Source organism: Magallana gigas, chromosome 1 (assembly GCF_963853765.1).
Source record: "Magallana gigas chromosome 1, xbMagGiga1.1, whole genome shotgun sequence".
Classification (NCBI taxonomy): domain Eukaryota; kingdom Metazoa; phylum Mollusca; class Bivalvia; order Ostreida; family Ostreidae; genus Magallana; species Magallana gigas.
In genome coordinates, this window is record NC_088853.1 from 68347431 (window position 1) to 68419519 (window position 72089).

Here is a 72089-nt window from a genome sequence, read left to right on the forward strand (position 1 = left end):
ATTTGCCGAAGGAAACATAGACCTTAGTTCCCCTATGTGCCTGAACCATTTTCTAAAAGCCAACTGCTCGTCATCCCCTAACCCCCCCCCCCCCTCCTTGCAAGTAAAATTGCACAATGCATGTATATCTATACCACAATAGTATAAATACAATAAAGCAAACAAATGTAAATTTAGCCAGGTCCAGGGTAATGTGGTAAAGTAAAAAATGACAGAAATACTGAATAAAAATCAATGCACAATGACACCAAAAGAGATTTATTACATCGAAAAAAATCAGATTTCTTACCATGTGTACATGCTGTGGCATTCATCTATCACAATTGTATCTATTTTAAATCCTTTAAGTATTTGCCGGAAGACACTGTTACCAACCAACGCCTCTGACGATGCAATTAGATAATCGAACTTGCCCTCTGCGATAATCTGCTCACTGTCTGTACTCTCACCTGTAAAAGTTGTACATGTGTAGAATAACCTTGGTAATGTAGATGCATAACTGATAAAAGCTTGAAATATTAAGGGAGCTGCATTGGCATTTTCGTTCTATCTCCGCTTCCTTCAATGAACACAAAATAGCACCAACCTTTGTAAACTGCTTTCACGTTTGGAATAGAGTTCAATCTGTCTATTTGATCTTGCATTAACGCATTGCCAAAATTGGTAGGGTCTGCACCTGGAATCTGTAGCATTCTTCTCAGCGGTATCAACATTTGGTATGGTAATGACTTTCCATACCCGGTCGGTAAAGTTGCTATGCAGTCTTTTTTCTTTAAAGCTGCCACTGTAATTGCTCTTTGTTCCTCTTTTAACTTGTCTATCTTAAAAACTTTCTCGATTGCTCCCTTTATTTCTATGTCGGACGTCATTTTGTTTCCCGAACTTTTTCTCGAAATGCGTTCAAAAAGCGCTCTCTGATTGGCTGACGTGAATAATGAATATGGATGACTTAAAGGTCACTGGATATGACCCGTGAAAGGGGTTTCGTTGGATCTTTGTGTAGCGATCTAATAGAAGCGGATCAATACTGTATGAATCTAGTTCAGAAGATACTAAGGCAAAAATACTTGATGCGACTTCTAAGGCAAAGATTAAACTTTCTCCCGACGAGATTGTAAACTCGCATCGCGTTGGACACCCAAAGAGACAAAGAGCTGGACCCCGTCAAATTATCGCGAGACTCAACTCGGTCGATACCACATCTTACGCAGTTCCAAGTTATTCAAGAACAACGTTCAAACCAAGGGAACTTCGGTAAGCGAAGACCTCACAAAGTATAGAGACAAACTACTGTATCTGTGCAGGCAGTTGTGTCGCAACGTGAGCTGAAGAAGGCATGATCATCAAACGGGAAGATCTCCGTCAGGGACAACTCTGACAGAATACATTTGGCCACGTACCGCCCACCGCTGAGTCGTAGTCTGAGCCACACCCGTCCGAATTGGTACCAAATTCGACCATCAAGATACCTGAATCCAATGTTACTGAGTTGTGTATTATAACAATATGTGAACTCATTTCATTATTGCATCATTTACATATACAACACTATATATAACCCTAATGAATACAGCATACTGATATTAAATTATATGTTATATATATTTCCACATTCATATACACCCTTGTTCCATGCGCAAACCTCTCCGTGGTATTTTTGTATATATCTTTTGCTTTTCTGCAATCTCCTGTTAGTTAAGACGTAAATATTTCGTAAACGTGATTACAAAGACATTCCAACCTGGGCACTTCAGTGATTTATAATTTGAAAATTATTTTTAAGGAAATGGATTAATATAAGTGTTTACTTGTTTCCGAATCCTTGCCTAGTTATGTATCATTGTATATATATATATATATATATATATATATATATATATATATATATATATATATATATATATATATATATATATGTTGTACGTTGTATTCATAATAAACGATGGTTTACACTAAACCATACTTTTTATATATTTTTTTCGGTCGCACGAATATTTTATCGATTCTGCTCGTGCACCAATTATAAAAGGGGGCTTTAGGTAATGAATGAGAAACTACGACTTTGTAATAAGGAATGTCGATCGCAACATTCTAGCTGATGATACTTCCTTAAGATAAATCGACATACCTGAAAATCTGTTAACTATGTTAAAATTGCTTTACAATTCAAAATAAAATCTAATCGTTAAAAAATAAGTTAAATAATGAACATAATAATGAACATAGTAATGAACAAGTTCAACACTGAATAGTTTTAACAAAAAAAAAAAAGAATCTTAAACGTTGGAAATAATTAGTTTATAATACTATGTACATGTTGCTTTAGCATCAATTAGAACTCTATGAGTTGACAAGTGAAATATACTGTGGAAACATTAAACTTCGTGGTGTCCAATTTTCGTGAATTGCTTAAATTTTACTGGTTCGTGGGAACGTAATTTCGTGCATTCCCTTATTCCTACAAAATGAAATATGATTTAAGAACACCGACTTATTATTTCGTGAAGTATGTAAATTCGTGAATGAAAAATAGCCACGAATTCCATGAAAATTGAAACACCTCGAAACCTAAGGATTCCAAAGTATTTACCATTTACAATCAGGCGTTATTATGCCAAACCATAAGTGATTATGTTTTATACATTTTATACATGTATCACAAGCAAAGTCATGGATACTAACCCAATATATTTTAATTACATTCAATATTAATTAACACATACCATAAAACAATTTAGTATTGTGAGAACATATTCAAACAATATTCATTCACAACATAATGGTCTTACATTGTTTATTTCACAGACAAGGTGAGAACACTTACCCGCAATTCTTTTGCCAGCTGTCAAAAACGTACCATAAGTCTCCAAAACAAACGCGATATCATGCAGTTGATCGTAAAGATATACGCTTTGAAACTAATCGTGGTAATTCGGATTTGGTAGAAAAATGTTTTTTATTATTAAAAACAAAAGCTGCGCAAAACTTTATATAAACTAAATGGTTTTGTTCTTACGCTATTCATAACACGATTTATTAACGAATGTATGCTGATTAATATTGATATAACGAAACTTAACACTTACATCTTTTACACAAACTCCCTTCATAACCAGCATCACATCCAGTCACACATGTCCCATTTATGTTGGAACAATGGTTTACGTCACGACAATGTCCGCATGTTTTATTGCATTCAGAACCATACAACCCTTTGTTGCATGCTACGAATAAGATGATAATTATTATAATGTTTCGGAGGTATATGTATTATCATTTATCTATTTTTTGTACATTGTATTTTATATATTTAACTACTCACGGGTTTTACACAAGTTCCCTTGATAACCAGCATCACATCCAGTAAAACATGTTCCATTGATAATGGAACACTGGTTAAGGCCGCGGCATTTTCCACATGTTGCATTGCACTTGGATCCATACAACCCCCTGTCGCATGCTACGAATAAAATGATAACTATTATAATGTTTAGGTGGTATATGTCTTATCATTTATTAATTTTGTGTGCATTAAATTATATATTTTATGTTTAACCACTCACGGGTTTTACACAAGCCTCCTTGATAACCAGCATCACATCCAGTCAAACATGTTCCATTGATATTGGAACACTGGTTTGCGTCTCGACAGTGTCCGCATGTCAAATTGCAATCGTAGCCATAGGTTCCCCTGTCACAAGCTATGAATAAAGCAAAAACTGTATAAATGATACTGAAACAATATGATAGGTGACTGAATCACGAGACCTTGCCGTCAAATTTCTCTTTTAATAACATCCTAGTTGACACTTTGTTGATTAAATGACAGAGATCCATCCCTTGCATATTCATAATCACTGATTTTTACAACATAACCATATTTTTCTATTTATAAAGAAATTTTTAAAAAGTACTCGCACGATTTACAGAAATATCCTTGATAACGAATATTAGTTCATTAACAAATATATAATAAAACTAAACACTTGCATATTTTACACAAGTCCCCTTGATAACCAGCATCACATCCAGTCAAACACGTCCCATTGATATTGGAACACTGGTCTGTGTCACGACAGTGTCCACATATCTCTTTGCATTGTGATCCATATGATCCTTTGTCGCAAGCTATAGAATAAATCAGTATAAACAGTTACTCATTTCCGTTATATAACACTGGAGCTATGATTTAATACTTGTAAAACTTCAATGACATGTAATTGTATATTTTTTTCTGTCAATCTAATACACTGCATCACACCTAGAAACATCCGTTATTTATATCAAATAATATATCAGTTTATTCATCCATCCATTTTTTTTTATTAATTTATCCAATTGAATAAATTCTTAGTTGCAAAGGTGACAATTGTTCATACATGTGTAAATAAACAATGCTATTCAAAACCCTTATAATTTATTGGTTTTTTTAATATTGTATTTAAACATAGTCTTATCGGGCAGTCCACATCGGATTGGCATTGTAATGTTGTCATTAAAACAAACGTAATTTGTATATGCTAATAAACATGCAGCAACCACTATAGAAAATGTGTATACAACCTGCTTGTTAGCAGGTTACGGTACCTTTTTCTGAAAATTCACTCCCTTCCTGTTTAAGAAATATACCAAACATTTTTGCAGACCATTGTGAAAATATTTTTAGCATTTTTAACTTTAAAGTACTGAAAATTTAAGAACTTAGTTGAATATTTTAATACAATACCATTAATACTTCAAATTTTAACGAATGTAAACTAATTAAAAAATACTTAGATTTCATTGTGTTTTAGAATATGATTTTCAAAACAAATTAACGTTATATGAGGTTTCTAATTGTTTAATCTTTAAAGAGATTTATGTGAAAAATCACGAAACCGGATATTCATTCTTTCTAAGTAGTCGGTGTGTTAACTTTCCTATCAATCTATAGCCAGTGCATGTCCCCGACGCGAAGCACTGACCAGAAAAGCAAGTTGTGAAACCAGTGCGCGAATAGAAAAAAAAAACCAAACAAACAAACTATCTACTACTAGAGTGCTTAATGGTCAAAATATTAACCAACAGCTCTACCTTAAAGGTTCAGACATGATGTCTTCAGATGTAAACCTTTATTTTTAAAAGGAAAAAATCCATATATTTTACCATTTAAATGTGTGATTTTCCTGTATATTTTATGTATAGAATTTCCTCTGAGGGAGAATGAAACAGTCTGAAAATGGCCATGACCATTGACCCCTCTTAAATCTATTCACGATTTATCTAGTATTTAATACGCGTTATGAAGTGAATTCTGTCTATACCACATGGTAAGGTTTATCGTGTGTTTTTGAGCTTTGAATGTCGTATATGTCCTATGCAAACATAGCGAAAATGTAAACTGAATGTTAACATTTAATTAATTGCTACACAAAATTTTTTGCAGAATTAAACACAGAATATCAAATTTTACAATTTGACATTGGTATAAATATTACTGAAAGAAACATTGCATAAATTGCACTGTTAGTTGCAAGGTTTTAAATGTTAAGACAATAGCCGTTTAATGTTTATCATATTTTTTTTCCTTTAGAGTTGCACATAAGCAGTTTTACCTAGTTCACATCGGTAACTTCGATACCCAGTTTTACAGCCATGACAGGTGCCCGTCTCTATGTGACAGTACTGACAGTTAACATCTGGACAGGGAACGGAACAGTTAAACCCAAAATATCCGGAAGTAGGACATCCTTTGATTAGAATTACATTAGTCATCAGTTAATCTGAATAGTATATTTCTGATGATATATTTTTACAATGTTTACTTTTATGTTGAATTGAATAATTTAAATATTTTAAACAGTCTTTTTGCTACTTAAGATTATTAAAATTGTGCAATCATGCGATAAAGCAAGTTATTTTAAAATGGTTTATATCTATTTTTTATAGAGCAGTGTGAATTCACAATTATCAATAAAATAAAACAATCTTCAGTTACTTTAATGCGCAGTTTTCTGGGGTTTTTTTTTTTTGGGGGGGGGGGGTGTTTTTCTTTCTCTAAAACTGCGACTTGATCCTTATCGTGCGAAAAACAATACAACACTAACACTTTAACCAACAAATACAGGACCATATGCCATCAATTAATTAATTTTCATTGAGCTATTACGCCATGTACCTTAACTAATTCTGATCATAATTTGAAAGCGGTATAACATTACACCCACCGTACACCTCCACCTCACAGAGGTCACTGAAAACATATTTAGAGTAGTCGCCAGGGTAGATAGTTCCTGGTCGTCTCTCGTTGTAGAAGATGACGTACTGTCCATGTACAGGACAGGCGGTGGTGAAGACAGCAGGTATGGTGTCTAGTGTAAAGTTGTCGTCCTTGTAACAAAGTGTTCCCTGTAGTTTGTCTGTTGTATTGGAGACGTACACAGAGAATCCAAGGACATACTTAGTTAGGTAATTAGAAGGACCTGCATACAATGTTAATCAATTATTCATGAACGTACATAATCATGTAGCTGGACAAACAAAGTTTAACAAACAGTGTTAAAGACAACCTATGATGTCGTATCGGTAAAAGAGGGTACCCAGTATTGTGCTTGTTGTACTTTTTAAACATTGTGAAAAAAATTGAAGGATGTGCGGTAAAATAAGATTACTATAGTACCTTTATATAAATCCTGTTTGATTTGCTTGTTTAGCTTCAGAAACAACATAAGATCAACGGTATTTCGTACATTATTTTGTTGTAGTCTCTCTATTGTATTGGGTACGTACAAAGTAATCGCACACAGCACTGTTGACAAATAAATTTGCAGTACACATCGAAAATAATATTTATTATTTTCTTTTAGAATTTTTGATTAATAAAGCTAGACAATTATTGGAAGTTCCTAAATTGCATTTGTTGTATTAGAGACGTGCACAATATGTCTATATAATTAACCTTACATGTAGGAGGCAGAAATTAAATTAAAACAAGAAAATTACTAATATGGAATTAGTGACTGCTCACAAAGAGCAGACAAACGTTTAATCACACATTTTACTCTCAGTTGTTAACACCCATCAACTCTTACTGAGTATTCACGGGTTTGTGATAAAGAAGCCATTTTACTCAATGAAAACCTAAAGAAGCTTTTCATCCAAGAAAAAACGTTTTGCATTCATTATCACACCTGTTGATTCACACCAAGTCTCACAAGAGCAGTACTTGTCCTTTATTGTGCAAACACCTACTGCAACACTGGGCACATTAATCGTTACATGGTCACAGTATAGATTTATTTGTTTGGATTCTTATACATATATTACATATCTTCTTGGTCGACATATCAGAATATTTGCCCCGAGGTGACAGAAAAGCCCTGGAGTGTTATGTAGCCCGATGCCAAAGGCAGAGGGCGATATAACACTCCAGGGCATTCCTGTCACTGAGGAACAAATATTCTGATATTGTCGCCCGAGAAGACATGTAATATATGTTATATAACATTTTTAAAAATAAAAATCGGTTTAAGAACATATTTACCTCATCAACATGTGTATCTTTAATTATCAATGCATCTTCATATCTTACAAATCAATTTTTTTGTAAAATGTCGATCAATGCCTTCAAACAGAACATAACTATTCAAATTAAACAATTAAAGTATGTTTCTCTGAATAGGAGACACCGTCATGACATTTTTATTTTTGAAGAACTGTTTACGTTTGCTTAGCTAAATTTCGAACACGACGTAATAAATATGCAGAATGATTGCATGCTAGGATGATATAACAGTTTCGGGAGGGCAATATAACCATTTCCTGTGAAATATAACTTTTTCCGGGAGGGCAATAAATCTATTTCCGGTGTTATTGAGCAAATTTCAGGGCATAATAATAAAATTATTTCATTTGTGACATAACGAAAAAACTTATTCAATAATGTTATATAATTCACTATTATCTCTAGGTAAAACTGCGCTTTCAAAGATATTCGCTAAGAAATGTTCTATAGAAACATCTCATTTCATGAAACGTTGGGAACTAAAATGAAATACTCATTTACATGTAATAGTAGAATGTTCCTACCGTGACTCTGGGGATTTCTAACGTTACATGGTTACGGTATTGATCTATTTCTATTTAAGTATTTATAACAAGTGGGTTTCAGGTTTTAACATGTTGCATTACTAATCATTTTTATAGTGATATGATATAGTGTCGTAATAAAAAGATGTTTTTCGTTTCATAAAATACCCAATATGCTTGATATTTTTTCTTTTTTAATGTTAATACTACTTACAATAATCTTAATCACAAATTTATTATCTTGTTAGTCGGAGTGTTGAATTTTTGTTGAGGTTGAGAAGATGTAATTCTAGAGGTTAAATTTCACAAAAACAATTTAGTGAAGATTAGTTTCACACACTTTGGGGTTTTACATGATTTTGTTTTATACGTGTAACGTATTGATATATCGTCATATTTTATTTCAGAACACAATATTCTGATAGACTGTTATACTCTTAAAAGAATTTGGGTGATATGCGGGGCTTAACACTAAACATATTGATACAGTTATTGTTGAAGCATATGTCTTACTGGACTTAAGAATGACTTAGTTTTAGAAAATGTGACTATACCCAATGGTTTATTGTTCGTCCTGAAGTAGATGGTGATGTGATGGATGCTGTGGATAGTGGTCATGTTCACCCACCAGGTGGCGGTTTGTTTACCATATGATACAGCACATTGACCTCCATCCCTGCTCAGGTCTGATTTGCGTCCGTCCACAACGTTATTGGCGTCATATCTGTCGTCACCTGGCTGGTATTGGTACTGTTGGTATGCTGGTTTGTTGAGGGCGACATTAACTGTTTAGAAGTAAAAAAAACAAATACCTTGTTACGCAATGTTAAGCCACAGCTCGTTAAAAAAATGTAAATCAACATGGAAATGGAAATTTTTTTTTGATATGTCATTACATTTCTAAATCAAATGTCTACCTAATACAGTCATATGTATAACCACATCATTCAAAGGTACAATAAAAACCGGACAAATTTGATAAAAAGATATATGCATCGTGATTTTTCTCGTTTTGTCGCTTTATAGCGGACATTAATGTTCTTTTAATTAACAGTGTACACAATGATTGCATCGTTGAATGTTTTATATTACCAGTATATATTTTTTTTAGAAAAGTTTTTGATTTGATCAAGTGCTCTGAATGAAACATTTAGAAAATATACATTAATGTCGGAATTATCGGCATAATAACTAGGCGTCATTTTATTTTTATATGTTATAATATCACCCACTATGACAAGCTGTTGATCCTCTGTAGATTCATATTATGTTGTTTTACCGTGAACTAGAATGTTTAATGTAAAATACAACCCACTGTAACGTCATGCACATCATTACTTTAAACGCAACATTGAGAACAAATATAAATGAGCAATGTGTTTTAAAAAAATCCGACATTAATTTGGATTTTTAAATCCAGTGCAAGAACTAATTAATGCCGTTAACAAAATATAAGGACGTGAAGCGTCATAGTTTAAACTAATTGGCCGTGCAACAATGAAGTTTTCTTTTCTAATTGATATGCTCAGCTTTATGTAAAGAAATATTGACATAGTACAGTACTCTAACAAAACACCCGTTACATCATTCCAATATCATAATCCTTGTACGTGTATTTATATACAATATTCAGAGCAAATAACCTTTTTTATAAAATCTGTTGAGTCATACGAGCGAAAAATGTTCTTTTTGAATATCAAAATTTCACCAACTACATGACTTAAACTAGCGGAAAAAAGAAACAAGGCCCTATTTAATATATGAAAAAACATTTGAGAATTACAATAAACAAATTGTATTTATTGTAGCACTGTTAACACATGTATTCGTAACAACATCTCATACCACATTAATGTCAACGTCGAATAACGCCAGTTTCAGCACAATCGAAAGTCACTGTAATTTGAAAATGAATTCACAAAATTAATAACGCGTGTGACCACCATTTGCGTTCACACATGCTTGACAGCGACGCCTCATTGATGCCACTAAAGTGTTCAGATATATTTGAGGGATGTTGTTCCAGATGTTGGTTAAAGCCTGGCTTAAATCAGCTTATGTCACTGCCTCAATGGTAAACGGCGTAAACGTCTTTCCATTTCACCCCAGACGTGCTCGATCGGCGTCAAATCGGGATAAACAGCTGGCCAAGGCATGACATCGACATTTTGTTGAACAAACAAGTCCCTGACTACACGAGCAACGCGTAGCCTTGCGTTGTCTTGCTGCAGAATAATGTGATTTTTATGTTTCTGTATGAAGGGTATCACATGACGCTGAATAATTTTATCTCGATAGCGTACGCCGGTGAGATTTCCATTGACAATTTGTAGAGGGGTCCTTCCACGTGCTGATATTCCACCATACACCATAACGCTACCTCCACCAAATTGTCGACGTTGCACAACACAAGCGTCCTGGTAACGCTCCCCAACGCGACGATACACCCTACAACGGCCGTCACTGCTATTCAAATGAAATCTTGATTCATCAGTGAACAGAATATTGGCCCAGTCCTGTATTCTTAATAGCAGATGACGTGTGCACCACGCCAGTCTGGCAATACGATGAGGTTGAAGCAGTACTGGGCGCACCGCTGGACGTCTTGGTCTGATGTTTTGCTTGCGCAGAAGATTACGCACAGTTCTTGGACTAATTGGTCGAAGCCCTGGAATGCCAGGGGCAGTCCAACTTGCTGTCTGGAAACGATTTCTCAGATGCTCAAGTCTAATGTGGGTGTCCTGTTGACGTGATGTCACACGAGGTCGCCCAGAGCGCGATCGATCCTGAGTGTTGCCAGATTGTTGAAAACGCCCCATAATGACTGGATGGTGTTCCGATGAACTCCAAAGTGTCTTGCTACAGTATTTTGTGCAAGCATCCCAACAGCACGATTACGTTGGTTTTCGTTGAGTCGTGGCATGACATAGGGGTAAATTTTGTTGAAACTAAAGTGATTGCCTTAACAAAAAAAGTTTAAACAAATCCTTTACAGTTCTTATTCCAAACGGTATTGGCCCGTAAAACTCATGCGTACAAATTCTTTAATAAACAACAGGTGCTCTCTAACCATGAAAAAGTTCGTGCACCCGGACGGTTACCATCTGATATAGTCAAAAACATTACCATTAATGATTGTTTAAATTTCATAAATACAAACAATAGATATAGAAAAATTATACTAATTTTTATAATGCACAATTTCTTTTTTTCCGCTAGTATTTATAAGATTCGGACCGATTTCATTTTTAAACAAATTTTAATTTAAAAATAGATCTGGCTCACCATAACCATTGACAAAGGCAAAAACTCCGATACACACAAACACTGCATACATCTTTGTGACGAGCCCGGACATCAGAAAAAAACCCAGAAAACACACGATTCTTGAATTCTGTTGATGGTTTCACGTAGACATTAGTTAAGGAGAGTGAAGTAGGATTAGGCCGTTACCCACAAATTATCAATTATTTCAAGTTTGCTTTTTAAACAAAAATAGACTTCGTGATGGTATAATATTATACCTCATTTCCTCGCTTAAAAATATGTTTTTATTGTAAGTACTTAGTTATTTTCGCTTTATTAAATGAAATGGAAACAAAAGAAGCGAGTGCTCTTTGACATTTGCAATGATACTATGTAAATATCACCTCTAGCATATACCTGTTCATCGACATGCCGATGATAGCAGGAGATTTATCACAGACATTCTTCCTATAATATATAAATTTAAAGCTATATTTAACGCTTTTTTGTAAGATTAGTGTATAACAGGGAAACTATGGATATTTTTTATGTTTTTGTGTTAACTATAATAAGGAAAATTGGATTAGATATGACATTAGAACATTTTGTTATTTCAGGCCTCATATAATAATCTGTCAGAAAATTAAGTTGATCATAAAAAGGAACCTAGCTTAACCTGTAGACTTTTATTGAATGTTTGATACTTTTGAAGGTTAAATACGCAGTTTTAATCAGTGTCAATGATAAAAGTAATCGTTAATTATTATTGTTCACGCTCAATGTTTGAAAATAGACCTTTTTTATATTTTAAATAATGTTTATGTGCTGAAAACGTATGCGCGGGAGAAGAGAAATAATCGAAACGGAGAGCACTTAAGAAAAGACCTGACGGCAAATTTGTTTACAAAAAAGATTTAAAAAAAAAAAAAAAAAAAAAAAAAAACCAAAAAAAAAAACGATGGAGATGTCGGAATATAATCTTTATCAACTCATTAACAGGAGCATGAAACATTGCTTATATAGGAAAACTATAGAAGAATCCAGTCTTTAATAATTTTTGGCATGGGAAATGGATGACATATGTTCGTCAGTTTAGCGTAAGAGTGGAATACTAAACTATTTTTCTTAACTGATCGAACTGATCGTCCATGCATCATTTCAGAAACATATCCTCAGTGTACAAAACATATGGTGCCCTAGTATAATTAATTTATTCGATTTTTGTGGTTGAATTTTGTGAAGTCTGAAAGTCTTTTAATGAAAAAAAAGTTATATTGGTGATATAAGGCTGCACAATGGCTATTTCATTCAAATACTCTTTTCAAATTACATAAATAAAATGGTTTATCAATACATATGTACACCATGGTACACCTCAGCACAATAGCGCAAACAGTCCCAGTGGCCTCAAATGGGGATTAGTTCAGGGGCTGTGCAGTTATTAAACAAATTCTATTACTCGTTCATGTTACATCTACCTAATACATGTACGGAATTTGTTAATTATATTCGCACTCCATTGTGCCAATCTATTACTTACAACCTTTACATGTGTTGAGCATCATGACCTTTTAACGTCACCTGGAAACGTATTTGAACTTTTTTTTCATGAGAATATATACATACGTATAATTTTCATAAATATAATGTGTTGTCATTTTTATGAAACAAAACAGAAGGGACATAAAATGTGTTTCTGCAAGAAAGAAACAGGAAATAACATTAGGCTGCTTACAATTCTGCAAGCTGAGAAAGTCCCACAAAATCGTTGCTGTCGATTCTTGCTATCTGATTTCTTCTTAAACTTCTACATGAAAAATGGCAATAACAACTGTCAACCTTCTGAAAATTCATACGGCGAAATACAAAATCATAGCATAGCAACATGGACAAAAAAGAAAAGAAAAAAGTGAAATAAAGTGTCTAAGAGGAGTAAGCATCCCCTGCCGACCGATGGAAAAATACACCGCAGCACAATAACGCAAACAGTCACAGCGGCCTCAAAAGAATATTTGTTAAGGATTTGTTCTGTAATAAACTTATTAACTCTTTCGTGTTACATGCACCTAACACATATACAGGTATGGAATTGATAAATTTCATTCGCACTCCCTTGTGCCAATCTATTACTTACAACCTCTACATGTGTTGAGCATCATGACCTTTTGACGTCACCTGGAAACGTATTTGAACTTTTTTTCTATGGAATAGTCAACAATATGTGTGAACAGCAAAATGCTGGGGAACATATACTTATATAGTTGCTAATATTGAAACTCAGTGTCTGGTGTATTGGAGACACGTACTGGGAATCCCTGAGTGTACCGTGTAAGAACATTGTCTATCAGACTGTGCAATTCAAAATAAAAACCATAACACATCAACTATAATGTGGCTGAATATTTTCACTAAAACTGCTGTAAACAATCACTGAGACATGTTTATATAGATACCTTAGGCAATAAAAAAATAACCATGATCATGTTTAATATAAGATCAAATCTATCATAAAGCCCTTCGGGCTTTACTAGATTTGATCATGGCCCAACCGAAATTATCACCTCATATATACTCGAAGAATGATTCCTTATTCCTCAATTATTGTGATACGATTAACATGTGTGTCAGTGGATATGGAACCTGATTCTATAGAGATAGAAGAAGGCATATATACAGAGGAAAAAACTGAAATTAATGAAATATCTTTTTTTTTCACTGCCTCATTTTGACAGTACAAAGCTATTTAACTTCTTTGGAACTGCCTCATGTATTGTATAACAAAGTGGAAGAAGAATTGTTTACTGTAGGAATTATTTGTTTTACGCAAGTTTGCGTTGTTTATTATAATATCGTATTTTTCCCGATCATATGATTGGTCGATTACTGTCACCTGATCGTGCAATAAATTGTATTATAGGCCTTGCTATAATAAAGATAGATAATTTATAAACCCCACCATATCAGAAAATTATTTTTGGGACAAATTAGTGGTTTTTGACATGTGCGCCATTGTCACTTCATAATAGTGAAATCATCGCCTATGCATTTTAAAAAAAATAACTGCTATAATCATGAAGAAAATAAAGTGAAATAGTTTTGGATTATTAAATCAAGAAAATTATAGACTTGGTTATAGCCATGTATAAACCTCAATGAAGGCTATACTTGTACGAGGGTTGAGCCAAAAGTAATGTCACAGATGCAATACAATCGTGAAAATTCCGCGTAAAGTGACAAAAAAACGTGTGCTTTGAGATATCTACCTAATTCAGTTCAGATCTAAACATTTTAATGCATTATGATAAATATTTCTGAAGATAATGTCTTTTTAGAGCGTGAAGCAACGGTAGTCGTTGCACGCTAGCGACGTCATTCCTAGATCTTTGGCGTTCTTGTAGAATTCCATAATTTGGTACTCTATAAAATTGGCCACGATGCTCTATTTAATTTTTTTTATCCATTTTTATATATAAAGTAAATATTTACTCTTCTTGTAATCGATTGGGTAATATGATAGATATTATTTAATGTGCAATCAGTTTGTTGAGGTCTCTTTTTAAAAGAAGTCATGAACGTAGCTTTATGATACAGCTCATGCCGTCAGAACCTAGTTCTAACTTTCCTTCAGAGCGAATATCTTCTGTCTATTTAATTTATTTATTAACCAGACATGTGCTTTTATTAATTATTGGAACCACTTTAAGGGAACCCTTTTCATTCGCTCTCAATTTAAGATTGATATGTTAATTCCAGTGCATTTTCTAATGATTTCTATCCATCGAAGCAAACATGAGAAATTTTGATTCTCAATAATCTAAATTTTTGTAAAGGACAGCATGTCCGGTATTTTTATTCCTTGATCTGGAGACATAAGGCATTGCGTAGATGTCCGAAATGGACGATAATGGTCCTTAATTTTTTCAAAACATTTAGAAAAAGTATATGATATATCTGTTTCAAAATATTGTGTTGTTTTGGTCTTTTTTCAAATTTTGGAAGCATGCATAAATACAAACCTTTTAAAAGACGTATATTCATGACGCGGCGATTTCACGTATATATCATCCTACAGACATCAATATCTTGAAGTGTTTAACGAGATATAATCAAAATTTTACTTTAAATCAAAATTTTGATTAGGACAGTTTTGATGTATCATTTTATACAATACAGCGCCAGCGGGAAACGTGGTGCATAGTGTGGCTTTACTTTTTAATCAACCCTTGTATATCATTTGAACTTAGAATGGCTGATGTGTAAAAAAAAATCATGTTTTAGTGAATGTGAATAATAAGGCATAAGTCAATTGGTATGACATAATTTGACTGATAAAAGTGCACAAGCGTCTTGGTTTGAAGGAAATATAAAAAATTCAGGATATATTCTAGCGTAAATAGGAAACAGAACGATTTAATAGTTTCGTTTTCCATTAGTATCTTGTAAACAAGAAGATTGGAAATATCGCGCCTTATCGCTCTTCGGATAACATATTATTGCAATACCACAAGAACAGTAATTAATTTTCAAACCTGAATTTAAAAAAGAAAAAGAACAAACAATTTAAACATGTTGTAAATATTTACTGCAGATCATGTTAATTTGAAAACAAAAACTATTAAACAAGTGTGCGGTACTTTTTGTGACGTTGCTAAAGATTTCACAGAGAAATGTACCTGTTGGCTATTCTTTAGATTCGTATAAGAAAACATGTTTGCCATCTTAAGATTGGGACATGAACTTGGATGGTACGCCATAAAGTGCTATTAAAAAATCCTTCTGGCTTCTCATGATTTTTTCACTTGAACAACCAAGTTCATATCACAGCGATGATTTACCACGATGCAAATTTCTAATGATAAAGAAAAGTCTTCAATATAATTTAAATAAGTGTTTCAAACGTAAGAGAGAGAGAGCAAACGTTGTCGATGGTTGTTCGATACGGATTGATTAAACTTAAGGCAATGTGAGTGGTGATTTGATTAGCATCATGGTGCCTTAGCATGTCAGATCATTCTCTGTATTACCCGGCGGGTAAAATATATACATATAAGAAAGTTATAATGACTACACGGCGATCATATGAAATTAAGATGAATAACTCTAAAGCCCATATATATTTTAACATTGTCTATTTCGTTTGTTTTTAGCTTCCATGTTTATTCAATTTGTTGAAATAGCAAGTGTATTATTATATAATTTTTCTATATGAGAAGTATCGAGTGTTTTGAAGGAAATAGTTAAGCATTATATATTATAAAAACTATCAATTGTTTTGAAGGAACTAGTTATGTATTATATATTATCAAAATTATCAATTGTTGTGAAGGAAAAAGTTACGCACTATATAGTATTAAAATCATCAAAAATATCATCATGGTGTCATAGCAATGTTAATGCAAACAGTGACACGTTATTGATATTCAATAGTTACATAAAATATTGTCTGGTCTCAAGGTATAATAGTGAAATACAGCCCGGAGAAAATTCACACACATTTAAGATTTAAATTTGATAACTTATAGATATCCATTCTGTTCTGAAAATAGTTTTTACTGGAGTTTAGATGCTCGATTTTCCTATTTTGAATCCAATTCGAAAATATGCAAACATACTTAACTAAATAAAACGATGTGAAGTGTATCGTATATATTATTGATAAAACCAATTTTAATGAAACACCTTAACAATAATAACAATGTATAGCCTTAGTTATTATTTTTATTGATGTAATTAGCGATTTTTTTTCTTTATTCTGATCAAATGTAAGGAATTCTGAGCATAGAGCGATAGCAACTGAAGTAGCTTTACACCGTTATAGCACTTATACCTGAGTGTCGAAAGCAGAGGAACATCTTTTGCCGCTTTTTTTTTCTCGATCTGAGGAGTCAAAGGGGTATTTAAGATGAACTAGATGGACTTAATTGTATTTATCAATGTCAGATAATTACCAGATAGATCGACTGACTTTATTTGAAACAGTTTTTTGATGAACCTTCATTAATGAATTACTGATATAGCTTCTATAACCAGGGGAAAAAACTAAAAACTCCGACAAACACATACACCAGACACATCTTTGTGGCAAACTGAAAAACCAGGAAATAAAGATGATTTAGTAACTATTTCTTTCATATAACTTCAAGTAGGCACTTTACATAACGTGTATCGTATACAAGGCTCGTCACCCACCATATAAAATAGATGGTTTGATATATTCTTATGTGCTCATGTAACATTAAATACAATTTGATTAAACATGTGATGCTTTACTTATGATTATAAAAACATTTTTTAATGCTTAATGATTTTAAAATGTAAGTAATCATCTTTTCCTTGTTTCGCTTTTGCATAATTTTGTAAAGAAAGAAATCATGGAATTGATCACTGTAATTTGCAGAAAACACATGATAACATCGATTCTTTTTACTTCCTCTTCATGTTTTTGTTAATATGCAGGATTATCGTTTAATTCATTTCAATTAGGATATGTTAAAGCAACATTATATTTATTTCTAATGTATGCCTAATTAAACACGACAATGGTAACAGAGCCAAATTTTGACAATAAAGGAAGCTAAATAAAACAGAACCCTGGCACAATTGAGTTATTTGTTGGTATCTTTGGAACATTTAAGCTTTTTATGTAATACAAAAATCAAGATATTTTGATGCATATCTGCATATATAAAAGATGCACAGTTGTGACGATCTGCGCACGTGCGCAAAAACATACATTTATGAAGTTTATAGGTTTTTTTAAATATTCTTAGAAAGTTAATGTTGAAGAGTTTAAGCTGATTGCGTTGCATAAGAATTAAGTCCACAGTATAAAGTAAACATCCAGTGTTCTCAATGTTTAAGAATCAATGCGGTTATAGTCAAAATCATATCTTGCAAACAGATAACTAATCATTAAAAGTTACTGAAAAATACATAGAATCTTTCTTTTGCTCTTCCTTCTTATAACATAGAAAACATAAAAATAAAAACACTTCTTATATATGGTTTTTTTCGCAAATGTTCTCTTTCATCGCCGCTATTTCTACAGATGTACACACGAAACTCGTGTAACGTTACTTACGTTGCCTTATATTGTGTGTATTTAATTCTTGCTTTATATACATTTTGTTTGTAAATAATTAAATAACAGGTAAATGCATTATTTAAGTTCAGTTGATCCCGTTTTCATGAAAAAAATCATTGGAATCACGCCTTAATTCTACATATACATGATGTGTTGTTTCCTATGTTTTACTGATATATACTGATATATGATGATAATATTGGAAACCGTTCATTAATGACATAAAAATGTCATAAAAATATGAAAATAAAAAACTACCTTTTTAGCCAACGTTTGACTCTGGAAGTAAACAATAAGAAGATAATAATGCCATAGTAGTATCAGCAAAGCAGTCGTGTCTCGTCAGTCAAACAACACCAATATTTATTTTGTTTACAATTTTATCAATGCCGTATCAAAGTATACAAATGTTCAAAACAAAAAAAATTGAAACATTGCCACAGTGAGCACATTATTAGTAAATGAAGCATTGCGTCGGAAATGTTCTGTTTTACATCAGACTCTTGGTAACCGGACCCCAAAGGATATTTGTCCATAACCATGGCATAGTATGGAATTCATTTGGTTAGCGTGGGAACCCTTTTAAAAGAATAATACACAAAATACGTTTTAAGAAGCATGGATATACGCTAGGACTTAACAAACAGTTGACAGTTATGACATTGAAAATCTGCCATACAAAACACAAATTCACTTAACATTATTGGGCGCTAACTCCACAAAACATTTAAAGTATTACACCAACTTACACAAGATAAAGCTCTGCAATTCAATAAATTCAGCGGCTTCTTTTTGTCTGAAAAGTGACTAAATTATGGGGGGAAATGTAGACGCATCATACGAGTTTCAACTCGTATATTATTAACTCAATATAATCGAAAATACATTTTCACTACCGAAGTAACATTAATGCAATTTACTTCTAGTCAGAAAAAGGTTATTAAAATTCAATCCCAGCTGTGCCTACTCATAGAAACATTCATGATCCAGTGTAACAAGGTGTGCAATGCGGCCGTCTAGATATTAGGAGAAGACAATTAAATCATCTGACATACGACTTTTTATCGAAGGTTATACAAGTGTTTTCAAAAATGCTTTATTAGCAAAACGCATAGAAGTTCGATGTATTAATTCATGTCTACATTTTAATCTAAAACAAAGCTACTGTTTCAAGTAGATTTTACTTAATGTTAAACGTTTAGTCTGGGTCGTCTTGAAAATAAAGGTGCGGCTGCAAACATTTGATTGCGATACCACAACTGAATTTGTACTCCTAAAACAAAACAGATTCAACGTTTAGTCAATATTAACTGCTACAACGTAAACTAAACATTTACAAAAAATCTACTTACTAGTTTATTGAAAAGATGTCAAATGATACTCTTATTATCATAAGTAGATACAGTATGAAAAAAGAATCCAAATTATTTCATCCTTTTATCAACATAGTCCTAACACATTATATGTAATTTAGTATTACTTAGTTCACAAAAGTGTTCATGGTAGCCATGTTTACAAATGTACAACCCTGACAGTTATCCTTCTTCTTGTGACACCACTTGCAGTTGGCAGTTTATTAAGCAAGGACACAGGACAATTCTTATTGATAGGTATCGATAGATCGACACAGACATGTCACTACCTGGCTTGATCTCAACATCAACAAAAAACCCAGGGTAGCCATGTTTACAAATGTACAACCCTGACAGTTATCCTTCTCTTTGTCACACAACTTGCAGTGGGCAGCTTAACAGGCTAAGGAACAGAAGAATTCTTAATGATAGGTATCGATACATCGACTCAGACATACCACTACCTGGCTTGATTTCAACATAAAAACAAATCAAAAACAAACAAACAAAACTCACGGCATCGGTTTAATTTTGATGCGTTTGCGCACGTTCAATCGTTCGATTATCTGTTTACGAACCATATCAATTCAAATTGAAATCTAATCGTTAAAAAATAAGTTAAAAAACAAATATATTAATAAGAAAGATCAACACTGAATATTTCAAACAAATGAAATAAATAATCTTAACATTGGAAATAATCAGTTTGTAAAACTATGTACATGTTGCTTCAGCATCAACTATAACTGTATGAGTTGACAATAGAAATAGATTTACCATTTACAATCAATCATTCTTATGTCAAACCACAAGTGATGAATTATACATTTTATACATGTATAACAAGCAAATTCATGGATACTAACTCATTTTATTTTCAAATACATTCAATATTGAATAACACATACCATAAAATAATGTAGTATTGTGAGAACATATTCAAACAATATTCATTCACAATATAATGGTCTTACATTGTATATTTCACAGACAAGGTGAGAACACTTACCCGCAAATCTTGCCAGCTGTCAAAAACGTACCATAAGTCTCCAAAACAAACGCGATATCATGCAGTTGATTGTAAAGATATACGCTGTGAAACTGATCGTGGTAATTCGGATTTAGTAGAAAAATGTCTTTTTAATTAAAAACAAAAGCTACTCTAAACTTTTCATAAACTAAATGGTTTTCTTTTTCCGCTATTCATAACACGATTTATTAACGAATGTATCCTCATTAGCATTGATTTAACGAAACTTAACACTTACATGTTTTACACAAACTCCCTTGAAAACCAGCATCACATCCAGTAACACATGTCCCATTGATATTGGAACACTGGTTTACATCCCGACAGTGTCCACATCTTTCATTGCATTCAGAACCATACAACCCTCTGTCGCATGCTACAAATAAGATGATAATTATTATAATGTTTCGGAGGTATATGTATTATCATTTATCTATTTTTTGTGCATTGTATTTTATATATTTAACTACTCACGGCTTTTACACAAGTTCCCTTGATAACCAGCAGCACATCCAGTCAAACATGTTCCATTGATATTTGAACACTGGTTTAGGTCACGACAATGCCCACATGTTTCATTGCATTCAGAACCATACAACCCTCTGTCGCATGCTACGAATGATCTTTTAATTATTATAATGTAAAGGCGGAATATGTATTATCATTAATCTATTTGTTTTGCATTGTATATTATATATGAGGCTACTCACAGGTTTTACACAAGTCCCCTTGATAACCAGCATCACAGCCAGTAAAACATGTCCCATTTATGTTGGAACACTGGTTAAGGCCACGGCATTGTCCACATGTTTTATTGCATTTAAATCCATACAACCCCCTGTCGCATGCTACGAATAAAATGATAACTATTATAATGTTTAGGTGGTATATGTCTCATCATTTATTAATTTGTTGTGCATTAAATTATATATTTTATGTTTAACCACTCACGAGTTTTACAAAAGTTCCCCTGATAACCAGCATCACATCCAGTCAAACATGTTCCATTGATATTTGAACACTGGTTTACTTCACGACATTGTCCACATATCTGTTTGCATTCGGGTCCATACGAACCTTCGTCACAAACTATAAAAAAAGTTCAGTATAAATAGTTTAACCTAGGCAGAATAAAACAGTCTATCTATGATTTTATTCTTGAAAAATAATTTATAAACACATTATGTTTACATTGCTAAAGCATCTTTTTTTTTTTATCTAAACAGCCTGGGCAAATGAAGATGAAACGTTGGATTCCAAACTGTACAATTAAAACAATTAAATGTGTTGAAATTAAATCAGGCATATCATGTCATGTCAATGCAGTAAACTGTCTGGACAATGTTTAGCAGATATTAATTGTTAAACAAGCTCTCCGGGACTTCCATACGCCTCTCTTATAGTTCCCATTCTAATAAATGGTAATGTGTTTTACCTAGCAGGACTCAAGATAAGCCTAACACGCTAAATAACATATAAAACCATGAAAAAATCTATCATCTATCTATCTATCTATCTATCTATCTATCTATCTATCTATCTATCTATCTATCTATCTATCTATCTATCTATCTATCTATCTATCTATCTATAACGCAGCCCAGCAGTCACACATTATCATTGATATCGGATATAAGTTATCCATCCATCCGTTAGTTCATCCATTTATCCATCTATTTGTCCGAATGAATTTAATTCGTAGTTCTTAAAGTATTATCTGAACATACATGCGTGAAAGAATAGTGCTGATCAACATCCTTATCATTATCGTTTATAAAAAAATACATATTGTTTTTGCGGATTAGTAGGGAAATATAATTATACCCCCGCTCCGAAGGAGAGGGGGTATACTGTTTTACCCTTGTGTGTCTGTCTGTCCGTCCGTCCGTCCGTCTGTCTGTCTGTCTGTCTGTCCGTCTGTCTGTCCGTCCGTAACAAAAATTTCTGTCGCATTTATCTCAGTAACTATTTATCGCAGATGCTTGAAATTTTAACACAGTGTTTGTTTAGGCATGCCATATCGTGGGATATATTTTTGTACCAATCGGACGTCAACTTCCTGTTAAATGACGACTTTGCTTATTTTTTAACCAAAATTTTCAAACAAATTTTCGTCAAAGATTTCTCAGCAACTGTTTATTGCAGATGCTTGAAATTTTTACACAGTATTTGTATAGGCATGCCATATCGTAGGATATATTTTTGTACCAATCAGACGTCAACTTCCTGTTAAATGACGATTTTGTTTATTTTTAGCAAAACTTTTCAAACAAATTTCCGTCAAAGAATTCTCAGCAACTGTTTACCACAGATGCTTGAAATTTTTACACAGTATTTGTATAGGCATGCCATATCGTGGGATATATTTTTGTACCAATCAGACGTCAACTTCCTGTTAAATGACGACTTTGTTTATTTTTAGCAAAACTTTTCAAACAAATTTCTGTCAAAGAATTCTCAGCATCTGTTTATCGCAGATGCTTGAAATTTTTACACAGTATTTGTATAGGCATGCTATATCATGGGATGTATTTTTGTACCAATCGGACGTCAACTTCCTGTTAAATGACGACTTTGTTTATTTTTAGCCAAAATTTTCAAACAAATTTTCATCAAAGATTTCTCAGCAGCTATTTTTGGAGATGCTTGAAATTTTAACACAGTGTTTGTTTAGGCATGCCATATTGTGGGATATATTTTTGTATCAATCAGATGTCAACTTCCTGTTAAATGACGACTTTGTTTATTTTTAGCCAAAATATTCAAACAAATTTTCATCAAAGATTTCTCAGCAGCTATTTATCGGAGATGCTTGAAATTTTTACACAGTGTTTGTTAAGGCATGCCATATTGTGGGATATATTTTTTTACCAATCGGACGTCATCTTCCTGTTAAATGAGCACTTTGTTTATTTTAGCCAAAATTTTTAAACAAATTTTCCTCAAAGATTTCTCAGCAGCTATTTATCGCAGATGCTTGAAATTTTAACACACTATTTGTTTAGGCATGCCATATTGTGGGATATATTTCTGTACCAATCGGATGCCAGCTTTCTGTTAAATGTCGACTTTGCTTATTTTGCATATTCACATCAGAGCGGGGGTATCACTAGTGAGCATTGGCTCACAGATATCTTGTTTGCTTTTAAAATGAAACTTAAATTTACCTAGACTTAAGAACTTAATTGAATATTTTAAAACAATACCATTAATACTTCTGATTGTGATCTTAATGAATGTAAAATAATTAAAAGATACTTGGGTTACAGAGTGTTTTAAATATGAATCTCCAAACAAAATAACGTTTTAAGAGCTTTATTAAACGCTTATTCTTTAAAAAGAATTTGTGTGAAAATCACTTAACCGGATCTCCCTTCCTTCTAAGTGGTCAATATATGATCAATTGAAAAAAAAAATATGATTTAATAGAAATAAAATTATTTTGACAAAATTACACAGGATGTAGTTCTACCATTCAGTCAACTGAATGATAACTGAACGGTCTGGAAAAGTGACTGAATGGCACACATATGCCATTCAGTCAATTTTCAGTTACCTTTTAGTCAGCTGTCATTTGACTGAATGGCAGAGATTCATCCAGTCATTTAAGAATTGTCAGATAACGACAAAAATATATAATGATCTTGCCACCTTAAATTACCTTTAGAAAATAATAGCACAGTTAAAGATTGTTTGAGATCACGTTGAAATGTTAGGAAAATAATCATAGAAATAAAAGCAATGAAAGTATTGTTAATGGCCAGATACAATGTAATGAATTAATATAATGCATTCGGATTGCACACAAAAGCACTCTGAAGTTGACATTAAAAAGATGCCTCAGTTTCTAGTAGACAAAATCTTTGTAGTTTTTAGCTCACCTGAGCTTTTATGATCCGTCTGTCCGTCCGCCCGTCTGTAAACTTTACACATTTTAAACATCTTCTCTTAAACCACTTGGCTAATTTCAACCAAATTTGGCACAAAGCATCCCTTTACAAAGGTGATTATAAATTGCAGAAATGAAAAACCAATCTTAATTTAAAACGGAGAAAACATCGAAACTTTAGAAAAAGGGGGTGCGTTTTAAAAAACTTCTCAAGAACTAAAGAGTCAAATTCAACGTAATTCTGCATAAATACTCCTTATGGAAGGGAAAATATTAATTGCAATAACTATCGGCGAATTCTGTTTCAAATTTGAGTAATTTACGAAAATAAAAGTAAAGAGATAATCGCTGTCAATCAGTTTATAACTTCGGGTTCTGTATCCATATCGAAAACAAAAGTTCATTGTGTTTGGCAGCCATGTAAAATTAAAATACAGTTTATTTTATGGTATTCTTTTTTGTTTTTCTACCGAGGGGTCATATGGCACAATATCTTTTGAACACCCATATAAAGCCATTGTTGCCCAGGTGAGCGATGTGGCCCCATGGGCCTCTTGTTGGAAATCAAGTCTTCCAACAATCTGTTGGAATTTTTATAGGTACATGTACCAGTTGTGCCCATTGTTAGCAGATCTATTTGTGTATCCTTATAAAAAAGAATTTATTTAAAAACTTGTACGTGTAAAAAATAAATCACTCGATGTGGTCTTCAACTCAACATTCAAGTATATAGACGACGTAATATCAATTAACAATTGTTATTTTCATACTAACTTTGACTCGATATATCCCAGTGGACTTGAAATAAAAGATACCACAGAGTCTGTGTCATCTGTTTCATATCTGAATATTTTACTGGACATGGACAGTGATGGTAACGTAACAACAAATCTTTATGATAAACGCGATGACTTCAATTTTTCTGTAGTCAACTTTCATTACTCATGTAGCAATATACCTTCATAAGCTGCATATGGTGCTTTTGTCTCAGTTGATTCAATACGCAAGGGCATGTTCTTCGTATGAAGAGTTTCTAATACGAAGCAAGCTACTGACAAATAAGTTGATAAAACAGGACTATCATTAAACAGATTCGTTGGAAGTCATCTTTTCGTAAGTTCTAAGGTCGACACAACGATCTTGTCAGCAAATACAATCTTCCACTCGGTCGCAGGCTGACTGACGTTTTTTATTCTAATTGTTAGACTATAATTAATCACATAATTGTCTACTGACTTTACCGGGTTTTTTTTTCGATTACGACAAAGAACACACAGTGGGTGTGACCGGTCGGCAGAGGATGCTCACTCCTCCTAGGAACCTGATCCTTCCTCTTGGACTTTCCAGAGGTCCGTGATTGCTCTGCTCTAGGTTATGATTGCATACTGAATTGTCCACGGATTTTTTTCTGGTTTTCCCCGATTATGAAATTTTCTCCAATTTACAGCATTTTTCCCGATAATGAATTTTTTTACCGATATTACATTGGGCACACGGCGGGTGTGACCGGTCATCAGAGGATGTTCACTCCTCCTAAGCACCTGATCCTATCTCTATCTATTTGGAGGTCCGTGTTGTTCTGCTTTGAATTTGTATTTCGTTTTATGGATGTTTTAAGATGGATCACGGTTTGTTTTTGTCATTTTTTCATTCTGTATTTTACATGTACTGAGGCACACCGGGTAAGGTTTATCGTGTGTTTTTAACATTGACTAGATTTCCAATGGTAACATAGCGAACAATATAAACTGAATGTAAACATTTGATGAATTGAAACATTACTGTTTTGTCAAATTTAACACATAATGTTTTTAATCCTTTTTCACTGAGAAATTAGGGGGGGGGGGGGGGGGGTTATGAATGTTTTTGAAAGATATTAAATTACATATGTCGCGCTGTTAATTGCAATGTTTTAAATGTTAAAACTATAACCATAGTCGTTTATCATATATTGTTTTCTTTAGAGTTGCACATAAGCAGCTTTACCTAGTTCACATCGGTGACCTTGATATCCAGGTTTACAGCCCTGACAAGTGCCCGTCTCTATGTGACAGTACTGACAGTTAACGTCTGGACAGGGAACGGAACAGTTGGACCCAAAATATCCGGTAGCAGGACATCCTTTGAATAGGATAATTCAAGTGATCAGTAATCCTGAATAGTATATTTCTGATATGTTTCTACTATATATACTCTTATGTTGAATTAAACAGTTTAATGATGTTAAACAGTCTATTTGATACTTAAGTTTTTTTTTTCAATATGCATCATGCGATAAAGCAAGTTATTTTAAAATGGTTTATATCGAATTTCCACATTGAGCCGTGTAAATTCATAATAATCAATAAAATAAAACGATCTTTAACCAACAAATACAGGACCATATGCCATCAAACAATTTCTTTGAGATATCACGCCATGTACCTTAACTAATTCTGATCAAATTTTGAAGGCGGTATAACAATACACCCACCGTACACCTCCACCTCACAGAGTCCAGTGAAAACATATTTAGAGTAGTCGTCAGGGTTGGTAACTCCTTGTCGTCTCTCGTTGTAGTAGATTACGTACTGCCCGTGTACAGGACAGGTTGTGGTGAAGACAGCAGGCATGGTGAATAGTGTAAAGTTGTCATCCTTGTAACACAGTGTTCCCTGTAGTCTGTCTGTTGTATTGGATACGTACACAGAAAACCCAAGGATGTACTTTGTGAGCAAATTAGAAGGACCTGCATGTTATTAAAGACAATTTATGATGTCGTATCTGTAAAAGAGGGTACCATGGTTGCATACTGCTTGATATGATATAGTGTCGTATTAACGAGATCTTCATCATGCATATATATACAGTAAATTAGTTGTACATCGCTATACATTTATATACTACATAGTATGCTTATTTTTATTTACAATGTTGATAATTTAATACTTATAATAATCATAATCACAAACCCATCATCGTGTTAGCCCGACAGTGACATCTCTTTAAGTAAATGCATTTCTAGATGGTTAATCGTCCTTAAAACAATTAGGTCACGTTTCATATGATACTGCTCCATACGTGTAACGTTCTATTATATATCGTCGTAATTTATCCCAGAATACACATATTCGTATAGGCTGTTATACCTTTCAAAGAATTCGGCTGATATGCGAGGCTAACCACTGAACGTAATGAAAACAACTATAGTCGAAGCATATGTTATGTATTTTTGGACTTGAAAATGGCATAACTTTAGTTAATCTGACTTACCCAATGGTTGATTGTTTGTCATGAAGTAGATGGCGATGTGGTGGATGCTGTGGATACTGTAAAGGTTCACCCACCAGGTGGCGGTTTTTTTTCCCCAGTAAGATACAGCACATTGACCTCCATCAACACTCAGGTTTGATTTACGTCCGTCCACAGCGTTACTGGCGTTAAATGTGTCACCTGCCTCAGAGTTATGTTGGTATGCTTGTTTGTATAGGGCGATATTAACTGTTTAGCAGATAGGAATAAAATTTGCTCAAAAATGTCATTAAAAAAGAAATTCGTAAAGGAATATACTTTTTTCTAAATAATTTCATTACCATTTATCATATACGTTCGAATAACCTCACCATTTAAAGGTACAAACAAACACAAGGGAAACATTGATTAAAAGATATTTGTATTGTAATTGTCCCTATTTCATTGATATTCGCTAAAAACAGCATTTTTTTCCCTTTTATTTTTTAAGTATACATGTACAATGGCAACATCGTCGGCCGTTTGATATATCCGTATATAATTTAAAAAAAAAAAGGTTTTGGAGTTGATCACGTGCTCTTAATTAAATATTAAAAAAATATTCAATGTCAGAATTATCAGAAGATAGTTTGGTGTCATTGATTTTCATATGTTAAAGTATCACCCAATTTGACACGTTGTTAATCTCTGCAGATTCAAATCATGTTGTTTTATCTTGAACTAGAATGTTTAAGGTGAAAAACAATCAGATGGAAATGCAAGCATTACATCAATTTCCATGTAACGTTGAGAAAAAATAAAAATGAGCAAGGTGGAATAAACATCCGTCTTTCATTTTGATTTTCAAAAAATATAAGGACGTGAAGCGTCATAGTTCATTATTCATTGACGTTGCAACAATGGGACCATAATTGTTATTCTTAACTTCTTTTTTATTAAGATATATTGGCACAGTATTTCACCAACTATCTAAGATTAGGACCGATTTTATTTATAAACACATTTAAAGTTAACTTTAAAAGATATGGCTTACCATAACCATTAGCAAAGGCAAAAACGCCGACACACACAAACACTGCATACATCCTTGTAAGGAGCCAGGGCATTAGAAAATAAAACAGGAAACACACCCGACTCTTGAATTCTGTTGATAGTTTCACGTAGATATTAGTTAAATAGAGTGTCGTAGGGGAGAGCCTTAACCTCCAAACTATCAAAAGTTACTTATTTCAAGTTTGCTTAACAAATTTGATTTCGTAATGTTATAATATAATCATTTATTTCCTCGTTGAAAAATAAATTTTCATCGTAAGTACTTAACTGTTGTTGCTTTATCAATTGCAAAGGAAACAAAGAAAGCGAGTGCTCTTTAAAATTTGCAATAATATTATGTAAATATCACCTCTAGCATATACTTGTTTATCGACATGCCAGTAATAGCAAGAAAGTCACATACATTATTTTTAGGATGTAATTCTTTGATAAAGGCTTTTCTATGTGTATGACCAGTATTTAACAGAGAAAATAACTCATTTTGGACGATTTTAATGTCTGTTGTTAACTATCAAAAGGAAAATTAGATGAAGTATGATATCAAAACATTTTGTTATTTCAGGCCTCATACAGACACTTTTAAGCATATCTTTTACAATTTGATGTTATGCTATGGCATGCGATTAAAATGATGTGATATCAGTTTTTAATGCAATGCTATGCATTTTGTATGCTATGCTATGGGAAAATTAGATTGAAGGATTTAATGATATGGTATTGTTTGCTGTGCTGTGCTATAGTATGTTATGATGTTTGAACAAAATGGCCTTTAAACACAGAAGAGTTCCAAACATTTCAACGTAGAATGACTAGAAGACAAATTTTAACACTAATTTTAACATTCATTTTTTTTATTTTGATAAAACATGTTTTACAGTTAAAATCATGTTGCATGCTATAGTATGCTACGGTATATTATGCCAAATGAAAACTATAATATTGTATGCTATATTATGATATTTCAATACTATGCTATCATATTCCAATGTTATGCTATCAGATTATAATGCTATGCTATCAGATTCTAATGCTATTATATCATATTTCAATGCTATGCTATGGATTATTTTGTAAAAAAATTCTTTAACTGACTGTACGATTACAAGAATAATATCCAATTTGTTTGCAAACTTTAAATTCTTATTATATCAAGGTATTTATAAATAATATCATTGAAAAACAATGCTTCTGAGTACATTATATCAAATGGTGTTTGATATAAAAGATATGCTTGAACTAACTTTACAATAATCTGTCGGAAAAAAGGTTATCATAAAAAAAGGAACCTAGCATTACTTGTAGACAACGTGTTTTAAATTATTGTTTAATGACTATTATTTATTGGAATTGATGAATTGCATGTACTTCTGATAATAAATGCAAAGGAATGTTCTCGTTCATATTAAAATAGAGCACATAATCGAGCAGTGGTTATAAACGCATGCGAAAAAAAATAGCCGTAACGGAGAGAACTGAGAAAGGCCTGACGGCAAATTTCTTTAAATGAATGTTTAAGAAAAGAGGATGATGTCGGTGTCTTATCTTTATCGTCTCATTAACAAGAGCATAAACCATTGCATAAATAAGAAAACTATTATACAATCTAGTCTTTAATACTTTTGAGCCTAACAAATGGATAAAAAAAAATTGACTTCGGTTTAGCGTAAGATGGAACGCTTAACTATTTTTAGCTATTGATCATCCATGCATCATTTCGGGAACATGATTTAGTGATCCAAACGAATAATGCACGTATTTAATTACTTTATTCGATTTATATGGTCAATTGTTTTGAAGTTTGGTGGCACTGTTAGTGAAGAAATTAATTATGTGGGTGACTTACGGCTGCGCATTATCTACTTCATTCAAATTATCTTTTTACAATACTGTAAAATCATTTAAATTCTTGGGGGCCAATTTTTGTGGATTATTTTTTTTTTTTAATTATTCGTGATCTGATTTTCTCGGATTCGTTAGTTTTCATGTTTATTAAAAAAGAATACTCTTACCATTTTTTGTTGTTGAGGATGTAAATTTGAGAGAAAAGCTACCCACGAATACCACGAAAATTGAGCCATCACGAATTCTAATGATTCCACAGTACATAAAAATGATTTATCCATACAGATGTTAAGTAGTGAGTTTCGCCTGCGCACGGAAAAGATGGAAATGCACACCCTAGTACACTGAAGCAGAATAACGCAAACAGTCTGAATGACCTCATAAGGATATTTGTTAAGGCTCTGTGCAGTTCATAAATTAAAAAAAAAATTAATAAGATTTACTCTATATATTCCTATGTAAAACTTCGACCCCCATTGTGGCCCACCCTACCCCCGGGGGTCATGATCATCACAACTTTGAATCTTCACTATCTGATACTGCTTCCACACAAATTTCAGCTTTCCTGGTCTTATGGTTCATGAGTAGATGATTTTTGAAAAATTCTCGAAAATGTTCATAAATTCCTAATTATTCCCCTTTGCAAATGGGCGTGGTCCTTAATTTTCACAACTTTAAATTCCCATAGGCAAAGGATGCTTTCAGCCAAGTTTGGTTGAAATTGGCCCAGTGGTTCTTGAGAAGATGTTTAAAATGTGAAACATTTACAGACAGACTGATGGACAGACGGACGACAGGCAAAATGTGATCAAAATAGCTTACTTGAGCTTTCAGCTCAGGTCAGCTAAAAAGGAAATCATATTTGCAAAGCACTGCGTTTTGTAAATAAATTGTCTCTGAAAATCGAACGTTTTTGGTCAAGTCTAATGACATTAAGAAAAAAAGAAAACCTGACCAATAGAATTGAACAACCAAATGCTAAGCAACACATCTTATGAAGACATACGTTAGGCAACAAGTAATGCAGGACATATTTCATCAGTAGATCGTTTGTTCTTACGTAGGGATATGAAAACAAAGCTTAAAAAAATTTTATCCCAAAAAATATTAAGCATACAATTTAACTTTTAGTTACTGTATTTTTACAGCTTATGAATCACTAAAACCTGTATTGTTTTCAGATAAATATATTGGTATGAAAGGTATGTGACCAATTTTTCCCTAGAATTGTCTGGTGTTAAAAAGTGGTCGTATTTCAATCGTAGCAAATCAAAAACAACATAACTTAATATTTAGAAGCATGTCTTTTTTTGTTATTGAACGCATTTTAAAGTATGTTGATCATTTTATGTATAGATAAATGTTCTAACCACATAATTTGATCATTTTGTTGGCTAAAGAAGGCAAAGTTAAGCATTTAAAAAAATTGACATGGTTGATGTTTTCAAAACTTCTTCCATCCAATACGATTAGAATTGACTAATGATAAAATGTTATAAAATTCACTTATTGAACTTAAAACTTCTTCCTTCTTACAAACCACTTATTATAGGGGTGTTCGCCATTTTACTTTAAATAAAAGGAGAACACGGACGGAAGGTCGTCCAGAGTAGACTAGAAATGTTTTAAAAAAGATTACTTACAATGTATGTAGCTGTGATAATCCATTGAATGCGTCGATGGCGATCCGTGTTATCCGGTTGTAATCTAGCCATCTTTAATGATAGATATACACATTTAAAAAAGCTTCATAAACATACCAATGAATACTTCTATTCAAACTCTGGTAACAAATATTCGAAATGAACTTTTTGAAATCCATTCTTATCTATGCATTAAAAAAACCTTATTTTCATGAATATATTATCGTCAATGATATCTTTATCGAATGTTATAAGGAACACACACTAATGTCTTGCATTCATGTAATAAAGAACACTTTCGTATGAAGTACAGATGAGGCTCTCCTTCATAGTTTTCCTCTATAGAAACACAAAGATGAGGAAGGATACCGATTTGTTTTAGATTATTTCAGTTATGGTTAAAACATATTTCAAATATGCATGACCGATAGAACTGACCAATCGCCGCCTGTCTGTGTATGATTTGTGTCTTTCTTTATATTAAATCGTGATTATAACGATATGCTATGGTGTAAGAACTTAATTAAGTATAACTTAATTAAAAGTCTTTTGATCGACTTATCAATGAAAAAAATTACCAGAAAGTTCCATCAATTTGCGAAGTGTTCCAGTAGATATTACCTACTATCTTTTAAGCTGTGATACCGCCGAAAATTATTGATGTCGATTTCTTATGAAGCTTCTTACTTTAGGTTTGAAAAACATGAACAGAAGATGCTTTTTTTACAATTTATGAAAAAAATGATTCGGCTTAAAATCAATCCTTATTATTACAGGACATCTTTTTTTTTATATAACGTAATCAATAAAAGCAAATTTAATAAATTTACAAAGAATATTCAATGAATGGATTTGATTTTCATGGACATCATATTCTCTCATCATCATGAACGTTAATTAAGACAGATTTAGACATATGATTATGACCCAGATAACACGTATCACTGGGTATGGGCCAGATACAAAGAATCGATTTGATATTTCTACATTCTGTAGCTTCTGTATACGCACTACATCCCCTCATCACTGTGTTGCAGCCCCTGCAATGATGTATGCAAGCCCCGCACATTAGCCCGTCAATTTTGTGCGTTAACTTCTGAAAATGATTCCCTAACCAGTTTAAATGATGTATATTTCTGCTCATAGGAGGAAGTTTTTGTTTATGCACCGGAATTAGAAGCTAACGACAATAACACGCAGAGCTATGCTTAGCACTTTTTAAATATAAATAAAATAATAAATAAATTAAAGCTATGCTATATTGAAGTGGTATACTATTTGTAATTTGCATAAGTTAACTACTAATGTATTTCCTTACATAAAATTAATTGATTACTTTCACTTTATAATGAAACGAACGTTATAAACATTACTATACTTGAAAATTTGTTCAATATTAGTTTTGAAAAGATACAAAAATCAATCTCAAACTTAGCTAAATTTCCTCATGTCAAAATCCTCAGACAAGAGGTACTTACTGAGCTCAAAACTATGCACACATCATTTAAGATATTAATTTAGGAAATAAAAATTGTTGATGACGACAGATCAAGGTTTTAAACATGAAACACAAGAACAGTGCAGTGTAACCACGTGTAAAATATTAAAGTGGTGTCATCTTGAAGAAAACCAAATATCGTCTAGCAAATTCGTTAGAACGATATATCTTTTGTAAATTTAGTCTGATAGTTTTGTCTAATACATGTTGAAAGGAAACACTATAATGTAGTTAGACTTTGCCATTGGTCGATTTGCTTAACTTTGAAAATATGTATTTGACAAAGTCGTAACAGGCATCCGTCTTGGCTTTTTTTCGTTTTTTGTTCTTTTTTTATTCTTTTAACAATTTTTCCGTTGGACTCTCTCCTCAGTGCACTTCGTTTTGATTTTTTGTCGCGCGCATGCGTGAAAACCACAACTCGTTTGTGTGGTGCTTTTAAATATGAAATAGAATAGTTATATGCATTTAATATCCGAAATTAATATGATTAAATTTAAATAAATAATAATTATCTTTAATGTAATATTTCAAACGTAAAACAATGTGCCTTGTTTTCAACATTATTCAAGCACAGCGAGGATTTACGATTATTTTCACGTTGAAACCGATGGATGTTCCACATATGAATTTCGGAGGTACATTTATTTAATATTTAATCAAAAAACGTTGTATACAAATTATGCGTGTTTTCTTTTTCATTATAAAATTAATTTTTTGAAAGGATTTTTACCAGGCCGGTCAATTTCATATGCCATCAATTTTCATATAAAAGAGTTAATACAAGAACTAGTATTTGTTTACATTGTCCCTTTTTTCTCTTGTACATTTTTCGTACTAACAGGACACCATTTAATAGGGCATAACTAGCTCAAATATTATATCTTTGAAGAATCTCCTGCTATTACCGGCGTGTCGGTAAACAGGAAAATGCTTCAGGCGATATCTTTGTGATATCATTGCAAGTCTCGAAATGCACTTCCTTTCTTTGCTTCTCTTAAAATAATTGAAGCGACAAAGTTAAGTACTTACAATATGACTGAACTTTTAAACGAGGAAAGAGTTTTATAAAACTACACGAGATCGTAAGAAAGTTTCCTATTTTTTAGCAGCAGCCAATAAATTATTAAAGGATGATAATTTAAGGTTTAATGTATCATCCTATGGTGTTCTTTTGTCTGCGTGAAATTATAAACAGAATTCGTGAATCGTGAGTGATTTCTTCCATTCCCTGATGTCCGGCTTCGTCACAAAGATGTATCAAGTGTTTCTGTGTGTCGGGTTTTTCGTCTTTGCCGATGGCTACGGTGAGCTAGAACCTTTTCTTAAGTTTGAACTTGACATTATTATAATTAATAATTAAAATCTAATATAATAACAAAAAGCAATTTTTGTATTTTGGGTGATTTTTGTTGTTGTATTTATCAATGGCAATTTATCTCCGTTGATAAAAAATGGTAGAAATTTCTATAAATAACGGATATTTGCTCTGATTACTGTATCTAAGTACATGTACAAGGATAACTGTTTTACAATGATGGAACTTTTTTTTTGGGGGGGGGGGTAATAATATTGTACAAAGTCCATACTTATTATCGGATTTGAAAAGAAAGCAAAATAATAAGAATAATAAGAAATAAAAACCCTATTGTTGCAAAGCCAATAAGTAGTTAAATCTGATGCTTCAAGTCATTAGATTTGGTAAAGGCGTGTTAGTCAGTTTTTGAAGCGGATTTAAACATTAATATGAATGATGGACATATTTGATCCTATTTTTCTCCGAACAGCTTCCTCAATTATTTCTGTTCTCGAGGTCACAAGTAAATTAATGATGTTTGTTGAGTTTCCCCATTGTTTTTTGTTTTTCGATGTTCGCCATTTATAATCTGAAAAAGAAACCCAACATGATATGAATCTGCAGAGCATCTACAAAGTGCATTGTTGTTGATATTTCAACAAATAACAATAATTATAATAGTGATCATTTCTTAACTTTATTCATAAAAGCACCAAATATTCACTTAAAAACATTCTCCCCGTATCGTGCGCAGGCGTTTGTAACCACAACTCGATTAAGTGGTGCTTTTAAATTTCTGTTTGAGGTCTGTGTTTGCAATGCACCTGTTTTCCATTTTCCATTTTGACTTTTGATTTTAAACACTGTTGTTATTACCAGATGTCATACAACATTATGTTAACTGGAGTAAAATTTGAATTTGACGACAACCGGAATAACTTTTCTAAGTATATCGTATTGCGAAGTAGAAAAGTTGTTATATGCAATAAAGATGTATTTATTTAGCCAGTTAAATAAGGCACTGGGACCGGAAATGGATTATACTGATACGGAATAACGGAGATAGAATAAAGCTAGCCTTTCCAGATGATTCATTAACGTCATTAACGTCATTAACATTTTTTTTACTATTTCTGAGTCGAGACATGCAAGTGTATTCTATTTAGGAGGTACTTGATCGCGCCATTATGTACTATGTCAATATTTCCTAATCGAAAACAAAACGCTTAGATTGTCAATAAAATAAGAAAATCTTATTGTTGCACGGCCAGTTAGTTTGAACTATGACGCTTCAAGTCCTTATATTTTGTTAACGACGTTAATGGGGTCTTGTGCTGGATTTCAAAATCAAAAGTAATGTGACTTGTAATTTTTTTAACCGCATTATTCATTTATAATAGTTCTCAATGTTACGTGAAAATTAAGAATGTGCATGGCGTTGCAATGGGTTGCATTTCACCTTAAACATTCCAGTTCAAGGTAAAACAACATGATATGAATCTACAGAGGATCAACAACTTGTCACAGTGGATGATATTTTAACATACAAAAATAAAATGACACCTAATTATTGTGCCGATAACTCATTGTATATTTTTTTAAATATTTCATTCACAGCACGTGATCTACTGGAAAACTTTAATTAATGAATTTAAATACTGATGATATAAAACAATACACGATTTAGTCATTGTGTACAATGTAAATTAAAGAAAAAGTAATGCCCGAAAAAGAGACGAAACGAAAAAAAAAATCAGGATGCATATATTTTTATTATAAAAGTCGTCCGGTTTTTATTGTACCTTTAAATGATGTTGTTATACATATGGTTGTAATAAGTAGAAATTTGATTTAGAAATGTAATGACATATAGACAATAAATGTTCTTTTTTAATATACATTTCTTTTTTTAACGAACTGTAGCTTAAGTTTGTTTCTTTCGAGACAGTTAATGTCGCCCTCAACAAACCAGCATACCAACAGTACCCCTTAACAGGTGTCGACACATTTGACGCCAGTAACGCTGTGGATGGACGTAAATCAGACCTGAGTATATCGGGAGGTCAATGTGCTGCATCAAATTGGAAACAAACCGCCACCTGGTGGGTGAACCTGACCACAATCCACAGCATCCACAACATCACCATCTACTTCAGGACGGACAATAAACCATGGGGTATAGTCACATTCACTAAAATTTAGTCATTCTTAAGTCCAGTACGACATATGCCTCAACAATAGCTGACCTGTATCAATACTTTTAGTGTTAAGCCCCGCATTTCACCCAACTTCTTATAATAGTATAATAGTCTATAAGAATGGTGTGTTCTGAAATAAAATACGACAATACATTAATTTGATACGTTACACGTATGAAACAAAATCATGTAAAACCCAAAAGTGTGTGAAACTAATCTTCATTAAATTGTTTTCGTAAAATTTAACCTTTAGAATTACATCTTCCCAACCTCAACAAAATTCCAACTCCCCGACTAACAAGATGATGAATTTGTTATTTTGATTATTATAAGTAATATTAACATTAAAATAAAATAAAAATTCAAGCGCATTGGGTATTTTATGAAACGTTGAACCATGTAAATTTAAATATCAATATTTATTACTATATATATATACGTCTGATAAACATCTGATTATTACGACAATATATCACATCAGTATTAAAATGATCAGTAATGCGACATGCTTAAACCTGAAATCCACTTGTTATAACTACTGGAATAGAAATAGATCAATACCGTAACAATTTAACGTTAGGTTTGCCCAGTGACACGGTAGGTGTTAGCACAATTAAGGACACTCGTTTCTCTTGTGAGCCTTGGTGTAAATCAGTAAAGTTATGATAATGAATATAAAACGTTTTTTCTTGAATTAAAAACTTCTTTAGGATGAAAGACTTCTTTATGACCAACCCGTGATTACTCAGTATGAGCTGATGGATGTTAACAACTAAGAATAAAATGTGTGATAATACGTTTATCTCCTTTTTGTAATCAGCCACTCATTTCCTATAGGTAATTTTCTTATTTTGATTTTATTTCTGCCTCCTACATGTAAGGTAAATATATAGACATATTGTGCACGTCTCTAATACAACGAATGCGATTTAGGAACTTCAATAATTATCTAGCTTTATTAATAAAAAAAATAAAAAAAGAGGAAATAAATATTGTTTTTTATGTTTACTGCAAATTCATTTAATGTCAATAGTGCTGTGTGCGATTACTTTGTACGTACTCAATACAATAGACAGACTACAGTAAAACAGAATGAATGAAATACCGTTCATCTTAAGTTGTTTTTTTAAGCTAAACAAGCAAATCAAACACAATTTAAATATACTTAAGTAATCGAATTTTACTGCAAACCCTTCAATTTATTTCACAATGTTTAAAAGATACAACAAACACAATACTGGGTACCCTCTTTTACAGATACGACATCATAAATTGTCTTTAATACCGTATGTGTGTTAAACTTTGTTTGTCCAGCTACATGATTATGTAAGTCCATCAATAATTGATTACCATTTTATGCAGGTCCTTCTAATTGGCGCACTAAGTTATTCATTGGATTCACTGTGTACGTCTCCAATACAACAGCCAGACTACAGGGAACACTGTGTTACAAGGACGACAACTTTACACTAGACACCATACCTGCTGTCTTTAAAACAACCTGTCCTGTACATGGACAGTACGTCATCTACTACAACGAGAGACTACCAGGAGTTACCTATCCTAACTATTACTCTAATGATGTTTTCAGTGAACTCTGTGAAGTGGAGGTGTACGGTGGGTGTAGTGTTATACCGCCTTCAAATTATGATCAGAAAATAAATACGGTACATGACGTGATAAATGAATGAAAATTAACAGACTGATGACATATGGTCCTTTATTTGTTGGTGAAAGTCTCAGTGTCAGTCTCAGTGTTTGTATTTTTCAACGCACGATAATGATTAAGTTGCAATAAACATTAAAGAAAATAGAAATTAAAATAGACATTAAAGTAACTGAAGCCATTTTTAAATTAATGTCAATTGTGAGTTCACATGGTTCTACATTGACATTTGATATAAACCATTTGAAAATAAGTTTTATCGCAGGGTGCACATTTTTAAACCCTTAAGTACCCTTTAGTTTAACATATAATTTATTAAAAGACTTTATTTAACATATTAAGATATACATTTTGTCAGAGTTATACTATTTAGTTCTACTAATCACTAATGATATTCATTATACAGGTTGTCCTGCTACCGGATGTTACGGGTCAAACAATACCCTCCCCTGTCCAGACGTTAACTGTCAATACTGTCACAAAGAGACGGGCACCTGTCAGAGCTGTACAGCTGGATATCAAGGTTACCGATGTGAACTAGGTACAGCTGCTTATGTGCAACTCTAAAAAGATAAACGAGTACCGCTATAATCTCAACATTTAAAAACTTGCCATTAACAGTGCAACGTATGCAAATAAAATCTTTCAGTAATCTTTATACGCAATTTCACACTAAAATTATTTAGGATATTTTGTGTTTAATCCTGCAAAAAGTTGTGTGTAGCAATTAATTGAACGTTAACATTCAGTTTATATGCTGGCTATGTTTGCATTGAAAATATACGACATTTTTCAAAAACGCACGATAAACATTACCATGTGGTATAAGCAAAATTGACGTCGTAACGCGTTTTCAATACTAGATAAATTGTGAATAGATTTAAGAGGGGTCGATTGCAATGGTCATTCTTATACTACTTTAATCTCCTTCAGAAGAAATTCTATATCGAAAAAAAATAAAGGATAACCACCCATTTAAATGATAACATATATGGAGTTTTTCCTTTAAAAAAAATAAAGTTTACAGCTGAACAAATCATATATTAAAATTTTAGGTAAAGCTGATGGTTAATGTTTTGACTATTAGGCACTTTGGTAGTGGATGGTTTGGTTTTGTTTTCCATTCTCGCACTAGGTTTTAGAGCTCGCTATTCTTGCCAGCGCTTCGCGCCGGGGACATGCACTCGCTATAGATTGATATGAATATTTATACACTGACTACTTAGAAAGAATGAATATCCAGTTACGTGATTTTTCAGACAGATCTCTTTAATGAATGAACGCTTAAAAAGCTCATATAACGTTTATTTATAAATATTAAAATTAATATTTTAAAAATATTTTCACAGTCGTCCGCTTAAATCTTTTCCGGAATATGTAGGACGCGACTGTGCACAAAAAAGTAACCTGCTAACAAGCGGGCTTTGTACACATGTTTTGTCATAATTGCTGCATGTACATTAGATGCCCTCGGGCTGATATTGGAGTCTCGGGTCGATATGGGATGTGATACAGATGTCACCATGGATTATGCTCTAAATATCAGAGTATTAAAGTAAATCCACCCTCCTGTGACGTCATACATTTTACATAAACCATGAATTCATTAAAATTCTTGCAAGTAGAATTGTAATTTCTAAGTTATTATAGGTGCACATCAAAAACTCAAATCAGTGTTTACTTGAAGATATTTTATAAGCGTTTTTCATCATTATATTCGACATAATTCAATAATAACAAAGGGAAATAACTCTTTTCTATTTTTCTCTAAGTGACATATCTAAATGCTATAATTTTTCTTATGTAAACAATTTTTTCTTTTTTTTTAATTAATTTTAGTTTTCTGGCATAGTAAGCAATAAAATTTAAATATATAAACAAGTATCCATCCACTTTTATTAAATTCTTAAACAAGAAAAAGTGTGATTTTCAGATGATAATTTCAGCCTTTGGTTTTTATTACCTTACATCTTAAATAGTATGGATACATATATATTTTATTTATTTTTTGATGAAATTCAAGTCCAATAAGTTAAAAAAGTTAAGTTTTTCACCTTTGAACCCATAATTTTATATGTACTTTTACCTTAACTCATAGTTTGACTGTTGATTTCCTAATACGTGTAAATATTTATACTAAATTGTTTTACAGCCTGCAACGAAGGATTTTTTGGAACCGAATGCAAAGAGACATGTGGACACTGCCGCGATGTTAGCCATTGTTCCAATATCAATGGGACGTGTTTGACTGGATGTGATGTTGGTTTCCTAGGGGACTTCTGTAAAACTCGTGAGTAGTTACACATGTAAAAACTTTTGATTGAAAATAGATTTATAATACATAGAACATCTAAACTTTAAGAGAATTAACATTATTTGTAGCATGTGACAGAGGGTTGTATGGTTCTGAATGCAGTGAAACATGTGGACACTGTCTTGACCTAAACCAGTGTTTCAATATCAATGGAACATGTTTGACTGGATGTGATGCTGGTTACCAAGGGAACTTGTGTAAAACTCGTAAGTGTTTTGTTTCATTTGCTCATTGTTAATAAACAAAAGTTTGTTATTGAAAATCTTTCTAAATCGTAAAAGTATTTATTTCTTCTTGATATCCATATAAATAAACAAGATAAGTTAACGCTGTAATTTAGAATATGCAATAGATGTATTTTGACATTCAGGCAACGAAATGTTAACTTAAATGTTTTGGAGAGAAGTTTTGCTTTTCATTCACCTTTTGGACATTGTCAAAGTATCAATAATAGGAATATTATTAAATTTTTAGCTTGTGATAAAGGAAAGTATGGGTCCGAATGCAATGAAACATGTGGACACTGTCGTGATGTAAACCAGTGTTCCAAAATCAACGGAACATGTTTGACTGGATGTAATCCTGATTATCAAGGAGACTTGTGTAAAACTCGTAAGTGAAAGAATTATCCTACTATACATTTATATAGTCATACACGTTGATAAATTAGATAAATCAAGTGATAGATAGTTCGATTAAAATGCTGGTATGTGAAGGAAGCATATTGGTAATTTAGAGTCCTAATCTTAAGATTGAAGAACTGTTTTGAACCAGTCCAAACACTTGGTATAATCCTCTTAAATGGATGGCAATGCAATAAATTAGGGAAGTACATTAGTCACTTGGTATTATCCTCTTTAAAAGATATCAATGCAAAAAATATAGGAAAGTACATTAGTACCACATTGGTGCATTATCACGTGATAATTTTAAACAGCTTACGTATATCCCTTAATATAAAGTAAGATAGAACACTACCCCGTGGTTTCCACAAAACAATAAACATATTAAGGAGAGGCAAAAGATCTCAGTTTTATCAAAATAGCTACTAGAATCCTCTATTCTCCTCGATAAAATAGATATTCATCTCTTTCACAATAAATCTTCGTAACTTTTGCACGGAAAACGGTATGTTGCATCAAAACAAGACAAAACAAGGGCTTCTAGCAGCATTTTTTAATTTAAGCATTAATCACACTATTAATGCATGTTCCATTTGGATTTCAATGTATACGGGGTAGTGTTGTTCTCGTTGGATATTTATATCGTAAACAACGGCAAAGGAAAGTCTGACCGATAAATAAAGCTAATTACATATCTTTAATTAAATGACTGACAAAATTAAAATCTCCACCAATATTCTTTTGTTCAATTTTCAATAAATCACACTAAAATACTTTATTAGAGTTCTTAGATTACTTATATTTTGAAAATGTTCACAGAATTTTCTGACATATACACGACATTCAACTTTTCAGTCATGACGTCAATTTATGTAATAACATTTAATTTGTGAAATAATTTGTCTCATTTATTTTTCATTTTATTTTTTGAGGGGGGGTCTATATTTCATTGTTTAGATATTTGAATAGGTACATGCTAAGTTATAGCTGTGATATCATGATATGATTGCATGCAACTCAGATTCCATATGCTTCTTTTAAACCCAGCATAGATAATGATAGATAGATAGATAGATAGATAGATAGATAGATAGATAGATAGATAGATAGATAGATAGATACATCGATCGATATTTATTATATTATACATTTTGCAAGCTTAATAAAAAAAAGTAATGAAATTGTTGAAAATATTGGTAAGTTCCAATTCAGTGCAAAATATTATTAAATGAAACAGTAACAAAACAAAAAAAAAACACCAAAATAAACAACAAGAAATTATGAAATCATATATGTTTTCAAATAATTAACACATTTATCAATAACATAAAGAATATCCAAACTTTCTTTTACTTTAATTTGTTAGTATGGAAAGGTACTAAGGCTTGTTTGTGTTTATTACATCATATGCCGTGGTTTGTTTACACGTACGTGTTGACATCGTTCCTCTGTGTGTGTTGATCTAGGTTTTCTTCTGCAGCCTTACACGTTAATATTCAGTATATGCCGAACGTTTTATGTTTTCAAAGGTCTCAATGACCTCAAGTAGTATTTCAGTTTTATGCATTTGCGCAAAACTGGATGTTATCGATTTTACTGAGTTTGCGTACGGAGTAACCAAGTATGCATAAACCAGTCGGGGACAATACGCCCAGTGTATCATGGGTAAGTAATTATGTAAATAATGCATATTATCATAAAATATAATGCGTTAATATTCAGTGTATACCAGAATGTTCACAATTTCTTGTCTACAAAAATCTGAATGACCTCGATTAGATTGCAATTTGATACATTTGCGCAAACCTGCACATTATTGAGTTATGTATAGTGTTTCCAAGTTTACATCAACCAACCGGCGATAATACACCCAGTGCATTGTGGGTAAGTGTTCATGAATTATTATGATTATTTTTTTGTGGGATTTATTTTTGGTTTTTTTGTTGTTGTTTTTTTTTTTTTGTGTGTAATTTAGTTTTTTGATTTTCTGAATAATGCATATAATTATGACTTACATGGAATGCATAACATAAAACCTTATTCCTATATATTACTAAAATAACTGTTTTATTGTTATTCATATCCTAAATTTATAATTTATTTCTGTTTTTGTAGGCAAGTTAGTAATGGTCTCTCATAAAATAGATACATGCACCAATACAACCTATACTGTTTAACTTTGAACTTGGATGTTCACAGTTTAAAGTTGTTATTCCTCCTAAATATATATTTTTTGTTCATTTCGTTATGATATAACATTTTGGTTTATTTAGTCCTTTAAGTCATTATATTGATTTATGATTACCTTAAATTTGGAGAAAAAAATGCAGCTATCTGCAGATTGAACAAATAAAAAGTACATGAAGATTGTCGTTAAACGCAAAAATTCTATCCCGACCTCGTCTTCGAAAGAAATAATAATAAATATATATATTAATTACATGTATTTAAAATTGAAAAAAAAAATTCAATTTGTATAAGTTTTTTTTTATACAAATCGTCACAAAAACTCTTTACTGGAAAATGTTTGGATTTTGTTATTTTATAAATCAATAAACATATAAAAAGTAATCACCCAAAATATCATTGTAGTAGATTCTGGTACCATTTCCACGCCCCTCGACAGATGATTTACCATATGTAAGAACAATAAAACTTAGTACAAATTAACTTTATCTGCATTATTTTTTTCCTTTATTTATAATAAATATTAAGCACTTAAAAACGACTAACCAACATTTTATAATGACCTAGTTCTGCTCTCTGTTCAGACGTTAACGATCAGTACTGTTGTATGGAGACGGCCACCCGCTTAACCACTGACCATGCTTAAGTTTAATCAGGTATGAAGACTTTTTCTCTTTTAAAGCTAATGATATTTAAATATGTAACTATGTTTCCTTTTTTTCTTCCTTTTTAAGTTTCCTTTTTTTCTTCCTTTTTAACCGGGTTTTCCAACGAAAAAATCCGGTTATTAAAATGATGAAAATGGCGGCAGGCGGGCGGCTGCCAAAAGGGTACCCTCATTGTACGGATAACTCCTCCTACAGTTTTTTCCTTACAGTTGTTCTTTTGCAGATCAATTGTACATATATCAGAGGTGTGCATATTGCTAGGATTTTGAATTCTAATGATTTATTAAAAAAAAACAGCTTTTGAACTAGGTCATTTTTGGCTAAATATTGCATATAGGGTACACCATTTCATTGGATACGGGTTGACATGGATTATGGATACAGTTCACATAAAAGAAAACCCGGTTAGCTCTCACGTTGACAGCTTTTCACTTTTTGTTTTATTTTGAAGTGGCAATGAGATATCCTGCAGACAGTCGGAAATATGAGTTATGTTACTGTATTTTTTCGGTAAAGTATTGTTTGAATGAAGCCAGTATGTAAACAAAGTGTTATATTTCTCTTTTCAGCCAGCATTAAAGCAACAAAATAACACATTTTTGTGAGACATCCTTCATCACATGTACCCTCAGCAGTATGTCTAGGCGAGCCCCACCAATGACGGGAGTGATTGTAGTGACTATCAAATGAACTTTGAGACCACTGAATTCAATGTATGACATTGTAATACAAATCAGCAGTCGGAAGGGGACAAAAACATATTCTGCTATTATTTTTAGAAGCATTACGGTAATAGATGTGCTGATACTAAACGAGAAGTGTCCCTATAAATACAACGATGGAGCAATTTAGAAATGAGACATATGTAGCATTCAGCATCGGTTTTGTTTTGATTTTTATATTTGTTATTAGTTTATATTGGCACATCGATAAATTATAATTATAAACATGCAATAAATTGTGATTACCCTTTGATTGCTACAGGCAGTGGAAGAATGGATTAAGTCACTGTCACAATAAATCTTAACTTGTAGTTGGCAACGCGTTGTCAACAGCATCGTTTCACATTGTATTTAATTGCATATAAAATTGCGTTTTCCCCATGTGATCATGATATGAGAAATGTTATAAACACTTCTTTTCTTTAAATAAAAATGCATGAATCGTTCTTTTGTAAATATATGCACTAAACATCAAGGATTATGTAACAGGGACAAACTTTGCCTCTGCTGGGGTTGGAATCCGGGTTCTTTGGAATGCGAGCACTCTATCAACCGCGCTAAAGGTTTAACACACTAGCCAGAACTAAAGAAATACCATATACATGACTATGTCTGAAAAAGACTCCGCACGTCTGTACACACATATATTCAGAGAATTTTACGTTTACAACGCGTAAATAAATCAATTAAACGTTTTGTATAACATTACTGTGATTGCGCTCTTGTTTGCATGTAGAATTCAGAGATTAATTTACCATTTGTGCTGTGCAGTTCTTGTAATAAGGACAATATCTCGCTATCTCAATACTGTGATCCTTGGGCTGATTAGTTGAAGAGTGTTTCCTTTATTGCTCAGACAAATGAATATTATTAATACATATTGAATCATCATATCGATTCAAGCTTATCTAGCCCATAATAAGTACGTGAATGGCGTACATTTATAATGGAGAGGAACTGGATAAAACTATGTAAATGCTCTTAGAATTACAGCCACGCCATTCGGTAATAAATTAAAACGTAAACCATAATAATGGTTAAACATCTTCCGAAGTTGTATTCAGTCAAACGTGGTCAACAAGTTATCCATTAGATCTACCTAAAATCTAACGTTATAAATAGTATAGCTATACACTATTATTCTGGGAAAAATGCATGCATTTTACCATTATAATTTGGGTATTTCCTTTTTTTTTAATATAAAGGTCTCATTTAAAAATACGTCAGTGTATTCAAACAATTGTCACGACCATCAAGTCACTTTATTTATAATATAATACATATTAAAAGCACCAGGTAGGTCACAGGCCTGAACGGTTTATACATGATACAAACATGACAATGGTGCAGTACGTGTTAGTGAATTGAATAAACACTTCATTAAAAAAAAAATTAATTTATAGAGTGTGTTAAACAGCGGGATATATCTACAATGCTTCAAACGAATTGAGTCAAGTTACCGAAGAACAAAGAATAGTATGTTCCAAAGAAAAAAGAAACATGGTACTGAATAGAAAAAAAATAAAAGTTATGCATCAAATAAATCATTACATTCGATTCACTTGATGTTTCAGAACCAACCTACCATAGACTTGTAACCTTTGAGCAAGTGTAACCTTTGAAAAACGGATTATTCCACATATAAAACTTTACATTAAATATAATTGATGTTTCAACAGTAAGCTACTACATTTTTCTTATCACGTGTAGTTTTCAAAAAACCGGGTTACTCCATTTTGTCATCAGGCGGATGCCGTATTCTAAAATGTCGTTTATTCGTCTCTTTAGTTCTAAAAGATTGAGCATGCGAGGTTGTTTTCTCGTTAGAAATAAACGTTAAAGTCTACGTCGTCTCTATGTGTTTCCATTATTCCACTTAGTATTTTTGCATTATTATAGGCTTAATAATAAGTACAACCGAATACACAGAATTGTTAAAACAACCTTGAGATGTTTGTTAAGATCTACTTCCTTCCTCAGTCGAGCGCTCTTATAATAAACGATCGTCAATTGCCTCCATCTGATTTGCAGGTAGCAAACACATAGATTGGTTGATTGGACGATGCATACTACTGTAACAAAGCACAACAAATACATTATGGTTTGTAAATATCAAGTAATGGCTATTTACAGCGCCCCATCATTTAAATCTCATCTATGAAATGTTTTTGACCAAATGTTCATGGAATTTTTTTAAAAAGCATATTGCCGTACAACTTTCAATCTCAATTAAGCTCTACCTACTTAAAAGATTAGTTTATTTTTGTTATCTATATTGAGTATTTTGCAAAATAGATTACCACACACAATATATATACACATTACGTATAAGTTCAAGAAGTATATAATGAAAAATAATCTATCCTTCTGCTGATGTAATATGGGACACAATTGAAATCTACACAAACATGTAAATACTCTTAGTATGAAGTTTCGGGCTTAACTTAATTTTTTTAATATCTAAAACCTTTTCTGAGTGCCTCTTTATTTTGCTACTTCCAAGATCGAGAAAATTATAAATAAAATGACGAAAACAGAAACACCAAGGACGATAGCTAACACAGTTTAACCCTGTTTTAACCGTTTTATCAAAAGAAACTATTCACTGTAACACGCATCAGTACATATCAAAAGCCAATGCTTCATATGCAGAAACATGTGTAAACAAAATATCTGTGAGCCAATGCTTCAAATGGAGAAACATGCGTAAACGATATATCTGTGAGCCAATGCTCACTAGTAATACCCTCGCTCTGGTGTGATTAATCAAGGTAAGCAAAGTCGTCATCAAACAGGAAGTTGGCAACCAATTAATGCGAAAATATATCCCACACAATGGTATGCCTAAACAAATAGTTTGTTAGAATTTCAAGCATCTGCAAACATTTGTTTGAAAATTTCGTCTAAAAATAAGTTGACGTCCAATTTATACAAAAATATTTCCTACAATATGGCATGCATAAACAAATAGTGTGTTAAAATTTCGAGCATCTGCAATGAATAATTGCTGAAATAATGTGACAGACAGTTTTGTTAACGGAGAGACAGAGATAAGGACGGACGGACATACAAGGATAAAACAGTATACCCCTTTCTCCTTTATAGCGGGTGTAAAATAATCAAAATCATTACTTTAAAATGTGTGGCAGTGTAAAACGTAGCATGTCGAGATTTTTGCAAAATATTTGTTGAATTTACTAAACACCTGATATTGATTTATTTGATTCAAACATCTTAAACAAAACACCTACTTGCAGACTTAACGACATTTTGAAATCTAAGTGCCGACCTCAGGGTCTTTAAGGGTTGTTTTCAGTGCCACTTGTATAATCTTAGTTCTTGAAAATAATTGATGTTCTTTAAAATAATCGATAAATTAGATGCTATATATTCTGAAGCATTGTTTTTCGAGAAAACTAATTCATTATTACCATGAAAATGGCAAGATTTAAAATTGTACATACAGTTTAGATATTTTTTTAAAGTCGTATGTATACCTACGCTAGAGTTTAATGTACTCTCGTTCAACCAGACGCTTGGCTGTCTCCGTTAATATTCGACAAAACAGATAAACGGAGATAAACGGAGACAGCCGAGCGTTTGGTTGAACTAGACAAGAGTTCAATCTTGCCTGGATCCATACAATTTTTCAGATACTGATACTACTTGCCATGCAAAATCACATATCGTTAATTTTGAATAAATAATAATCGATAAAATCAACTGCCGTCAGTACTTCAGTACTTTGATTAAATTTGAAATTGGATAATCGCAATTCATTTTGATGCTGTTTTACCTCCTAAATATTCAATTTTTTGTTCATTTAATTATGATACAACAACTTGATTTATTTAGTACTTAATTGAAAAAAAGCATTTTGAGAGTATTGCATAAGCAGTACACGTCTGCTACCGATTTGTAGAAGTTTTTGAAAACAATGCACTGTTATTCAGACCAACCCGATAACGAACCCGTTTGTAATAATAAAAAAAACCCAATGTCGATTAAATTAACACAATGCTTGACACTATTTTACAGAACTTATTTGTTTGTTAGAAACAATTAGGGAATAGTACAGGTAATGCACGATATTATTACTGAATACACACGGAACCCGATAACGAACCCGAACATTAAAAAATGGAATAAAAAACATTAATGTTCTCGAAAATATGTTAACCAGACGCTACAAAAGTGTAAACTTGATCTGTAGTTTGACATTTTGAAGCTGTTCAGCAAATTTCGTATGATTCCTCAAACGCATAAAGAAAACAAGAGATGTTTGTGAAACATTTTAGCCCCCCCCCCCCTTCCTCGGAAACATCCACAAAGAAAATGAACGTAAACTGCAAATAACTGGTATTTTTCTAAGTTCAAGGGCCATAACTCTGTCGAAAATTGCTCTATCATATCCAAACTCAAACTCGACCTTATTCCAGATATTATTTAGATAAATCTGTATTACAAATTTCATATCCATATGTGCACCCTCTGCGAAGAAAATGAGCAGAAACTGCAAATAACTGGAATTTTCTATGTCCAAGAGGCATAACTCTGTTGAAAATTGCTCGATCATACCCAATATCGAACTTGACCTAAATATTATCATGATAAATCTGCATACTAAATTTAATTTTAATGTGTTTATCCTCTGCTAAGAAAATGAGGTGAAACTGCAAATAACTGGAATTTTTCTACGTACAAAGGCCATAACTCTGTCGAAAATTGCTCGATCGTACCCAAATATCAAACTTGACCTAAATATTATCATGATAAACCTGCATACCAAATTTAATTTCAATATGTTCATCCTCTGCGAAGAAAATGAGCGGAACCTGAAAAAAAATATAATTTTTCTAAGTCCAAGGGCCATAACTCTGTCGAAAATTGCTTGATCGTACCAAATATCGAACTTGACCTATATATTATCATGATTACCCTATATACCAAATTTCATTTCAATATATTCATCCTCTGCGAAGAAAATGAACGGAAACTGTTGGCGGACCGACAGACCGACCGACTGACCGACAGACAGCAGCAAAGCAATATGCCCTCCCTTCTTCGAAGGGGGGCATAAAAAGTGTGGAAAACTTAAGTGGGACAGACAGACAGACAGACAGACAGACAGACAGACAGACGGGCGCAGAGAAAAGCTATTGTCCCCTCCGGTGAAAACCAGTAGGGGACTAATACGCTCTTCCTAATAAAAACAGGTTTCTAACAGAGGCCGAAAGATAAACGGACGGACAAGCAGACAAGGGTAACACACTGTACCCCCTTCTCCTTTGGAGCTGGTGAATAAAAATTTAAATCATTACATTAACATGTGCTGCAGTGTTAAACAATGTATGTGAAGATTATTGCAAAATATTGAAATTAATAAACACCTGATAATGATTTAATTGGTTAAAACACCTAAAACAAAATTTTACTTGCAGACTTCACGACATTTTAACACTTAGTGCCGACGTCAGGGTCTCTCAGTGTTTTATCAGATTTTTTGATAGTCTCAGGTTTTTTTCCATTGCAATAGTGATAGTACAGGATAACGAGCACACAGCGGTTGAGACGGGTCAGCAGAGGATGCTTATTCCTCCCTTATGTCACCTGATCCTACCTCTGTTTTATTTTTAGAGGTCCGTGTTTGCTCTCCTCCTGTTTTATGTTTTTTTTTTCATTTGGATGTTTGATTTTAAACACTGTTTGTTATCATCACATGTCATCTTAAAATTTTAAATCATTAAACAGGTAAATATAATAATAAGTAAAATATCACGCAGTTTTCACGAATTGTTCTCGATACTAGCACACTGATAGATATAAGCCAATGGTTATTTTTGGTGATGTGTCTTGTCAACGATTTCTGTTAGTTGAAGACTCACTTGAAGTTTTGTAGACAATACATAATATATTTATGAATACTAGCATATCAGAAGATATCAACCTATCACATTCGGAGAGTGACGATTCTTGTTCATAATTTCTGCCTAGGAGAGTGTCCAATTGAAATTATATACATATTAAGGAAATGCTTATGAATACTAGCAGACCAGAAAATATTAAAAGTCGGTTGGTGACGAGTTTTGTTCACGATTTCTGCTAAGATGAGTGCCCAATTGAAATTATGTACATAATAAGGAAATGTTTATGAATACTACCAAACAAGAAAATTTCAACCTTTCACATTCGAAGGGTTACTAGTCTTGTTTAAGATTTCTGCTAATGAGAGTGCCCACTTGAAATGATGTACATAATAAGGAAATGTTTATGAATACTAGCAAACCAGAAGATATCAACCTATCACATTCGGTGGGTAAAGAGTCTTGTCATTATGTAAAGGTACCACTTGAAGTCATCTACAAAATACAAAAAAAAAATGATCATAAATTTTTCATTATTTCTTCGTCTTGGTTGAGGTGAACCAGATGAGAATATTTTTTAAATTGGTCGACAGGGGATGAATATTTCTCCTAGCCACCTGATCTCTTTTCTATCCTTTTAGAGGCTGGCGTTGCTCTGCTTTGAAAATGTATTTTTGAGATGTCGAAATTTTGAGACAGTAATATTTTGTCATTTAAAATTTATTAAACGGAAGGGAAAAGTGCTGAGAAGGGAGGACGGGATTGTCAACAAGTTAACAATAAGATCATTTTTTTTTAATTCTAAGACATGAATTGTTAAATTAATTAACAACAAATTAATAAAGAAAAGAGGTACACTGCGAAAAATAATAATAAATAGTCCCCATTTCACTTTGAAAATTAATACTACCAATTAAAGACATACAGTGAAATAAATAGAAACATTTAAAGCTGCTTGGTCCGATTTATTTGTTATTACAGTATCAATTTTTTTTCCATACAAACCATTTATCGTAGAAAGTTATGGACTTTCTCCTATTTACACCAGCAGAATCAATCTCCTTTCAAAGTTAGAAATATTCAAAGTAAATAAAAATAATTTCTCTTTGGGCAAACGAAAAAACAAACCAAAATGCATCACGGGAATGTTTAGAAAAAGAAACCATTTAGTTTCGTCCCCCGAATGTTTGGGGTCATTCAACACGCATGCTCTGCATCGATTGTAAAGAAAACAAACTTCAGATATATTAGCAAACAAAACGTACACATGTTTATTTGTAATTTGTCTGATCATTTCGACCTTTATTCAAAGCGATGACAAAGTCGTAATACAACCATACCCGCCTCGTCGTCAGGGGTGAAATTTAACATGAGGCGAAATAACTCGGTACCCTTTTATGTCGTTTGTTTTGTTAGCAATAATGTGTACGTATTTTTCTTCATTGAAATTTGGCTTAATTGACTGGGAAAACTACTGCAATGTCTATTATTATACATATACTAAGCATAACCATCGTTTAAAAGCGTGCATAAAATTTGATAAAAAATCGGACCAAGCAGCTTTAAGATATACCATATTTAAGTTGTTTTCATTTTGTAATTTGCATCAGTCCACGTGTGTTGCATTACTTTGCAAATGATCAACTATTATTAAATATCACTGTTTTAATCACGTTTTTGAATAGTGGAAAAAATATTATCAAACATGAAAATTTGTTCAATATTATTCTAATAAACTCGACAAAAAAGTAACAAAATTAATTTTAAAAATTGTTCCAAAATTCATTTCCAAACATTACTCAATTTCTTTAAGTCAAACTCTTTAGCCAAGAGTTACTGAGCTTAAATATATGCACGTATCATTTAAAATATACGTGTAGGGAATTTAAAGTGTTGGTAACTGTGGGACCAGGTAAAAATTGGCAGTGTGCATCAAAACAGTGCATTTAACACCACGAGCAAAATTTTAAACTGCTCTATTTTTGTTAACGACAGGTTGTTAAGTCGTATAATCAAAATAATATCTTATAGGGGGTTCAGTTTACCTGGCGTGACGTCGTAATTTTCGGCTTAGTCGGAGTAAAATTGACGATTTTGAACTCGCTTTAACTTTTTCTTTCACTTTTATAAAGTCTGAATTTTTTCATAAATGCAACGTAAATAAGTTGCTCTTTTAAATGGTACTAATTTTTAAACGTCATCTTTTATATCTAGTTATATTTCCCCGTAGTCAAAAATGCTCGGTTTTTCGTCTTTAGCATTTGTAATATAACTTGGATGCTAGTTTTGCTCGATTTTTGCACAAGTCGCGCAGTTTGATTGGATTTCCGCAAGCTATACGTAATGACAGCTAATATATCAGCCAATCAGGGAAGAGGTTACAAACTGCAGATTGAATATAGACTGGAATTCCCCCTCTCCGATGTAAACACGAAGGCCCAAAGACACTGCGTTGTATGTTTCGTGAATTCCATATGGTAAGCGACGTTTCAATGAAAAGAATTCACACAGAATCTTAAATCTTATGATTTCCCCCGTAAGAATGTCTATTTAGTTTCCTGCTATTATTATCAGGCCGCCGCGGAATCCCCAGTGAAACATGACCTTGATAACCTTACCGACGTCAACATCGGCGACATGGCAGAAGCGAACGTTATAACAGACATCAGAATAGGCAAGTCTTCACGTGCATTTTTAAACGCTGTATTGATATAAATGTTTCAAATTTATTAAGTAAAATTGTTATTAGTATATTGCTAATCTAAGATAACTTAAAAGTTTTACTGTGCAATTCGAATTTTCTCATCGTCATGCCTATATTTATACATCATACTCATAGTGTAGAGTTTCTTCCGAATTCCGTGGTATAAAAACAAAGGTTTTTTTTTTAAACTAATATTTTATTATGAAACATTTTTGAATTGCAAGACTACTTGGAATTCCAAATTAATACTTTCAAAATTAAAAAGCTATAAGTTTTTACTCACCTATAGAAATTAATAGTAAAATCACATTATTTACAATTATCATATACCAAAAGAATTTTTGATTTTGTCACTCTTATAAAACTGTAAATGAATATTTGCAATTAAGCTCCAAAATTATATAGAGTACAATAATTCTTATTTTATTTACATAATGTAACTTTGATATATTATAGTTTGATTTCATTAGCACAGATATGTACATGTACCTATATGTATACACATGTATGTATATTAATTATATATGTACATGTATCTTATTGTGTAGTGTGGTTGTATACCAACATGTTTGGTGAACCAATAATTTATAGTAAAGATACTTTGCTGCACCATATTTATTATATTTTCAGAAGTGTGTGCTGGTCATCCATCCTCATGAATGTCACTGCTGGTCGGTGTGAAAACTAAAAGATATTCCTTAAAATCTGTTTTTGATATTTGCTGGCAAATATCAAGCAATCAAACTGTGTTAACTGCTGGACAGTGAACTGGTCAATTAAAAAAATATATGATGTCAAAAAATAATTTGGCAATGGTTTATTAAAAAATAAAAATTTCTATTTTATTTTTATTTTTGGTATCAAATTTTAGATTTGGAAAAAAAATGCCCAACAAATGGAGATATCATCAAATGTCTTGATGGAGAGAGAAGCTTTCCTGAAAACCTTGAATTTCTTAAAACCAAATACCCAACCTCAAAGTGGGAAAATTGCTCTGTGCGTGTTTTTCGCACAAAGATATTTAGATTAAAGAAAAAAATCAAAGATCTAAAGAAAAACAAAATTGCAGAAGGCTTATCAGAACTGCTCAGCCAAGAATTTGAATTTCCTGTTCCAAACATTGAGCTTCCAGTATTTGATGACAACATCAAAACTCAAGAGCTGAATTATCTTGTCAACAAAACAAAAGATGTTGTGTTTGAAAACCGCCAGCTAAAGAGAGAGCTTGTTGATGAACAAGAACAACTGAGCAATTTGAATTTACAAATATTTCATTATGAAAAAAAAATTGATTTGTTATTGAGAGTGTTAGATTCTTGTACATTGAAACATCAAGAAACATTGTCAAAAACTAAAGATTTGAAAGTGTTAGAGAGAGAGTGTAAGCACTGGGAAAAAAAGTATGATGACTTGTCAAAAAAGCTAGATAAATCTTTAGAACATTTTGAACTTTTAAAAGAAAAAGTTAGAAAACTTGATGCCAGAAATTCAAACAAGAAGTTGAAACGTAGAGATCAGAGAATAGAAAATCAGAGAATTGAACTGGATAATAAGAATGAAGTGTTAAGAGAGAAAGAGAAAGAAATGCAAGAATTGAGAGAAGAGAGTGAAAGAAAGAATGCACAAGTAGAGAACCTCAAAAAAGAAAAGAGAAATCTGCTGGTTAAGATTTGTAGATTAAACAAAAAAAGGGAAAATGAATTTGACAATTTTATTTCTGAAAATGTTGAACAAATTATGAAACTGAGACAGGAAATCAAAATTAAAGAGGAAAAGATAATAGAGCTTGAAGAAATCAACAATGTTCTATTAAATGAGTCTAATATAACTTCTTTCTGTGATGGGAAGTACACAAATGAAATTCGTGAAACAATAATGACACTAACAACTGAGTGCGGTGTTAGTTGCAAAAAAGTAAATCAAGTAATTCAAACCGTCTTAAAAAATATTGCAGGCAAAACATTGTCGAGACTTCCAAGTGCTGGTGTTAGGTCTAGGTTGCTTATTGAAGCAAAACGTATTGCCCAGTGTCAGGTTGGAGATGCCATGGTTAATTCATGTGACATAGGTGATATGAAAGGTAACTGTCTGCATCAGGATGGAACTTCAAAGTTCCATAAACAATTTCAGTCATTTCAATTGACCACACCTGAACATAGGTCTTACTCAATTGGAATGACTGAAATTGGCAGTGCAGATGCTGATAGTCTGATGAAAGCTTTTCAAGCAAATATTTCTGAATTGTCAAACTGCTTACATAATGAAGACAAATCTTTCTCTAAACTTGTAGCAACTATTATTTCAACAATGTCAGACCAGGGTGCAACAAACCCAGTTTTTAATAGACAGTTAGAGGAATTGCGGCAAAGTCTTCTTCCTGATGTTCTAAAGAATTGGGATGAAATGCCAGAAATTAACAGAAAAGAAATGGGGAGGGTGGCATCATTTTTTTGCAAAATGCATGTATTTGTAAACATGGCAAGTGAAGTTGACAAGTGTTTAAGTGTTTTTGAAAACAATGTTTGTTCAGGAAAGAATCCTTACAGTTTTGATTGGAAGGAAAGTGGTGCCTCAAGACTGACTAGAACAGTTAGCAAGGCATTAACAATGCATGGCTGTGAAAAGTCAGGAGTGGGGTCCCACTTCTCCACCCACTTGAAAGAAAAAGGTGTAAAAAATAAACTTATAACCTTTAGAGGACATAGGTTTAACCATCTTTTTTATGCAGCTGGGGCTACATATCACCATTTAGCAGATATCAAAACATTTCTTGACAGTTGGTCAGATCCTAATGAATTGTTGAAAAGCATTTCTTTTGATGTGAATGAAAAAGTTTACACTAGCAGTCTTAGAGCTTTAGGTATCATAGACAAAATAATTACAGGTCCCTTCTGGAGGGTTATTGAGAAAACAGAAAATATTTTGGATTTGAACCCTGTGCTTCTCAACATGAAGTTGAACTTACAAGACTTGTCACAAGATGCATCACCTCTTCTTGAAGGCCATTTAATTTTTCCAGAGGAGAGTGTGCATAAAGATGAGGTGTATGATTCTCTCTTTGAGAACACAGATGATGCAGTATTTGAAACATATACTCAAATGGCTTTAGAATTGGCTTTAGGTGGCATGTTGTTGATACTTGAGAGGCAAGCAAAAGATCAACTTCCTGGTGGAATATATTATGAACCATCTGAAACTGATCAATTGAGAGCCGCTGCAGTACCAACAACAAACACATGTTCTGAAAGAGATTTTGCCCAACTAGATGTTTTAATGAGACTTAAACCATCAGCTTCTACAACTGCATATGAGTCTGTAATCATGTGGACTAACAATAAAACATCTACTTGGTTAAATTCTCTTTCAAATAGTGAAAAAAACTCCATTATTAATGATGCAAGAAAATCTGCACCTGAAATAATGGAGTTAATAAAAAAAAGACAAAGGTCTTTGTATGAAACAAAACTTGAAATTTTAAGAGCTAAACAAGAAAAAAGAGTCATGCAAGAAAATAAAATGTACAACCAAAAGGTAAAGCTAACAAATAAATTGACAGATGTTGGTGGTTTATGGCAGAAAAGAGATGACATCCAGTCTTACAAATTAAAGGTGTCTCAAGAATCTAACAAAGACCAGCTGTTAAGAGATGCATTAGTTGCACAATTGCAGTTTAGAAAAAATATTCTTTCAAGCAAAGGCCCTAAAAATATTTTTCAACAAAGCAGTAAAGGCGTTGTGTATTCTATTGAAGATCTAGAACATAATCTGGTAAAAGTTATGCAAATTAATGAACATTTGGAAGAGGTGTCTGAAAATTCTAAACTCTCTTACCATCCTTTAAGTCAGGTTGAACAAAAATTTAATGAATCAAAAACAAATTTAGCTGAGAGACTAAAAGAAAATAGGAGAAAAATAACAATCAAACAACAATCACTTCTTCTTCCAAGTTTTATTGAGTCTCCTTCCAAATTAGTTGGAAAGAAAATTCTTCATAAATTAAAAGATCAAACTTCAAATGAAGTTTGTTGGTACAAGGGGGAAGTTTTGTGTGTAAAAAGATTGAATGGAAGGATGACAAAGTATGAATGCTTGTATGAAGGTGATATGGAAGCATGTGAATTCCCATTGTTAATTGATTTCCAAAAAGGTGAAATAATAATTCAAGATTAGACACACTGTATAACATAATACATGTACATGTACTTTGCTTGCATGTAATATATCTAAGGCCCTAATATGTAATGTATCTAAATTATTAAATATATATACAAGACTAAGATACTTGTTGGATTTTTTGTTTTGGTCATTATATTAGTTTCTAATAATATGTCACTTAAAATTTACACATATATAGTTATAATTGATATATACATGTATTTTTAGCAATTGATGGTAATTACTTTTATTAATTAAAGTTAATTAATAACAAAAATTTATCTTAAGCATCAATATTTAAAACTAATAAATTACTTAACATATTTTATAGGAAATTTTAACTACTTGCGGGAATTATATCTAGATAAATCTTCATAATTTGTGTATAACCTACCTGATGACCATATTTGGAAATATGCAAATTTCCGCCATTTTGGCGGCCATTTTGAAATTATGCAAATTATGATGCAATTAAAATACAGCTTGAAACATGACAATTTTAAAAATATACAGTTTGCTAAGACTTTAAACAAGATTTATATTTAATTTTGAAATTTAAATATCAAAAATGCAAAAAAATTACAATTTTGGTGCCATTTTTTCCTACACATTGCATAATATAAATCATTACAAAAAGCCGTACAATACTCAACTTTAAAATCTTATATCTTTGCTTCTAGACGGAATATTTCAATGAAATAAAGTTTTTTGGTTTTGTTAAAGATTCCTCTTTCAATATAATTAAACATGAATCGAAAGTAAATAGCTGGAGATTTCACATGAACCCCCTATATCTTATAAAAAGGATACACAATAGCCTGATCAATCTTTTGTAAATTCAATCAAAATTATTAAAATGATATTGTTGAAAACTGCATATTTAGTTTGGACTTTGCCAATGATCGGTTAACTTTGTTATGAATTAATGTTTTTGTTATCGTCATAACATTTATTTCCCTTAGCCTTTTTAGCTCACCTGAGCCAAAGGGTCAAGTGAGCTTTTCTGATCAAAATTTATCTGTTGTCTGTCGCTGTTGTTGTCTTTCTAGTCGTCGTTGTAAATTTTTCACATTTTCATCTTCTTAAGAACCACTGGGCAAATTTCAACCAAATTTCGCACAAAGCACTAGGTGAAGGGATTCAAGTTTGTTCAAATGACGGGCCACGCCTTCTTTAAAGGAGAGATAATTGAGAATTATTGAAAATTTGTTGGTATTTTTCAAAAATCTTCTTCTCAAAAACTATTCGACCTGAAAAGCTATAACTTGTGCGGAGGCATCCTCAGGTAGTGTAGATTCAAGTTTGTTTAAATCATGGTCACCGGGGGTAAGGATGGACCACAAGAGGGGGGTCAAGTTTTACTTAGAAATATATAGACACAATCTTTAAAAATCTTCTTCTCAAAACCTATCAGGCCAGAAAAGCTCAAATTAAAATGGAAGCATCCGCAGGTAGTGTAGATTCAAGTTTGTTCAAACCATGTTCCCTGGGGGTAGGGTGGGGCCACAATTGGGGGGGTCAAGATTTACATTGGAATATATAGAGAAAAATCTTTAAAAATCTTCTTCTCGAAAACTATTAGGTTAGAAAAGCTCAAAATAAAATTGAAGCATCCTCAGGCAGTGTAGATTTAAGTTTGTTCAAATCATTGTCCCTGGGGGTAGGGTGGGCCCACAATGAGAGGATAAAGATTTACATAGTAATATATAGAGACAATCTTAAAAAATCTTCTTCTCAATATCAGTAAGGCCAGGAGAGCTAAAATTTGAGTGGTAGCATCCTTAGATAGTGTAGATTTAAGTTTGTTCAAATCATAGTCCCCGGGAATAGGGTGAGTCTACAATGGGGGGATCAAGTTTTACATAGTGATATTTAGAGAAAATCTTCTTCTCAAAAACTATTAGGCCAGAAGAGCTCAAATTTGAGTGGAAGCATCCTCAGAGAGTGTAGATTCAAGTTTGTTCAATTCATGGTCCACAGGGGTAGGGTTGGGCCAAAAATAGGGGATAAATTTTAATACAGGAATATACAGAGAAAATCTTTAAATAAAATATATTTTAAAAACTGTTTGGCCAAGAAAGCTCAAATTGGCGTGTAACCATCCTCAGATAATGTAGATTCAAGTTTGTTCAAATCATGGTCCCTGGCGGTAGGGCAGGGCCACAATGGGGGATAAATTTTTATATAAAGAACATCTTTAAAAATCTTCTTCTCAAAACTATTGGGCCATGAAAGCCCAAATTTGAGTAGAAACATCCCCAGATCGTATAGATTCAAGTTTGTTTAAATAATAGTCCAGGGGTATGGTGAGGCCACAATGGGGGATGAATTTTTACATAGGAATATTTAGAGAAAAATCTTTAAAAATCTTCTTTTTAAAGACTATTTAGCCAGAAAATCTTAAACTTGTGAAGAGGCATCCTCGGGTAGTGTAAATTCAAGTTTTTAAAATCACAGTCCCTAGTGATAGGGCGGGGCCGTGATGGCGGTTTGAATTTTTACACAGGAATAGAGAAAATCTTTAAAAATATTTTAGGAAAGTTTCCGGTCCAAAACTCAGTACTTAGTATCAAAACACAGGTTATGCAGATTTAAGTTTGATGAAACCATGATTCCCTAGAATAAAGTCGGGTCACGAAATGTAGGGGGGGTATATAGGAATAGAGAAAAATCTTCTTACAGGTACAACAACAAAAGGGGTTTGGTATTTACCCCCCCCCCCCCAAAAAAAAAAAAAAGAGGTGGATAAATTTTTTTTAGCAAGATTTTCTGTACTTAGCTGTCAAGATATTTTGATACTGTAATGCTAATTTGATCAGAATTAACTCAATTATTGCTCAGGTGAGCGATGTGGCCCCTGGGCCTCGTGTTTTGTATTTGTTTTTAGAATTTTTTCTCGCACACATGCTTTAATGTTTTGTTGTTGTTGTTTTTTTGAAATATGAAATTTATTATTTTTCTACATGTAATATCTGACGCACATGTTTTTCTAATATAAAATAAAATTTGTCTAATGTTTAAAACTAAACAAAGTTCCTGGTTTCCAACAATGGGCATGCGCAATAATGATTTAAGATTATTTCAAACATTGAAATCGAAGGAATTATCATACATGACTTCCGAAAGTATTTAATATCTAATAAAAAAGTTGTTTACAAGTTAGGCGTGTTTACCTTTTCATGATAAATTTGAATTTTCGAAAGTTGTTTTTTTTACCAGACTGGTCAATGTTATATATCATACATTGTTTTTTATATTGCTTAACACCATACCTTTAAACTGTCTAAATTGTCCTTATATTCTCTGTTATATACTAATTACACTAAAAAAAATGTTTAATAGGACATGGTTATATTTAACATTGTATTTTAAGTGTAATATCTGTAATGACTAGTCTTTGATTACCGGAATGTCGATAAACAGGAAAATGCTAGAGGTGATATCTCCGTGATGTCATTGACAATTTTAAAGAGCACTCGCTGCCTTTGTTTCAATTTCAATTCAAAGAGCGACAAAAATAAGTACATACAATGAGCATTTATTTTTAAACAAGGAAATGAGTTATAATATTATAACATCCCGAAACAAACTTGAAATAAGTAAACGTTGATAATTTCGGGGGTGAATACCGTTTTCTACTGCACTCTGTTTAACGAATGTCTACGTGAAACTATCAACAGAATTCAAGAGTCGGGTGTGTTTCCCGTTTTATTTTCTGATGACCGGGCTCGTCACAAAGATGTATGCAGTGTTTGTGTGTGTCGGAGTTTTTGTCTTTGCTAACGGTTACGGTGAGACAGTTCTTTTTAGGTTTACATTTAATTTGTTAATAAATAAAATCGGCCTAATCTTTTATAGTTGGTGAACTTTTGATATTCAGAACGAACTTTTTTCGTTCGATTCAACAGATTAAATAATTAAAGTTGTTTTTTTCTTTTTAAGTAACGGATATTGGCTCTGATTACTGTATCTAAATACACGTTTAAGGATCATGATATCGGGAAAATGAAACGGGTGTTTTATAATAATACTGTACTATGTCAATATTTCCTAATCGAAAACAAAACGTTTAGATTGTCAATAAGAAAAGGAAATCTTATTGTTGCACGGCCAGTTAGTTTCAACTATGACGCTTCACGTCCTTAGATTTTGTTAACTGCGGTAATTAGTTTTTTTAACCGCATTATTCATTTATATTTGTTCTCAATGTTACAAGTTAATTAAGAATGTGCATCACTTTATCTTGGGTTGTATTTCACCTTAAACATTCTAGTTTAAGGTAAAACAACATGATATGAATCTACAGAGGATGAACAGCTTGTCATTGTGGGTGATATTTTAACATATAAAAATAAAATGACGCCTAATGATCGTGCCGATAACTCAGACATGGTAATTTTTTTAAATATTTAATTCACAGCACATGATCAACTCGAAAACTTTAATTAATTTATATATGGATGATATAAAACAATACACAATGCAGTCAATATGTACAATGTAAATTAAAGAAAAATTAATGTCCGCAAAAAAACCGACGAAACGAAAAACAAATCTGGATGCATATATCTTTTTATCAAAATCGTCCGGTTTTTATTGTACCTTTAAATGATGTTGTTATACATATGATTGTAATAAGTAGAGGATTGATTTAAAAAAGTAATGACTTATTAAAATAAATTTTCCATTTCCATATTAATATACATTTCTTTTTTTTAACGAATTGTAGCTTAACATTGTTTAAAAAGTTGTTTTTTTTTCTTCGAAACAGTTAATGTCGCCCTCAACAAACCAGCATACCAACAGTACCCATGGTATAGTGACAGATGGGACGCCAGTAACGCTGTAGACGGACGTAAATCAAACCTGAGTTGGTATGGAAGTCAATGTGCTGTATCAGGGTACGGACAAACCGCCACCTGGTGGGTGAACCTGACCACCATCCACAGCATACACCACATCACCATCTTCTTCATGACGAGCAATATACCATGGGGTAAAGTCACATTTACTAAGAGTCCAGTAATATATAAACATTATATATACCTAGAGATAATAGTGTGTTAGAATCCTAATAAATAGTTATACGTTATACTGTGACTATGCAACGAATAATAGGCCCAGTGTCGCAGTAGGTGTTAGCACGATAAAGAACAAGCACTGCTCTTGTGAGCCTTGGTGTAGATCAGTAAAGGTTTGATACTGAATAAAAACCTTTTTTCTTGAGTTAAAAGCTTCTTTAGGACGAAAGACGTCTTCATCACCAACCCGTGAATACTCAGTATGAGTTGATGGATGTTAAGAACTGAGATTAAAATTTGTGATAATATGTTTATCTGCTCTTTGTTAGCAGTCACTCATTTCCTGTAGGTAATGTTCTTATTTTGATTTTATTTCTGCCTCCTACATGTAAGGTAAATATATAGACATATTGTGCACGTCTCTAATACAACGAATGCGATTTAGGAACTTCAATAATTATCTAGCTTTATTAATAAAAAAAAAATCTAAAAGAAGAAATAAATATTATTTTTGATGTTTACTGCAAATTCATTAATGTCAACAGTGCTGTATGAGATTACTTTGTACGTACTCAATACAACAGACAGACTACAGAAAAAACAGAATGTATGAACTACCGTTCATTTTATGTAGTTTTTTTTTTAAGCTAAATAAACAAATCAAACACAAATATGTACTATAGTAATCAAATTTTTTTGCAAACCATCACATTTTTTTTACAACGTTTAAAAAATACAAGAAACACAATACCGTGTACCCTCTTTTACAGATACGACATCATACGTTCTCTTTAATACCATATGTTTGTTAAACTTTGACTAGCTACGTGATTATGTACGTTTATCAATAACTGATTAACATTTTATTTAGGTCGTTCTAATAACTTCACTAAGTACTTCCTTGGATTCTCTGTGTACGTCTCCAATACAACAGACAGACTACAGGGAACACTGTGTTATAAGGACGAACACTTTACACTAGACACCATACCTGCTGTCTTCACCACCACCTGTCCTGTACATGGACAGTACGTTATCTACTACAACGAGAGACTACTAGGAGTTACCTATCCTAACTATTACTCTAGTGATCTTGTAACTGGCCTCTGTGAAGTGGAGGTGTATGGTGGGTGTAATGTTATACCGCTTTCAAATTATGATCAGAATAAGTTAAGGTAGATGACGAGCTATATCAATTAAAATTAACAGACTGATGACATATGGTCCTTTGTTTGTTGGTGAAAGGCTCAGTGTTTGTATTTTTCTTTGCACGATAAGGATCTAATTGCAATTTAAAAAAACAACTTAAAAAGCGGTGGATTAAAGTAACCAAAGACCGTTTTATGTAACTGTCCATTTTAAACCCACACGGTTGTACATTGAAATCTGATATAAACCATTTAAACATAGATTGCTTTATTGCATGGTGCATATTTTAAAACCCTTATTCTGCAAAAAGGTGTGTAGAAAATAATCAAATGTTTTCATTAAGCTTATTGTTTTCTTTTTGTTTGCAATGGAAATATACGAGATTTAATGCTCAAAAACACAGGGTAAACCTTATCATGTGTTATAGGCAGCATTCACGTCATAACACGTTTTGAATACTGGATAAATTATAAATAGATTTAAGATGGATCGATGGTCGTGGTCATTTTTAGACCACTTAAATCTTCTTAAGAAGAAAAGCTATATATATGAAATATAGAAAAATCACACATTTAAAGGGTAAAATATATAGATTTTTTCCTTTAAAAAAAGATTAAAGTTTACAGCTAAACAAAACATGTCTAAACATTTTAGTTAGAGCTGATGGTTAATGTTTTGATCATTAAGCACTTTAGTAGGGGATAGTTTGGTTTTGTTTTCTATTCGCGCACTGGTTTTAAGAGCTCGCTTTTCTTGCCAGCGCTTCGCGCCGGGGACATGCACTCGCTATAGATTGATAGGAAAGTTAACCCATTGACCACTTAGAAAAGAAAGAGATCAGATGCCTTTAAACAATGAACGCTTAAAAACCCTTATAATGTTAATTTGTTTTGAAAATCATTTTTTTAATACACTTTGAAATCCAGGTATCTTTTTATTAGTTTACATTAGTAAAAAGCTGAAGTATTAATGACGTTGTTTTAAAATATCCAACTAAGTTCTTAATTCTACAGTCATTTTAAGTTACAATAGCAACTTATATTTTTCCACTAATTCACCAAAATTGTTTGGTGTTTCCGAAATTTGAAGGACGCGACTGTGCAGAAAAGGTACCGTAACCTGCTTATAAGCGGGCTGTGAACACATTTTCTGTAATAATTGCTGCTTTTTTTAAATGTTTTCGAGCTGATATTAGAGTATCGGGTTGATATTGGATGCGATACATATTTTTCCATGTATTATCTAAATATCATATTTTATTTTACAAGTATTAACTCGTAGATTCACTGTTGAATTCCGCATACGTGTAAATATTTATACTGACTTACTAAATAGCTTGCGACGAAGGAATATTTGGATCCGAATGCAAAGAGATATGTGGACACTGTCGCGATGTTAGCCATTGTTCCATTATCAATGGGACATGTTTGACTGGGTGTGGTGCTGGTTATCAAGGGGACTTGTGTAAAACTCGTGAGTAGTTACGCATATAAAATATTTTGATTGAAAATAGATTTATAATACATAGAACATCTAAACTTTAAGAGAATTAACATTTTATTCATAGCATGTAAAAGAGGGTTGTATGGTTCTGAATGCATTGAAACATGTGGACACTGTCGTGATGTAAACCAGTGTTCCAATATCAATGGAACATGTTTAATTGGATGTGATGCTGGTTATCAAGGGAACTTGTGTAAAACGCGTAAGTGTTCTGTTTCATTTGCCCATTGTTAATTAACATAAGTTTGTTATTGAAAATATTTCTAAATCATAAAAGTATTCAAAAATTAAATAAAGTTAGTATATAAAACATTTTATGGAACATAAATTTTTATTTATTTCTTCTAAATATCCATATGTATACATGTATAAATAAAAAGATATGTTAACGCTGCAAAACTCAGTAATTTAAAATATGCAAGAGATGTGTTTTGGCAATTAGCGCAAAGTTAACTAAAATGTTTTGAAGAGAAATGATGCTTTCATTTACCTTTTTGACATTGTTTTATTATCATTAATACGGATATTATTAAATTTTTAGCTTGTGATAAAGGAAAGTATGGATCCGAATGCAGTAAAACATGTGGTCATTGCCGTGATGTAAAACAGTGTTCCAATATCAATGGGACATGTTTGACTGGATGTTATCCCGATTATCAAGGAGACTTGTGTAAAACTCGTAAGTGAAAGAATTATCGTACTATACATTTACATAGTCATACACATTGATAGATGAGATAATAAAGTGATAGATAGATAAATAGATAGATAAAAACGTGTTATATGTGCAATTTAGGGTCTTATTTTTATTGTTACAGACAAAATCGTAAGAATGAAAAATTGTTTTGAATCATTCCAATTACTTGTTAGTATCCTTTGAAATAGATGTCAATGCAATAAATTTGGAAAGTACATTGCTGCCACATCCGTGCATTATTACGTGATTCCTATAAATAGCTTATGTATATTCCTCAATATTAAGTAAGTAAGCACAACACTACCCCTTTGTTTCCACAAAACAATAAACGTATCAAAGGAAGGCAAAATATCTCAATTTTATCAAAATCGCTTCTACACAGCAAAATGTGCCACATACGTTTCACATACGTTAAACGTGCGTGATACGTATGTGACCTCACGTACGTTTAACGTGATTTAAGTACCACGTGTGTTTAACGTACGTTAATGAACATATGTGAAACGTATGTTACACGTGTGTTAGACATACGCGATACATTCCATACGTTTTACGTATGTGGATCCAACGTACGTTTTTCACATGAATTACATACATATCGCATGTAAATTGCTTAATTAAATTACTTGAATATTTTTAATATTTCAGTTCATTCTTCATATACTTCATCTTGCTGCTTGAATCATTTCAATTAATTACTTAGTAACTTCAGTGAATCTTTGGAAACATTCATTTTGCATTTCCAGCTACTTGTTAATCTAAAATTAGAGTTACAGAAAAAAGACAGTTTCGAGATTAAAAATGAATTTAATTCCTTATTAAGGTATTACTTATTAAGGTATTCCGTTGGAAACGGAAGACCTTATTGTTTTTGCTTTGTTTCTTTTCCTCTATTATTAGGGTCTTCCGTTTCCAACGGAAGACCCTCTTGTTTTTCTTCGGTTTCTTTTTATTATTATTTTATTTTTTATTTTTTTTCTGACTCCTTCTCGGCTTTATATCTCAAAAAGTTTTCATCCGATTTCAATGAAATTTTCAGAGCTTTTGTAAAGTTACCGTGCCTAAATGATATTTAAGTTATTCAAATTTGGCGGCCATTTTTAGATTTAAAAAAAGTGATTTTGTCCGGAAGAAATCTCCGTAAACTTTAAAGATATGGCTTTGAAATTGTTACTGATGATAGATGTATCAATTTTATAATGTACTGGGGCGTTTAAAATTTTGTTCATCAAATTTGCTCAAAACCGGAAGCAGTTCTAATTTTTGGAAATTTTCATTTTTTTTATCAAAATAATACAATACTACAGTCTTATAGAACATGCCATGGTAAATTCAAATCTGAAATCCGTTGGAAAATCAGACGATGCATTACAGAGATATGGGGGTTTAAAAATTGATTTTTCCGGAAGTTTTGATTCCGCGTCCTTGGTTTAAAAAATAGCGTAATGTTAAAAGTAAAATTAACTCGTACCAGAAAATAATTGTTAAGTCGTACTTGAACACATTCGGATTTTTTTGTTAAGTCGTTCTTGAAATCTGAAAGGTTTTTGTTAATTCGTACTTAAATCATTCGGATTTTGTTAAGTCGTACCAGGAATAATTCGATTTTTTTTATCTTTTTATTTAAGTTACTCTTGTTATTGGTTTAAGAGCTCTGCTTCTTACAGGAACTTCAAGCTTTACTTCCGACATTAACGGAAGACCCACTCGTTGCTTTGCAACGAGCTTTGCTCTAGTTATAATTATTTTTTTTTTCTGTCACGTTTTCTCAAAAATGCTTCGGCCAATTCTCATTAAACTTTCAGATCTTATTCATGACCACATTTGTAAGAAAACTACACGAGATTTATTTGGTCGTCGATTCCGGTACCGAGATATTAAAGATTTGATGTTTTGGCTTCTTCACAATTTTTCTAAAAAAGTATTCAAGATAGGACTTTCCAATTTTCAGAGAAGGTATAGAGTGAACGGCCGCATTGCTCTTTGCATATCCGAACGTCAGCTGTTACTTCCGGTCGTCACTGGAAGGAAATGAAAAACCTTCATTTTTCATGGATTTGAATCTCAGTTTTATCAAAATCGCTTCTAGAACCCTATATTATCCTAAATTAAATAGATATTCATCTTGTTCTCAATAAACCTTCGTAACTTCTGCACGGAAAGCGGTATGTTGCATCAAAGCAACACGAAACACGGAATTCTAGCAGCATTATGCAAATTAAGCTTTTATCACACCATTACATTTATGATATATGTGTAATTTAAATTTTGATATATATGGTGTAGTATTGTTCTAGTCGGAGAAAAGTCTGGCCGAGAAATAAAGCAAAATTACATAATTAAAGGGACTTGGATTTTAACGATTTTTTAACAATTTTAAAACATTTTTTTCTTTTTTTATGTATAAAATGGTGTATTTGCTTATTTTGAATGATTGACCAAAATTTGAATGTTGGAAGTCAAGTAATAAGAGAGATACAGAGATGAGAAAACATTATTATGTAAACAAAGCTTGAGTCTTATATTTGTTTACAAATAATGTAAATTATGAAATTACCATTTCTTTGACCAAATGACTCGCGGCAAACAAGGTACACTGATTCAATGTGTTTATAGCTAATATAATAAACAGAAAAAAATCATTATTTGCTTGAGACTTATACAAATTAAACATATATGTAAACCATAACAAAGCTCGAGCTTTGTTTACAAAACAAAGATTTTCAAACTATGTATCATGCTTTTACCTTAATATTTGACTTTCAAATTTTGACAAAGCATTAAAAGTACCCTTATTAACCATTCTAAACATTAAAATTGAAAATATGATATTTTAAATTTTGAGCTCAAATCGGGTTCAGGTCCCTTTAATTAAATAATTGATAAATTGAAAACATCTTCGATTTCTTATATTTTGAAAATATGACACGTGTATTCCTGACACATACACGACATTCAGCTTTTCGGTCATAACGTCAATGTATGTAATAAAATTTAACTTGTTAAAAAAGTATTGTCTCCACATTTCATTGTATAGATAATTGAATAGGTAAGTAAAATCTGTGATTTCACGGAATTGCATGTAATTCAGATTCCATATGCTTCCTTTAAACTCCAAGATAGATAGATAGATAGATAGATAGATAGATATTTTTCAAGCTTGCCCTGCTGGATATTTTGGACACGACTGTTCTGAGACATGTATCAAAAGCTACACATGTGATGGTTGTAACGATATCAGTGGATCATGTGATTATGGGTGCCGTCCTGGCTGGATCGGATACTTCTGTCAAAAAAGTTAGTTTTTTCACATATCTATTTTTTATGTAGCAATTATTTTTTTATATAAAAAAAAGTAATGAAGCTATTGAAAATATTGATAATTTTCAATTCAGTGCAAAATATTAAATAAAAAAGTAAAAAACAAATCATAAATAACAAGTAATAATTATATCATGTATATTTTCAATGATTTACACATTTATCAATAACATAAAGAATATCCAAACTTTCAATTCAATTAATTTAGTTTTAATTCAGCGCAAAATATTATTAAATGAAAAAGTAAAAGTAATCATAAATAACAAGTAATAATGAAATCGTATATGTTTTCAATAATTAACACATTTATCAATAACATAAAGAATATCCAAACTTTCTTTTACATTGATTCGTTGGTATGGAAAGGTACTAAGGTTTGTTTGTGTTTATTACATCATATGCCGTGGTTTGTCTACAAGTACGTGTTGACATCGTTCCTCTGTGTGGGTTGATCTAGTTTGTCTTCTGCAGCCTTACACGTTAATATTCAGTATATACCGAACATTTTATTTTTTCAAAGGTCTCAATGACCTCGATTAGTGTTCAATTTAATACATTTGTCAAAAACTGGACGATATTGAGTTTATTGAGTTTGTGTACGGAGTCATCAAGTATGCATAAACCAGTCGGGGACAATACACCCAGCGTATTATGGGTAAGTAATTTTGTAAATAATGTATATATTTATAAAATCTAATGCGTTAATATTCAGTATATACCAGAATGTTCACAATTTCTTGTTTAAAAAAATCTGAATGACCTTGATTAGTTTTCAATGTAATACATTTGCGCAAACCTGCACGTTATCGAGTTATGTATAGTGTTTCAAGTATATATAAACGAGCCGAGTAATACACCCAGTGTATTATGGGTAAGTGTTAATGAATTGTGTTTGATTATATGTTTTCAACAACTGTTTTATAGTTAATCATTTCTTAGGTTTATAAATTATTTCTGTTTTTGTAAGCAACTTAGTGACGGTGTCTCTCATAAAATAAATATAATGAACCCTACGCTTTTTAACTTTGAACTTCGCAGTTTATATTAAAGGTGTTATACCTCCTAAATGTTTATTTTTTTAGTTCATTTAGTTATGATATAACATTTTGATTTATTAGTTCTTAATTTAAAAAAAACTCCTTTGTTACACAAATGATGTCCCAGTTGGTCCTAAATAAATGATATGATCATAATTCTATACTAAAAGTGAAGATATAGTAGATGTTATTCATCTGAATATATTAAGGACCATACAGACGATTGCCTGATAGTTTCCTGGAAGACGCTGTGGTGGATTGAAATCAAGCCATTATTTGTTTTGATTTATATTGACGGTTTCATGCCTTCATATTTCATTTAAAAAAAAACTGTTGGGAGTTAAAGTTAGACGACTGATTGATATCAAACTTTTTTTTAAAGTGTAGATATCTGTTTATACATTGTATCTGTTTTTTAATCGAAATAGTGTATGTTGTTTAACTTAAACAGTTTTAAAAACATTTAAAACTTTAAAAACCATTTTTTGGTTATTTGCTATTGCTTATTTTGTTGGTACTGTTGTTTCCTCTTTTTTGGTTAATTATTAAGTTATTATTTTGTTTGGGGGAGGGTTGCGTTTTATTCCAGCATTTTATGATCATCAAATGAATATGAAAAAGCAATTGCACTGCTTAAATGTAACTTTATTCAACTTGCTTTGCGACAACAGACGATGTAAGTATAATTTATCAAATCAGCTACTTCTGAATTACTTGTATGGATTGTTAATATACTTTGCTATCGACGAGCGTAATGTAGAACACTTATTTCTTCTCTCAACATTCAGTTAAAAATTAACCATTTCCTTATTAGATGTAGGTGATATTAACTGTTGTTATTTAACACATGTTTGTTATTTATTACGATGCATACATCAATATAAAACTCAAAATACACAATATTTTTCTTTATTATTTTAAAGCGTTCAAAGATTTGGCTAAGCAATGATGATGTTAATGGTTTTTTTTTATATATTGCGCGTACCTAAAGTATAAAGCTTAGGAAAAAGACCAACTAGTGTGGATGT

The 72089-nt window shown here is 32.2% G+C and overlaps 4 protein-coding genes and 4 long non-coding RNA genes across 8 annotated transcripts; 5 read left to right on the plus strand and 3 right to left on the minus strand.

The window, feature by feature from the left end:
- Positions 1–2265: 2265 nt before the first annotated feature.
- Positions 2266–3830, minus strand: LOC136273069 (uncharacterized). Its single transcript, XR_010711245.1, has 3 exons — positions 3564–3830; positions 3323–3460; positions 2266–3224 (listed from the first exon to the last, which is right to left on the minus strand). It is a non-coding gene; the product is annotated as an uncharacterized lncRNA (long non-coding RNA).
- Positions 3831–3920: 90 nt separating this feature from the next.
- On the minus strand, positions 3921–10886 carry LOC117686992 (uncharacterized). Its single transcript, XM_066087624.1, has 5 exons — positions 10172–10886; positions 8622–8852; positions 6207–6461; positions 5595–5729; positions 3921–4128 (listed from the first exon to the last, which is right to left on the minus strand). The coding sequence occupies exons 1-5, from the start codon at positions 10884–10886 to the stop codon at positions 3959–3961; spliced, it is 1506 nt and encodes a 501-aa protein (XP_065943696.1). The 3' UTR covers positions 3921–3958.
- A 7378-nt stretch (positions 10887–18264) lies between these two features.
- Positions 18265–29118, minus strand: LOC117687263 (multiple epidermal growth factor-like domains protein 10). The gene is made up of 8 exons (XM_034463525.2): positions 28933–29118; positions 27921–28148; positions 27142–27396; positions 26655–26789; positions 21731–21868; positions 21490–21627; positions 21254–21391; positions 18265–21155 (listed from the first exon to the last, which is right to left on the minus strand). The coding sequence occupies exons 1-8, from the start codon at positions 29003–29005 to the stop codon at positions 21007–21009; spliced, it is 1254 nt and encodes a 417-aa protein (XP_034319416.1). The 5' UTR covers positions 29006–29118; the 3' UTR covers positions 18265–21006.
- A 5836-nt stretch (positions 29119–34954) lies between these two features.
- Positions 34955–41394, plus strand: LOC105324433 (uncharacterized). The gene is made up of 5 exons (XM_066087628.1): positions 34955–35242; positions 37181–37408; positions 38793–39047; positions 39503–39637; positions 41249–41394. Exons 1-5 carry the CDS (start codon positions 35170–35172, stop codon positions 41392–41394), a joined length of 837 nt encoding a protein of 278 aa, XP_065943700.1. The 5' UTR covers positions 34955–35169.
- Positions 41395–41484: 90 nt separating this feature from the next.
- Positions 41485–43291, plus strand: LOC136273085 (uncharacterized). Its single transcript, XR_010711261.1, has 2 exons — positions 41485–41616; positions 41885–43291. It is a non-coding gene; the product is annotated as an uncharacterized lncRNA (long non-coding RNA).
- Positions 43292–43767: 476 nt separating this feature from the next.
- On the plus strand, positions 43768–46056 carry LOC136273071 (uncharacterized). Its single transcript, XR_010711246.1, has 3 exons — positions 43768–44673; positions 44788–44876; positions 45458–46056. It is a non-coding gene; the product is annotated as an uncharacterized lncRNA (long non-coding RNA).
- Positions 46057–53504: 7448 nt separating this feature from the next.
- LOC109621173 (uncharacterized) lies at positions 53505–55016 on the plus strand. Its single transcript, XR_004599618.2, has 2 exons — positions 53505–53951; positions 54049–55016. It is a non-coding gene; the product is annotated as an uncharacterized lncRNA (long non-coding RNA).
- Positions 55017–61928: 6912 nt separating this feature from the next.
- On the plus strand, positions 61929–64736 carry LOC136273037 (uncharacterized). Its single transcript, XM_066076785.1, has 3 exons — positions 61929–62124; positions 63105–63329; positions 64226–64736. Exons 1-3 carry the CDS (start codon positions 62052–62054, stop codon positions 64531–64533), a joined length of 606 nt encoding a protein of 201 aa, XP_065932857.1. The 5' UTR covers positions 61929–62051; the 3' UTR covers positions 64534–64736.
- Positions 64737–72089: the final 7353 nt, after the last annotated feature.

Bases quoted from the DNA above. Each gene is read 5' to 3' on its own strand.
- LOC136273037 (XM_066076785.1), top strand. From the start codon at position 62,052: ATGACCGGGCTCGTCACAAAGATGTATGCAGTGTTTGTGTGTGTCGGA. The intron at 62,125-63,104 runs GTGAGACAGTTC...TCTTCGAAACAG, and splicing joins TGTCTTTGCTAACGGTTACG to TTAATGTCGCCCTCAACAAA. The intron at 63,330-64,225 runs GTAAAGTCACAT...CATTTTATTTAG, and splicing joins GACGAGCAATATACCATGGG to GTCGTTCTAATAACTTCACT.
- LOC117687263 (XM_034463525.2), bottom strand. From the start codon at position 29,005: ATGCCCTGGCTCCTTACAAGGATGTATGCAGTGTTTGTGTGTGTCGGC. The intron at 26,790-27,141 runs GTGGGTGTATTG...TCCTATTCAAAG, and splicing joins CTGTGAGGTGGAGGTGTACG to GATGTCCTGCTACCGGATAT. The intron at 21,628-21,730 runs GTGAGTGGTTAA...TTTTATTCGTAG, and splicing joins GGGGAACTTTTGTAAAACTC to CATGCGACAGGGGGTTGTAT.
- LOC117686992 (XM_066087624.1), bottom strand. From the start codon at position 10,886: ATGGGGCGTTTTCAACAATCTGGCAACACTCAGGATCGATCGCGCTCT. The intron at 8,853-10,171 runs GTGAAATGGAAA...ACTTCTAAACAG, and splicing joins GCCGATCGAGCACGTCTGGG to TTAATGTCGCCCTCAACAAA. The intron at 4,129-5,594 runs GTAAAACTGCTT...TTTATTCTATAG, and splicing joins AAGTTACCGATGTGAACTAG to CTTGCGACAAAGGATCATAT.
- LOC105324433 (XM_066087628.1), top strand. From the start codon at position 35,170: ATGTCCGGCTTCGTCACAAAGATGTATCAAGTGTTTCTGTGTGTCGGG. The intron at 35,243-37,180 runs GTGAGCTAGAAC...CTTTCGAGACAG, and splicing joins CGTCTTTGCCGATGGCTACG to TTAATGTCGCCCTCAACAAA. The intron at 39,048-39,502 runs GTGGGTGTAGTG...TTCATTATACAG, and splicing joins CTGTGAAGTGGAGGTGTACG to GTTGTCCTGCTACCGGATGT.